We start from the raw sequence: 72,089 nt of genomic DNA, 5'->3' as shown, positions 1-72,089 counted from the left end.
AAACAGTAAATATATCTTGATCTTAGTGAGGTTTTTGAATAGTTCACATGACAGTCTCATGAGCAAACTATGAAAATATAGTCTGTACTAAATTATTATTAGAAGAGTGTGTAACTACTTGAAAGACAGTACTCAGTGTATTTTTCAATGGTTCACAGTCAAAGTGGGAAGACATACCAAATAGGGTCCCACAAGTGTAAGTCCTAGGTCGGGTACTAGTCAATATTTTCATTAATGACTTGGATAATGGAGTGGAGAGTATGCTTACAAAACTTGTAAATGGGAGGGTTTGCAAGCACTTTGTATGACAGGATTCAAATTCAAAATGACCTTGAAAAGTTAATGAATTGGTCTGAAATCAATAAGGTGAAATTCAATAAAGATAAGTGAAAAGTACTTCACTTAGGAAGGAAAAATCAAATACACAACTACAAAATGGGGAATAACAGACTAGGTGTCTGTACTGCTGAAAAGTATCTGGGAGTTACAGTGGATCACAAATTGAATATGAGTCCACCATGTGATGCAGTTGCAAAAAAGGTTAATATCATTTTGAGGTGTATTAACAGGAGTGTCATTTGTAAGACTTGGGAGGCAATTTTACCACTATATTCAGCAATGGAGAAGCCACAGCTGGAGTACAAAGAAAAGGAGGACTTGTGGCACCTTAGAGACTAACAAATTTATTTGAGCATAAGCTTTTGTGAGCTACAGCTCACTTCATCAGATGCATTCCTTGTCCAGTTCTAAGTGCAACACTTTAGGAAATATCTGGAAAAATTAGAGTCCATACGAGAACAACAAATATGATAAAAGGTTTAGAAAACCTGACCTGTGAGGAAAGGTTAAATGCTTAGTCCTGAGAAAAGAAAATTGGAAAAGGACCTGATAAGTCATCAAATATGTTAAGGGCTGTTATAAAGAGGATGATGATCAATTGTCCTCCAAGTCCACTAATGGTAGCACAAACAATAATGAGCTTAATCTGCACTAAGGGAGATTTAGATTAGATATTAGGATAAACTTTCTAACTAAAAGGGTAGTTAAACTCTAGAACTGAGGTTATGGAATCCCCATAATTGTAGCTTTTAAAAAACATCTTGGAAAAACAACTGTCAGGGATGATCTAGATTAACTTGGTTCTGCCTCAGTGCCAGGGGATGAAGTTGATGACTTCTCAAGGTCCCCTCAAGCCCTACATTTCTGTGACGGAAGCTCTTATGCCATACTCTCTCTATTTAAAGCATGCACAGTCTGTGGAGAAGCTAATTACAAGCTTTTCCAGCATAATTTGCAGCTACTTATTTAGTCATGCCTCTGGTCTCACTAATTTGGTGGCATAGAGATCATATCTTGCTGTCATTTAGAGGTTCTGAACTTTCCTTTTGCCATGCAACTGTAAACCTTATCACCAGAAGCTCCAGAGGGGAACAAGCTCTTTACTTCCTCTATTGGTGAAAAGAGAAAAGTGCTGTCATAGAGAGTTTCATTTGCATAGCCTACCTATCCACACTTCCTTTACTGACACTTGGGAGGTCACCATAACTATATATAAACTTGGATTTGGGGCAGTAGGGGTTCCCATAGAGGGGAACATTGTTTTTGAGTTATGCAGGATGCTGTTTATGGATCCTAAATGCTCTTTGCTCCCCTCTCTTGGGAACTTTACTGCAAGAAACCAGGCAAGATGAGGACTTTACTGTGAGACAGAATATAGAGGATTCTACTGCAAGAGAAAATGCAGAGAACAGCTGAATGGACTCCAGTGAGGCTCTGCTTTATCCAGCACCTAAAAATGAATCACTATGCTGGAAAAGCTTCCAGGTAGAGCCAGCAATAAGCTTACTTAGGACTGGAGGCAGACCTACAAAGTGACACTGGACTGCTGCTATTCACTGATCCAAACCGTGGATGGGTGAGGTGGCGTAGTCATCTGTCAGATATTCTTGCTGGCATCTGGGAAGGGAGTTAGGTGGACTGCTGACAAAGTTATTGGAGTGGTGATGCAGGGCATTTTATTCTTTATTTGCATTATGTATTATGTTGTGTTTTCACACATTTATGATTGTGCTCCATTTCTCCAATAAATATTCCCTTGTTTGTATACAATCTTGGTGTTTGTGAGGGTGGAGGGAAGAGCCCAACCCACTTTGGATGTGCTAATCTACTACCCTTGATTCTCTCCAGGATGGCCATTTCCTGCTGGGACGCTCCCTTACATGGCTGCCCAAATAGAAGTCTGCCCCTGCTCAAGCTTTTGCAAATGTTGACCTTAATAATTTAGGCAGCTATGTGACTCTGGATAAAAGTATCAACAAGTGTTAAATTCAACAGATTCCATATGCAGAGAGAAATACTTTTCGCTTATGTACAAATAGCTACCTTATAACCCTCCATTACTGTTGTGTCATTCAAACTGAACCAGCAAGCCATTTTTATTCAATGAAATAAAATAAAGCATGTCAAAAATAATGGCTGGGTGTTGTCTGTAATGGCCAGATGCTTTTTGTTAGGAGCCAGCAGCAAGATGTTTACCAGACAGCTGGGGCCTGACTAACCCTTTTAGTGCAAAAATATGGGCATAGGAATAAGATGAAAAAATATTACATTGAAATTAATGGTTGCCAATTATGTCCATTGATAACTCACAACCTGACCATTGTATATCGAGGCCCAGTGGTGGAGAGCCTGCCCATATATATGGAAATGCATGGCTCAGCATACATAGACTTTATTTTTCAGTACAATTTAAAGGGTAGTCCTGGGCCAAAACATCTCTGTTCCAAGTTCTGGCACTTTAAAGATAGGTCTGGGGGATCCAGTGGCTATTGTGTACTTAGAGTTTCAGAAAGTCTTTGACAAGGTCCCTCACCAAAGGCTTTTAAACAAAGTAAGGTGCCAAGGGATAAAAGGGAAGGTCCTTTCACGGACTTGTAATTGGAAACAAAGGGTAGGAATAAATGGTCAGTTTTCAGAAAAAAGAGAGGTAAATTGTGGTGTCCTTCAGGGTCTGTACTGGGACGAGTGCTGTTCAACATATTCATAAATGATCTGGAAAAGGGGGTAAACAGTGAGGTGGCAAAATCTGTGAATGATACAAAACTACTCAAGACAGTTAAGTCCAAAGCAGATTACAAAGTGCTACAAAGGGATCTCAGAAAACTGGGTGACTGGGCAACTAAATGGCAGATGAAATTCAATGTTGATAAATGCAAAGTAATGCACCTTGGAAAACATAATCCCAACTATACATATAAAATGATGGGATCTAAATTACCTGTTACCACTTAAGAAAGAGATCTTGGAGTCTTTGTGGATAGTTCTTTGAAAATATTCACTCAATATGCAGCAGCAGTCAAAAGAGCTAATAGAATGTTGGGAATCATTAAGAAAGGGATAGATAATAAGACAGAAAATATCATATTGCCTCTATATAAATCCACGGTATGCCCACATCTTGAATACAGCATGCAGATGTGGTTGCCCCATCTCAAAAAAGATATATTGGAATTGGAAAAGGTTCAGAAAAGGGCAACAAAAATAATTAGGGATATTGAACGGCTGCCATATGAGGAGAGATTAATAAGACTGGGACTTTTCAGTTTGGAAAAAAGATGACTAAGGGAATATGATAAATGTCTATAAAATCATGACTGATGTAGAGAAAGTAAATAAGGAAGTATTATTTACTCCTTCTCATAACAGAAGAACTAAGGGTCACCAAATGAAATTAATAGGCAGCAGATTTAAAACAAGCACAAGGAAGTATTTCCTCACACAATGCACAATCAACCAGTGGAACTCTTTGCCAGAGGATGTTGTGAAAACCAAGACTATAACAGGGTTCAAAAAAGAACTAGATAAATTCATGGAGGATAGCTCCATCAATGGCTATTAGCCAGGATAGGTAGGGATGGTGTCCCAAACTGTGTTTGATGGAAGCTGGGAATGGGCAACAGGGGATGGATCATTTGATGATTACCTGTTCTGTTCATTCCCTCTGGGATACTTGGCATTGCCCATTTAAGAAGAGAGGATACTGGGCTAGATGGACCTTTGGTCTGACCCAGTATGGCCATCCTTATGTTGCAAATTATGAGGGTCATGCAACTGCTGGATGGGAAAGAACTTCCAGGTACTTAGAATGATGGAAGACCCTGAGAAGAAACTTGTGAATGGAGTCTTCTCTTCACTTGTAAAGTTATGGAGTATACCATTTGCAGCCATTGCCTCCTGGTCCTCTCCTCCAACTCCTTCCTGCATCTCCTTTAATCTAGCTACTTCTTTCCCCACAATCTCTAGAAAAAATTGTTGCCAAATCTCTGGGCCTCTATTCCATCCTTTCAACAGTTTGACACCTCTGTCACAAAATCACATTGTACCTGTGTTTTTCAGACATTGTCTTCTCCTGCTCTCCGTGTACCACTCTGGTTGCTTATACAGCTTCTCTTTCAGGGACCCCCTTCTTACCTTCTATCTGTCCCAATGAGGGTCTCTTCATCCTTGGCCATTCCTCTTCTTCTGTTACATGCTATTTCTGGGCGATTACATCCACCTACATGACTACAACTATTTTTATGCCAATGGCTCACAATTCTTCTCTTCTCCAGACTTTTCTTCTTCCATCTAATCCCTCAATTAAGCTCATCTCTGACCTCAGTTTAACAAGGTCTAAATTGAACTCATTATCTTCTCTCTAAAGCCTTCATCCAAGTAATAGGATTTGATGACAAAAGGATTTTTCACATGATTAATGGGCAATTTGGTGTTAGCTTTGAGACATAGTGTATGTTTGTAAATATGTTGCTCATATAAATGTAGGGTGTGATAAATACAGACATCCATATTGCCTTCACAGTTGTTTGAAGCTTTTTTTGGGACACTTTCACATGTGAGTAAGGACAGTGAAACTTCAAATACAAGAGAGCAGTTACTACCAAAATAGCATAAAGCATTAGTATGTAAAACATTTTCCTCCTCCTGAGCTGCTTAAGCCTGGAGCTGCTTGGAAGAAACAAAACCTGCTAATTACCTGCAAAAAAATCATTTGGGACTTAAGTAGACAAAATGTTTCAGAACAGTTAATTCCTTATCCATCATCTAAATCAATTTTTTCCAGCCCTTTCTCTCTAAAGCTTTATAGACATCTATTAGATCTACTAGGATCAACAGTAATCTTAATGGTTTTGTAAATCAAACACTAGTACACTTACAGTGCACAGATGATATCCCATTGTTCACATGAATATTGATTTTTGGGGAAGTGTGACGCAAAATTAATGTAACTGCTAAAACTTCCCATATGTTGCCTAAAATCAGAACCACTGCTGATTGGTTTAGACACTGCTTTTTCCCAGAAGGCTATTGTGATATCTGCATCTACTAAAGGAAATTGTTTTCCTTCACTGGAAAGTTTCTTCTAAATTAAGGGCCATATTAGAGCTTCCTCTCTGTGGGCGTGTGAGGTGAGGGGGAGAGGATACATGAAGCCCCTTCCCCTACTCTCCTCCCCCATACAGAGGTTGTAATACAGCTGCTGGCACTTCTTGACTGCAATGTTGGCCATGCTTCACACCTCGAAACAGGATGGGGTTTAACCAAGTCCACACCTCCATGTGTATCAGTTAATGTGAGCAAGAGGGAATGATATTTCAAATGGGACCAACTGCTTGGATATGTGCCATATGTGATATAAAGGGAACCTGGCAATGATTCTTACTCCGAATATATTCACAAATTTTCATTGCTGGACTATTCATATAATTTCTGATAAACCAATTTTTTTTTTAATTCAGATATTTTCTTTCAGTAGCATATTGGCAGTCTGCTGTTTTGTGTCATTTCTACCCTACTCAATTTGGCAGTGTACACTATGGGGAGGTGTTAATTATATTTCACTGATTTTGCTAATGCTTCCAGTCAGAGGATGTAACGTCTTGATCGCCGCCCATGACTTTTCAGTATACAAACCCTGGCATTCTTTAAAACATGGAGCATCATTCATAGTTATTATGTATGAGTTGATCAATGCCAAATATTCTGTTTCCTACACAATTTTGTATTAATCACATCTCCTATTTCTGGTCTTACATCACTCTTTGCTAAATGGAATATAGCAACCTAATCATGAATTCAGAAGTGTCAATTATAAGCACAGGAATTCTTGGAATGATGGGAAATTAGGAGTCCATGGGGTTTTATTCCACATTTCAGTTGTGCCACACTGTGCAAGATTGACTCTTTATGGGTCAGGGAGCTACAAATTGTATCTTAGTGAATCAGCCTGGCCTGCTGAGCTCCATATGATAATCATCAGAGAGAAAGCAGACAGTAGCACCATTACCTGTCTACCATCAAGGCTTCTGCCAAGGAGAGGAGACCTGCAGGTGGGAGCTGCCTAGACCGCCACCCATACAGACACTTCCTGGGTTCAATGGGCTAGCTCCAGGCCACCTGAAGGAAGAGAGCATTCCCAATCCCAGCGGACATTTGCTATCAGGATCCCTTGTCCTTGGTCTATGCCAGTAGGATCTAGGGAAGATCCTGGACTGAGTCAGGACAAGAATTGTTTTCCCTCAGAATATTTAATTCCTTTTCTACAATGCTTATATGTGGAGTCATGTTTTCATATCTTCATCCATGTAATATGGGGGGAGGGGTGGAATAGTGGGTATCCTTAAAATGCTCCACCAGTTTGAAAAATTGTAATAGAATTCCCCATGTTACACTTTGAAAGATTCTACTGCTTACAGAGATAGTCCCAAGCCAGCGGAATCTAAGTGTTCTAACTATATCTCTATCTATATAGTACCTTTCATCCCAAGTGATTACAAAGTATCCTGGGAATTTTTTCAACCATGACTGCAGTGCCACTGTGTCTGGGGAAGATGTAGCAATTTAGGACCAGATGTAAAAGACGTGGTATCTGATCTTCTTTTAATCAGTTTCAGTGTAAAATTATCCACTCTGGAATCTGACTTTTAAATCACAGACTTTTAAAGATCACAAGTGGCAAGAACCTAGGTTTAAAGTCTCCACCAAAAAAAAAAAAAAAGCACCTCCAGTAACACAGTTCCTCCATTAATCTCTTTGTAGGGCATTTCCTATAGCCTCCTAAGTTTTCCCAGGGATGTCTCTCATTCAAATGTTGACCAGAGCACAGAGAAAGCTTTTGAGATCTACAATGTTCGATTCTATATAAGTACTTATATTTTACCCATTATCATGGTATTATATGGTTATATTAAATATTATAAATGGCTAATCAACCACAAGTTGTAACTTTTCTTAAATATGTTGATTTTAATAGTAACACTGTCCCAGATTGCCTTCTCCTATGGAAATGCTCACTACCTGGGTTTCTGGGGTAGGATATATAAGCCAACATGAGGATCATAAAAGATATTTCAATACTAATCTCAAAGACAAATGTCAAATGGATCTCTCTCTCTCACATACACACAGTGACAATGTTTCACTCAACTCTCGCCAGTGCCCCCTTGCCAATTGTGTGTGCCTGCACTCTCTCTCCACCTATTTGGGTGGGTCTTCACTGACGTGGTCCTCCGGCCAAGTCATATACAGTCTGTCTGTGACATAAAAGAAAAGCAAACCCCTTTTGGGGTACAAGTCCAACAAGGGCCTCTCTCAGTGACCTCTGTAACATATCTCTCACTTTGTCCCTAATCCGGACTAGTGCGGTGCCCCAGGGCTCCTTCCCTGGAGGCAATGTCTTCACCCTCTGAGGGCCATTCTGGACCCAGCTCTTCAGTTGGGCCACTAAAAGAGTTTAGTTCCCCCTTCTGGAGTGCTTCAATGTCCAGGCCACTTGCCCTGGGAACGGCGAAACACAGCCACTGGGCGCTGCAGGCGGCTGTGCAAATGTAAACAAACTGTCTGGCGGCCTGCCAGCGGATTACCCTGATGGGCTGCTTGCGGACTGCAGGCCACAGGTTGCCCACCACTAGTTTCATATATGGTTCACTATAATTAATAAAGCAGCTGATTTTATACATTAGCTACCATAGGCAAATCAGCCTCAGATGCTTTAGTGGCTGGACTTTCTTTTCCTTATATTGATGCACTCTTGTTCAGGCATTCCACACCAGTTTAGTCGTTCATCATGTATTCACAATGTTCCCCTTAGACATTATATATCTTGGTGAGCTCTCCTCCTTAATCTTTTTCTCATAAAGATCATGAACTAAGTTTCTCTAACCTTTTTAAATAATTGAGAACTTTAGTCTGTGTATCATTTAGAGTGCCCTCTAGTGCACCTTCTCTATTTCTATAGCTTCTTTTATAGTAAGGGAGCAGAACTACACCGGAAGTATTCAATAAATGAAGACATCGAAAGACCATCTCTTTTAAAATCATAGTAGCTGCTAAAAATAGTAAATTAAATATACGTTGAGTGCAGAGCTAAAACTAAATGCTGTAAAAAAGAACTGTGAATAGCGGAGTGGCTGGACATACAGCAGAACACCATTCATTTGAGTTAATTATTGGGATAGTCTTTGTGAATTGCTTATTTTATTTTGAAAACTAGTAAGCGAACAATATAGGGTATAACAAGGTGTTTTGTTTCATAGTACAGACATAAATGCCAGGTAAAATATTTTGCCCAAGTAATGTAGTCTTAATAATGAGACCTTAATGTATTCTTCTCTTAAATCTTAAATGAGAAGGGGAAGAGATTACCAAATTGTGGATGGAAATTATAGTGCATGAAGATTAACAAGATGAATATTACTGAGTTTATACTCTAGCATAAAACCTTGTCATTCTGAAAAATAACTCATTAAATATATGTCAAGGAAATATGACAAATCCAGTGATATGGAGAAAAACATACTTGTCTTCTTTATTCCTAGTAAAGACAGAGAGAGATGCTTTTTCTTAGACCTTGTTTGATAAAAATGCAATAATCAAAGGTTCTCTGTGCCTCTTTTCCTTTCTTCTGTGTTGCTTTTAGAGGTATATTCTTCTGTGTGGAGAAAGTCCACAGTCCTTTTACATATAGATATATTTTCCTATTCGAGAATCTATCTTAACTTACCCCCAAATTTCCTTTCTTCTAATGGGAATTTTACAGATCCATTACATTGCATTTTACCCCTGCTTGCATATAGGTGCTCTCCAAAAGTTTCCTAATTTCTTGAGCCCACCAGATACATCACCCTTGTCTTCCCTTGAACCATAGCCAAGGGGTACTCGGAATATGTCAGAATCAAAGGTTTGGCGAAGAAAATTGATGCCAGCTTCAAGATCAGGGAAGATCATTCAGGGAACGATTTCATCCAATATTAATGGAACAACAGACCTCCAATACAGTATTGATTGGATCAAGGTTAAAGCTATGAGTCCTGGTCAGCCAAGATGTACCAGTGATGTCTGACAACACTTTCACAGCAACTTTTGTCAACAAGAAAGAAGATAACGTATCCTCCACCCTGCTGTGGACATCTCATTTTCCATGTTCCTGGCAAAATAAGAAAGAAGAAAGAAAGAGAGGTAGGAAAATAATCTTTTGTATTCTCAGGCACTACAGAAAAAAAAGGTAACAAATATCATAGCAGCTAGTTAAGCAAGCTAAAGATGGATCCGTGAGAATGGAGTGAACAGCCCAAGATCTTCAAATGGAGAATTTCCCTTCTTCCCCTGAATGGACCTGCTTGCATCCAGTATCCAGCAGGTGAGGTACTAAAGTCTTTTTCCAGAAGAAGAAATTAACAAGCCATTGCTACAATCATACATTTTCTCACATGACCAAACGTATGAATGCCTTTTTCTGTTAACCCAGAGTAAGTTAAATAGGTTATTCAGATGTGTTTACATCATGCCCTCAGCCTTGAACAAGTATTCCACAAACAGGGCCCAATCTATAGGTGAGACATAGTGCTAAACCATGATCATGAATGGATGAAGTCTAAATGAAGACAAAGCATATTTATTTTGGTATTCTTACAGGAAATTCTTAATGTCAGCCTAAAACATCATACTCTAAAATCCAAGTGGTAGGTAGTTCCAGACCACTACAGACTCAGGCAGGCACATTTTCCAGATTCAGAAACATCCTCTCATTCAGATAGAAGATTTCTTTGAGCTGCCCCACTTCTCAAGTTTACACCAATGAACACTCCATCATGTAACCTAATTCTTGTATCAAATGTCCTAAGTCTCCTTTTGGTCCTTTGGGAGAAGTGTTCTTAAATTTTGCTATCTTTAAATGTTGTTATCCTGGTTGCAATCACTTTGGTGAGGAGCATTTTCAGAGATTATGGTCTTATTGGGAAGTAGTGCACCTTTCATGAGGGCGAAGTTATGCTAAGAGTTCATACAGTCTCTGTGCCTAAAATAAACCCAGTGACAAGAAATTGTTCTTTCTTCCAACCTTTTTGACCACTTACAAAACAACCTTGAACTTAATTAAACACAAACACACAAATACCTTCTTTTGTACAGCTCCACTGTGCTAGAGTGTCCTTGTCTTAAATACCTTTAGGTGATCTCTTAAGTATCCTTAGCCGACAACATTGAGTGCCTTGAAAATGAGGACTGAGGTGAAAACTTTGAAAGGCATGGGCACCCTTTGAAAATCATTGAATGAGTTGGATACCAAACCGTCATTTGTGCCTTTGAAAATCTTCCCCCAAAACTTTGAATTTGACCCACTATTCCATGCAGAAGTAGAACAGTGAGCATAGGACACATTTAACATGTTAGCTGAACCTCTGGGACTGATTCACTTTATTGGTGATACAAAGTCCTCCATGGTTCATATTTTAAACTGTTTAAAATAAAGAAAATGTTTAAAAAGACAAAGCATATGGGACATCCTAAATTATTCCAAAACGCTATGCAAACTGGAATTATGCATGAGAGCACACTAAGCAGAAATTTGGTCCCCCAAATACATACAGCATATATAAACAATGATAATTAAGTCACCCCTGACATGCTCTGGGATAAAACACTGCAGCTGTTTTACAGCACATAAGAACTCTAATTTAGAAACCCAGAATAGAATTACCTGAACTGGAATTTGGTCAGAGAATTTGGTAATACTCTTAAAGTTGTAAAATTCTAGTGCCACTTTTAATGTCCACAACTGCTTAGAACTTCAAGTTTACACTTCACCAGAAAGCCGAGGGGCCTCTAACATAGAGCATGATGAGTATATTGTAAACCAGAGACAGAAACGCTACAGGAAATGTTGCAATAAATTAATCCAAATTATTTGAATTTGTATCTTTCAATTTTAATTGTTCTAAACTTATGTCACTATCTCCTTTTGCTTTCCATCATCTCAAAACAAATCAAGAGCTTCAAATAAAATAAAAAATTATCCCTTTCATTTTATTTTAATGTTGTCTTTCTTGGACATTACAAGAAAAGAAAAAAAAATGTGTCTATTTCACATTTTATTCTATCTACATTATGATGGAAACACTCTTTTTTTAAATGTAGTGGTCAATTTATGTTGATTGTCTCTTGGTTTAAATGCTTCTCTGATACGAACACCACAGTAGATACAGCAGTGCTATGTTTGGGCCAAGAGCTTCAAAAAAGAGCTGTGCTGAAGAGGTTCATTGTTGCATCCAAGAGCAGATTTGGGTGAATTCTACATTCTGGATCAATGTTAATGAGAAAATTGCAAACAGAGGATCAGGGTCTTCTGGATCCTGTAAAAATACAGCAGTGTGACTTAGAAACCTCTTGGTGGCACTGGCCGAGGACACAAGTGGTGTATAGAGTTTTACATCATCCCCCTGGATGAGATATATGCATATTAAGTTTACCAAAGTTTAGTGTGTGAGGTCTCTACCAAAAGCTAATAGCCCACTGGTCATCATAATCACTGTGAAGTGTGTGAACAGATAATGTTTAAGAAATTATGTATCTATATTGAAAATTATTTTCTTAAAGTACGTGACTTAAGACAGGTCACCAGAGGTTGATAAACATGTCCTGGCAGGTAGCAGGTCTGTCTCTGGGTGGTCATGTGTGTGTATTGTCCACTTCACAGTGGAGGCCTATCTATGGACTGAGGCAAATGCTAATCAAGAGATTGTGAAATTGACAAGAAAGAGGAACAGAGGGGAAAAAACAACCAGCAGGGGAGCATCCTGTTTATGAGTAAAGACAATGGATTTGTGGAGGAGGGAATAACTGGGGGTACAGAGACACAACCTGGATCTTTTCCACTGAGGAGGCAAGCTGACAGTGCGACTTCTCTCATGAACGGAAGATAACAGGTCAACCCAGCCTGTAATACCCTGGAAGGATTCTGAGTGAGTTTTTGTGTTATAAGACATGACAGTAGCTAGTTGTAACCATTTGTTTCCAATATTTCTACTTGCTATCACTTGAATCTCTATACTTTGTTAAATTTTTTTTTTACTTATTTTCACCTTAAATTTTTTAAGTGCTCTATGTAAAGTGATCTGAGATGAACAGGTAAGCTGAGGTGAATTGTTGCTTTAGGAGCAGTGAATATGAGAATACTATGAGTGTCCAGTGGAACAGGATTTGGGTACTCCAGGGGGATGCTCAGAGGACTCAGGGTTTGAGCATGCCTGTTACTAACCTGCAGAGGGACAGCAGAACCTAGATAGGTTGAGGGGAATGTTTGTGTTGTCTGAGACCGATATCTCCCCAGCTCCACTGGTCATGGACAGGGCTTCCTCTCACTAAGGATAGGTGGTATCTGGGTGTCTCTCAGACCTGGGAACAAGCAGGGTGGAGGCCAAAACCAGATGAAAGGTGTAAGCTCAGGTGGTGCTGGGATGGATAAGTGCTCTGTTATCTCACCCTCTGGACCAATGGGTAGGGCCATAACAATGTATCAGACCATGAGGCATCATGCATCTGGGTTGACTATGTCTGATTGGGTAACTGAGGTACAGACTGGTCAAAGATAGAGGCCATTGAGAGAAGAAAGTAGGATGACAAACATGTCTAGGAAGACAATGCTGGGAGGTCCCAGTGAGACCCCAGGCAGTAGAACAAATCTTGCTCAGAAATACATTTATTTGCCCTCCAAGCCACTGAAGGAGTCAAAGGAGCAATCTAGGCTCTTGATGTGAGAGACAAATTTATCTATTTATTGCCTCTTGGACTGGCCAGCAAGCTGTGATAGGCACTTTCATGGGGTCCACTCACTGCTAGGGAGCCTTCTCCTGGTTGCTCTGGGGATTAGCTCCTTCCAGGTGCTACACCCTTTTCTGCCCCTCATTCATGCACCCTGTAGCCTCTCTCCCTGCGATTCAGAGTGCTCTCTCTTTATAACTTGACCTTCCAGGCAGATCACTAGTCTTCCCCATCAAGGGTATTAAAGACACTCCATGCAAAATAGCAGTCTTCCCTTCACTGCTGTGACTATGCCACTCCACCAGCAGCTGGTAGAGGAACGGGGGCCAGCCCTCTACTCTAGGTTCCAGTCCAGGGACCCTATGTTTAGTAACAGTGGTCTGCATTCTCTCAGGTCCCGTTGCTCTTTCCCTGGATTCCTTCCTACATGTTCTGACTCCCTGTCTCTGGATGTATTAGCCAAAACTCCCTCTTCCTAAGGAATAACTGTAGGCTACTTGGTTCTGTAGCCCCAAACACACCTGCATACTCTCAGGGAGTGATTGCAGATTACTTCCTCTGAAGCCCCCTTCTGCTGCCAACTTCCTGGTTTTCTACCAGCCCCACCTGGGGCTCCATCTGCAATCAGCCTTTCAGTCCCTGGTTGTTCCTCAGGTGCAGCCTTTCAGGTAAATTATACTAATTTACCTGCTCTGCCTTGTGTGGTGTGAACACCTCATCACAGGCATTCACTGTGTATACTTTTTTTTAACCTGCTCTTAAAGTAGATTGAACTTGATCAGTGTATTATTTTACAGATGAACAGACCAGTGTAAAGATCAACCTTTCTTATAAACAGGACTACATTCAGTAATAAGGTAACAAAACTTCTTAATAGTCTATGTCAGTGCCTCTCAACGTTTCCAGACTGCTGTACACCTTTCAGGAGTCTGATTTTTATTATGTACCCCTGCCCACAAGTTTCACCTCACCTAAAAACTACTTGCTTATAAAATCAGACCTAAAACTACAAAAGTATCACAGCACACTATTACTGAAAAATTGCTTACTTTCTCATTTGTACCATATAATTATAAATTAAATCAATTGGAATATAAATTTGTACGGACTTTGCTAGTGCTTTTTTATTTGCCTAGTTTTACAACAGGCTACATATATAGATGAGTTAATGTATCCCCTGGAAGACCTCTGTGCACCCCCCGGTTGAGGATTATTGGTCTATGTAACTGCAGCTTGCAACTGCCCTGTGCTTCTTTGTTTCTGCTCCCCAGTAGGAAGCACATCACAGGAAATAAAAGTCTCCATGAAGAGTATAGTGAAAGTGTGGCATCTCTACACTTCTGGAGGACTTATTCTATAGCACATCTTCCTTTTTTTAAAACCATTTCTACATTTCCTGAGTGAACTAAAATGCTATTAAATTAAACCAACAAAATATAGCAAATGCAATAACTGACTTAACTCTTTACAGTGTTCTCTTATAACATTTCAGTAATCTTCCCGAACTGCTGTATTGTAAATCCTCTTTAGGGACATCCTTGTGTGTAACAGACTTTTCAATCTCGTAGTTAATAACAGGGTATTTTTGAATTGTTTTCAACTTGTATGTCTGTTCCCACTTTACTTCTCACAGGCAAGTTGTCAGGTATCTTCATCTGTGATCAGAGAGTGAGAGCAAGATGACCTCTTTGATCACAGTGCCTTTGACTGGCTAATACCCTTATTGCCAAATTCTCACTAAGTCCTTGTTTGTTTGTTTTTAATTGTGTGAGAGGTCTTTTTTCCTATATTGTAGTATTTGTCTGATTGTACTTTCCCAGTCTTTCCCTCACTATCACAGACTCTTTCGTTATCCTTTTTTTTTTTTTTTTTTTTTGTCCCTTATCTGGTAATTATTTGTATGTGGTAGATCTCAAATATGGACCTTCTTTTGTATCCATTGCCTATTTGAGCAAATTCCTCTCCATTCAGCTGATCCATTGGCATAAGGATATCTGGTAGATGTCTCACAATGGAAGTTGTATACTTTACTAAAGTCGAGGAATTCTGTGTTCTTGAACTGTGATCCATTGTCAGTTAGAATTCCGTGACATGCAAATAATGTATTTGACAACTGTTGGAGCTTTAGTATCTTCAAGTGTGACTACTTCTAGGAAATTAGTAAAGTAGTCCCATTATAATCAAGCGCTCATATCTTCCCAGGCTGAGGCTGAACATGTGAATTTTGACTATGTCCTACAGAATCACAAATTGTCTGCAGTATCATTGGTTCTTTCTGCTGAGAATCTCTGTACTTCTGACATATTCCATGCCTGCTCATCCTTTCTTTGATTTCACTATATCTGTGGCCAGAATAAAATTTAGCTAGCTCTCCTTTTTGGATTTGATCAGTCCCAGGTGACCTTTTATGTATTCATTCCAATATTTTGCTTCTCATCACTATGAGAATCACAATCTGTGTCCCTTTCAAGAGCATTCCTGAAATCAATGAAAGCTCATTTTTATAGTGGGAATAGGCAGATGGAAAGCACGGATTTTTTCCCCTCTATCACTTATAGCTGGTATTACTGCTTGCAGCATTTCATCTTTAGCTGTTTTTCTCTCCCACATACCTGGAGATACAACATATGATACTTCTGTCATGTTCACCTGTATGTTTACTACATGTTTCAGATCAACAGGCTGTGTACTGACACACAGAGCATAAGCTCTTGAAAGTGTGTCTGTCATTACAAAGTGGTATCCAGGTTGGAACTGCAGGGTCACATCATACTTTTGTGTTTTCAGAAGTAGTCTCTGTATCCTGGGTGGTGCTTCACCAATCATCTTTTTGTGTATTGCAATCAGTGATTTGTGATCAGTTTCTTCTTTGAAGTTACAACTCTTGAGAAAGTCATGAAATTTTGTACATCCAAACACCTAGTGTTTCTTTTTCACTTTGTGCGTACATTTTTTCTGTGGCTGTCATAGCTCTAGGTGCATATGGGATTGCAAACCAATCATTTCCACAACCCTGTAATAGTACTGCTCCCTGCTCTGCTCAAGTCATCTGTGGAGAATTTGATGTCTTTCAGTGGCTCAAAAAATTGCAGCACAGCAGCTGATGTCAGAATGTGCTTTAAATCACTGAACTCTCTTTCATGCTTTGGCTTCCATGCCCATTCAGTGCCCTGGTGGAGATGTTTCAGGTGAGTTGCTCAAGCAGTACAGTTAGATATGAACTTGCTGACATAATTCAATATGTCTTGTAGCCTTTGAATTTCCTTTTATCTTCTGGTCTCAGCATGTTCAGTATTGCCTGAATCTATGATTTATTGTGCAAGATTCTCTTTGAGGTCAGTCTCTCAACCAAGTATGTAATTTCTACTATTTGAAATTGACTTTTGGCCTTATTCATTGTAAGATTATTAGATCCTGCAATTTCCAATACTCTCCTCAGTTTTCCCTGATGTTGAACAGCAGTGTGTTCCCAAATTATTATGTCATCAGTGAACACTTTCACACCTGCTAGCTTCTCTAGCATCTGGCTCATTGTATCATTAAATAACTATAGATCTAAAGGTTTCAGAGTAACAGCCATGTTAGTCTGTATTCGCAAAAAGAAAAGGAGTACTTGTGGCACCTTAGAGACTAACCAATTTATTTGAGCATAAGCTTTCGTGAGCTACAGCTCACTTCAAAAGCTTATGCTCAAATAAATTGGTTAGTCTCTGAGGTGCCACAAGTACTCCTTTTCTTTATAGATCTAAACATATTCTAAGAGGCAGTCTTTGGAAGCAGTATCTGCCAAATGTTGAGTTGGAAGTAGGGCTCTCAATTAATCGCAGTTAACTCACACAATTAACTCAAAAATATTAATTGTGATTTTAAAAATTAATCATGATTAATCACAGTTTTAATTACACTGTTAAACAATAGAATACCAACTGAAATTTATTAAATATTTTTGGATGTTTTTCTACATTTTCAAATATATTGATTTCAATTACAACATACTACAAAGTGTACAGTTCTCACTTTATATTATAATTTTTATTAAAAAATGATAAAAGAAATAGTATTTTTCACTTGTCAGTTCATATTATACAAGTACTTTATCTTGTGTACAATCTCTTTATCTTGAAAGTGGAATGTATAAATGTAGGGTTTTTTTGTTTGTTACATAACTGCATTCAAAAATAAAACAATGTAAAATTTTAGAGCCTACAAGTCCCCTCAGTCCTACTTCTTGTTCAGCCGATTGTTAAGACAAACAAGATTTTTTACATTTATGGGAGATGATGATGCCTGCTTCTTATTTACAATGTCACCTGAAAGTGAGAGTAGGCATTTGCATGGCACAAGGTATTTACATGCCAAATATGCTAAATATTCCTACGCCCCTTTGTGCTTTGGCCACCATTCCAGAGGACGTGCTTCCATGCTGATGATGCTTGTTAAAAAAAAAATAATGTGTTAATTAGATATGTGACTGTACTCCTTGGGGGGAGAACTGTAAGTCTCATGCTCTGTTTTACCTGCATTCTGCCATATATTTCATGTTATAGCAGTCTCGGATGACGTTTTAAGAACACTTTCACTGCAGATTTGACAAAACGCAAAGAAGGTACCAATGTGAGATTTCTAAAGATAGATGCAGCAATTGACCCAAGGTTTAAGACTCTGAAGTGCTTTCCAAAATCTGACAGGGACGAGGTGTTGAGCATGCTTTCAGAAGTCTTTAAAAGAGACACATTCCAATGTTGAAACTACAGAATCCGAACCACCAAAAAAGAAAATCAACCTTCTGCTTGTGGCATCTGACTCAGATGATGAAAATGAAAATGTGTTAGTCCATACTGCTTTGGATCATTATCGAGCAGAACCTATCATCAGTACAGATGCATGTCCTCTGGAATGATGGTCGAAGCATGAAGAGGCATATGAATCTTTAGCATATCTGGCATGTAAATATCTTGTGACATTGGCTACAAAAGTGCCATGTAAACTGACCATTCTCACTTTCAGGTGACATTGTAAATAAGAAGCGGGAGGCATTATCACCTGCAAATGTAAACAAACATGTTTGTCTGTGCTATTGGCCGAACAAGGAGGACTGAGTGGACTTGTAGGTTCTAAAGTTGAATGCAGTTATTTTTTGTCCATAATTCCACATTTGTAAGTTCAACTTTCATGATAAAGAGATTGCACTACAGTACTTGTATTGAAAAATACTGATTGAAAATACGATTTCTTTTTTTTATAATGCAAATATTTGTAATCAAAAATAAATTGAGCACTGTACACTTTGTGTTCTGTGTTGTAATTGAAATTAATATATTTGAATATGTAGAAAAACATCCAAATATTTTTAAATAAATGGTATTCTGTTTAACAGTGCAATTGACTGTTGGATTAATTGCAATTAATTTGTTTAATCACTTGACAGCCCAAGTTGGAAATGCAGATCTTGGAGATCTCACTGTCCACGGGGATCACCAAAATGTTGCCAATTCATCTAATTAGCTGAAGAATTTGGCTCCAGTGAATCAATAATAATTCCCTTCTTGTGGCAAATGGAAGTGTTCTCTTTTTATGTTTTTGTTCAGCTCTTTAGGGTCCACACAGAGATGTAGTCCCCATTCCTAACGAATGAACCCAATCTATTGGTGCTTCTAGTCTCTGAACGATGCCATTTACTATCATATTTGCAGCTTTTCTTCTAGCCTCTTTCTTAAGCCTTGTAGAACATTGTGTGTGGCATGTACCACAAGTTCTACATCTTCTCTTAACCATATCTTGTACGTCACTAGGAGGGCACCCATTTCCTGTGACTACATCTTCATATGTTGCTATGAATGCTTTTATATCTGGTTTTATGTTGTCTTTCAGTCTCTGTATGGCGCACATCCTCTGAATGAGACCAAGCATGTAACACCTATGTAGACTCAAGTCTGGTTTCTTGCCTGTGTGTGTGTGACCATATATTCTGGTTTTATCATTTTCCCTTTGTATTTAAGTGTCACTGCACACACTCCCATCAGTGGCATTGTATCTCCACTATAGTCTTTCACAGACACTTTTGATTAATAAGGTTAAGATTTTATCACGGTTATTTTTAGTAAAAGTCACAGTCAATAAACAAAAATTCAGGGAAGCCCACAACCTATCCACTGGGGGGAGATGGGAGGACTAACAATCTGAAACCCACTGTAGACGGGGTGGGGCAGCTGACAGCTCCTCCAGCCCTACTGCTGCAGGTGGCAGGGGCTGAAGCTGAAGAAGTCACAGAGGTCAGTGACAAAATTGTATCCTTTATTATTACATTAACTTGTGCCCCAGTATTTATTTTATGTGCATATTTTAGTTCCTGGATCTTTTGAGTTTTCAGCCTACTCCATTCCTGTGCTTAAGAACATCTTTTCCTCTTCCCTTGAGGTATCTGTCTGCATTTAATACATGCACTTTCAGGCTTTCTCTGCACATTTTAGCATAATACTTGGGTTTATTAAAGTTTCTTCATATTTGTCCAAATGCTAGGTATTTCCTATACTCATTATGGTTGCCACATCACTGATATTATTTCAAACTTTCTATGTATCTGTCTTTTGCCAATTTAATTTCTGTGAATGTTTCCCTTTGTGGTTTAGCTATTGCATTCACAGTCATACGCTCATGTGTTGTCCAGGCTTTTTATTTGTGTTTCTCTTTGGTCTTCTGCTTGGCATGTAGATACTGTCCCTTCTAGCATAAACTCTATCTCCCTTAATAAGCATACACAGACTTTGTTCTCTAGAGTTACAATAAAATTCTGGGTTGTACTGGGAGTGCCTTTTAATAATCACAGGACTGGGTTTTTAGTTGCAGTTTTAACTCCCCCATTGTTTCCCCATCATTCTGTGTTATTTAAAATATAAATCTCTCATAAGTAATATTTGTAGGTATAAGATAGATAAGCCCTTTATTATGAACAGAACTATGGACTGCAGTGAAATAGCAAACATTCTACTATACTACTTTGTGTAACTGAAGCCTGTGAGTGGTCTATCCTGGGTTTCTTTTTTTCCACTCCCCAAAAGGAAGCATGTCCTAGGAAACCAAAGACTCTATCTACATCAGTGGTGGGCAACTTGCAGCCCATCAGGGTAATTTGATTGCAGGCTGCGAGACATTTTGCTGACATTGACCATCTGCAGGCATGGCCTGCTATACGCCTACAGTGTGTAGAAAATGTGATCTCTACACCTCCTGGAGTACTCACTCTATTAGCACAATTGGGAACTCTCACCACATTAATCAGGAAAGAAGAGTTGCTGTGGGGAAGTGCTGTTAACACAAGCCTGGAAGAGGAGGTAAAGCTCCCCTTTACTAAACTCTGCCTGACACTGTAGTTAAGTGCTAAGACTTTGTACAAAGGTATTTTCATCCTTTCCTCTGTGTTGTACTGAATGTGTGTTTGTGACTGTTTATTGATTAACCAAGTGCAAGAGACTCTTTGGCTCTGCATTGAATACTCAGAAAGTATGAGACTGTGGCTGCTAATCTTCATAATATAGCAATATTTTAATTCCATTTTTACAGTAGAATAAGGAGCCTGGGGGACAATAAATAAATATGCAAGGAAGTGTCCCTATTTCATACTTTGAAGTAGACAAACAAATCTATATTTTATAAATTCTGATAATTCCTAGCTAGTAGTGACTTTAACATTGCAGTAGCATAGCTCAATCCTTTCCGGAAAGAAATCAAGGGTACATTAAAAGACAACAGTTGAGTATTGTAGTGCTGCAGAAGCCAAATAACTGGGTTACATCATTCTGAGATATGGCTGTATGTCAGCACTGTTGCTCTTTCCCTGCAATCACGGCAATGAATTACAGTAACACATTCAATCTTGATAAATTATATACTCAGCTTCTGCCTGAATTAAACGGACTGCAATCCAGATTGGTGCAGCCACATATTAACACTGAATCCACCATTTCCTGTCTACATCTTAGTAAATTATGTGTTTGGTGGTTGCTAGCTTGCATGCATTGATTAGCATTGCTGTTACAGCTTTTAACAGATCTGTGTCAAAATGAAATAAAAAGTAGGACAAAACATTTTGCTGTGACAGTTAACTCCGACCAGTTCAGTTATATACATAGTTTTTACAGGCAATGTTAAGAACCATTAAAACAATCATTCTGAAGAATGATGTGAAAAAATAGTTATTTTTGCAATGATTTGACTAGTCTTACCCAGTTCTACTGGTAAATAGTAAGAGCGGAGGTTGGCACAAATGCTTTATAACTTTTACCTTTTGTAAAGTTTTTTTTTTTTTTATTAAACTCTACTTGGAAATAATGTGCTATATAAAGTCTTCAGTTAGATTTAGAACAACTAATTTTAAGAAATCCGTTACCTCTATATTTTTATAAAATATATGATCTATACTACATGCTTCGCAACTAGGGATTACTTGATATTGAAATTCAAATTACTCTTGCTACCTTAGCCATGACTAAAACTGACTTTCAGAACTTTGTGTCAAAAACATATGGGTAGTTGCTTTCTTAATTTGCACAAACTACCACAGTTGTGTACACAAAGCAAGCATTTGCATGCACAAATGAAAATATAGCTTTGCACACTTGCAAATATCTGATTTGTGTGTGTCAATTAGGAGTATAATTTTGAACATATTTTCCCTTATATATGTGAATTTATGGCAATCTGACCAACACTGGCATTCTGAATTATTAATTATTAATTTATAGAAAGCAGTGTGGACCAATGGATAAGACAGTGGCATGGTAATTAGAAGACTGGGGCTAACATTGACTTGCTGTGTGACATTGGGCAAATCACTTTGGATGGATGTGCCTCAGTTTGCTCATCTGTAAAATAAAGATGATACCTAGACACTCTTCTAACATGCTTTGCAAACTATCGGTGAAAAACCTATATATGTGCTAAATATCTCTGTTGATTATACTGAGAATTCATTTTCAGCTAGTCAGAAGAGGAAAGAGTGCTGCATGGTTACAGCTGCATGATTAGACTCCCCCATTTCACTTATGCAAAAAACTGTACTGATTGTAGATATCTGGTTAGCATATTTGCTGTTTGCTTATGCTCAATAAATATGCAGTATGAATATTCCTATACTTTATTTTGACTAACAATGACTGTCAGCCAATTGCAGTGTATATATTTGTGTAACCCCTGCATAGATGTTTCTTAATCATGCAGGACCATATTGTGACAGGCCTTTATGCAAATATGGGAATGCTCATGAAGGCTCCTCAAGCTTTAGGAGGTAGGCCTGTTTCAGTGCTAGTCTAAGGGGAAAGCAGAGACTACTTCCTTAATGTTCCTCTTGGGGCAAATGGTGCCCCAAATGCAGTAGGAGCTGGGGATAAAGCAGACCTCTGGCTTCTCTTCACTTGTATGCCTTCATGAGCCACCCTTCAAGGTGCATTCTGTGCAGTCCCCCTGCATACTGGGCAACTCAGGGGAGGGTCTATAGATCTCTGAGGGTGTTAGTATGTCTGTGGTGTATGTTATAAGATGTTATAAATACAATATTTTACTGTAAGCAATATTAGCATATATTTCTTCCATCACTAATGCTTTGATAGGAAATATTTTCTTTCCTAGTACAATGGGGCCCTGATAGTCAAAGTAACCTTTTTTCAAGAAGGGGATAATGTCTTACATATTTGCTGCTAATTTGCCAGCAATGCTAGCACAATTATCAAAATCCAAGAGACACCTAGGGAAGCTAATTATTGTACAAGTATGTACCTGTTGTGATACAGGAGGGCCAGGGAGCAGTGGTAGAGTGGAAATATATAAGCCCTAAGCTAATTAAGGCATGGTTCCCTGTAGACTAGGGAGGGTTGCTACAGGTTAATTGGAGCATCTGTAGTCAATTAAGCCCCGTCAGGAACCTAATAAAACCCCCTGCTTCAGGCACTCAGGGGAGTGGACCGGACCTTTGAGGTGTGTTGTAAGATTTGAAAGACCAGAGAACTGACATAAGGGAGACCCTGCCCCCGCAGGGGAGGGAGACTTCCTTCCCCAGCATCTAAGGACCAAAGGTTCCCCACCCAAGGGGGAAGAGGGTAAGAACCTGCAGGGGTTGAGAGGGGCTGGGGCTCAGGCTCAGAGTGAGGAGCAAACCCAGGCCCCTCCCCTGCTTCCCTCCTCTACCACCTTCGTGGGCCACTAGTGGGGATCTTGGCAGCCCAAGTGCAGGGGCAAGGGGTGGTGTCTTAACCCCCCTGCCAAGAAAAGCGCAGGACCCACCATACTAACTTGTTTATCCCCCCCCCTCCCCCCCCCCGCACACACACACACACTGTTCCTCAGACGTTCTCGTCAACTGCTGGAAATGGCCCACCTTGATTATCACTACAAAAGGCTTTTTCCCCCCTGCTCTCCTGCTGGTAATAGCTCACTCTCATTACAGTGTGCATGGTAACTATGTATATAAATCTCCCCACTGTATTTTCCACTGAATGAATCCGATGAAGTGAGCTGTAGCTCACGAAAGCTTCTGCTCAAATAAATTTGTTAGTGGCTAAGGTGCCACAAGTACTCCTTTTCTTTTTGCGAATACAGACTAACGTGGCTGCTACTCTGAAACCATACTAACATTGGCCATCTTGCCACATTATACATGACTCTTTCCCCTTAGGCTTTAACAAAAATGAAGAACAGTCATACACTCTTTGGGAAGCATCAGGGCTGGCCATGGCTGGAGATGATACATTGGATGGGAAGGGCCAGGGCTCTGAGGTGACACTGAGTATACTCTGTCTCAGGTTCTTGGCTGGCTGGTAATTTCTCACATGCTCAGGATCTAACTGATCCCTATATGTAGGGTTGGTAAAGCATTTTCCTCCATGTCAGATTGGCAGTGACACTGGGGATTTTTTGCCTTTCTTTGCAATGTGGACACAGGTCACTTGCCGGGATTATCTGGGTGTATCTCACTTAATCATTTCCCTGCCATTGTAGGGGCCTCAAGCGCTGGTGCATATCGGACCTACCTATTCTCTCCCTATTTCCAGTTTCCTGTGGGCTGTAATTCTTTGCTCTAATTTCAGTTGTTGGATTTGGTGTGCAGATGCTGAGTGGTGGTGGTGGCCTGTGATATACAGGAAGTCTGACTGGATCATCTGGTGGTCCCTTCTGGCCTTAAATTCTGTGAATCTAAGTAAAAATGTTTGAATTGAAAACCAGTTTCAATTTAGTTCTTTAAGATATCACTTGGTAAAGGGATTTTTATTTGCCCATTTTAAAACTTTTAATAAAAAAATCCTTAGGAACATTTCAAAGGAGTAGAAATCCTACTACATATATTCCAAGTGACAGGACATATATATAACCCAAATTGTAAATAATTTTTATTATTGGCTTCAAAAATCTAAATACAGGGAACTTAACAGATATGTTTAAAATTAAATTGGACAATAATACTTGCAAACAGACTGCAGGGGAAATTTCTGAAGTGGTAGGTGGATGGGATAGATGGCCTATTAGTTCTTGTATTAATTTGCTTCCAATGTTTAAAATGTGGTTTTATGGCTCAGAAGATTGGTAATACAATATGAAGCCATTCATTAATCCAAATCCAGTTTAAGCTGATAGTGATCAAAAATAATTGAATACGATCAAAAACTGACTTGATTTAATTTCTATTGCTTCAGGATTTCACTAGTTCAGAATTGATTTTTCTCCTTCCACAGCTGCCCCCAAGTGAAAACAGGAGGGGACAAACTAAAGGGAAAAAATAACCAAAAATTTTCCTGAGACTCAGAAATAGTCTACATAGTAATTTGAGGCTTAAATGATTATCACTTATTAAGGATTATGTATATATCTAAAGATACAATTGACTTCTCACACCTTTGCATTATAGCTTCAATTCAGAAAAGCACTTAAGCATAAAATCAGTGGGACTTAAGCACATGCTTTAAGTCAAGCATATGCTTAAATGTTTTCCTGAATTGGGGCCTGTGAACGTAGCAAGTCTTCATAACCATGTATTCCTATTGATGTTACTCTTATGATCCCTCTGTATGTTACACTGACTTGTTGTGTTTTGCTTAAATTTGCTTATAAACTAATTGTGGCTAGCACAGTCTCTTACTAGAAGTTTGTGCAATGACTAGAACAAAGGATCCTTGATGCCAGTTGGGTATTCTGAGCACTAATGTAGTACAAATACATAAATAATAATGATATGAATGTGCTTATTCTTATTTTATCCAAACCATTAGAACCAATCTCTAGTACTGCCCTCCATAAAAAGAACAAAATGTGGTTTCTTCCAATAAGAATTCATTGCTGGTCAACAATCCAAACTTCAGAGATTGGACACAAATCAAATTTGACTGACCCTCAAATTCTAGCTATTCTATCCTTGCCAATAGTCACAGTCTGTTCAACACTGTGAAAAGTTGTAAAAAAAAAAAAAAAAAAAAACATTCAAGTTTCTTGATTAAGAAACTGATCAGGTTTCTTTGTCAATACGGAGACAGAATCCATCTTGCAGAAAGAAACGCCTGCTGTAGTCATATTAAAGAAAATATTAAGTATCTCTGAAATCTGGATGTAATTGTTGTGTTATAACTCTCATTCTTCTAATTTAATATTATGCTAATGGAAGTTGAGCTTTTATCAACTGGGGCTAATATATGTGATCTTTGAATTTACATATCTTGAGCTTTTGGTTTTCTAATCACGTTTTGTTTTGTGTGAAGAGGTGGAAATATGTGGCAACAAATACTAAGAATACCTTAAGAACTCTTAAGGTCATTTAATTCCAAACAAGCAAAGGCAGATATTTTTAAAGCCTCAGTATCACCATACATTGGCAAGTGTCCCCCACAAACTGGCCTCAATCAGTGTAGAAATGATGCATGCCTCTCCATCAGCCTCACCAGGGGCCTAATTAAAAGTCCCTCAAAACTGCCCAGGTTGTACGGCATTAGCAAATGAACATGATGTGAGTTCCCTATGTAAATCAGCAGCAAGCTTCCTCATGTTCAGCTAGGAATTAAATGAGAGATCCAAAAAACTTGATATCTTAAAGAATTACCTGTAGAAATTTGAGTCGGAGACAGTGATTGTGAAAATGGTGCTGGACGAGGGAGTACAATATAAAAAGGAGATGAGGACTTTACGGGTGGGACTTTCAAAAGAGCCTGGCTTTCATTTATGACTTGTGCTCCAAAGTCACTAAGGCCCTTTTGAATACCCCATCCTATATGTCTAATAAACAATTACACAATCGTATTGAGAAGAAGAAACTGTAGATTGTAGAAAGTTAAGTGAGAGTCAGAAAGTTATAAGTGTGTGGCATATGGTGAATAGATCCTGATGTGACACTACACGCTATTTGTCATAGTGATATTATTCTATATGATATGATTATGGCATAATTATGGTGGGTTTTGTACAAGATGGGTCATGTAAGGTGTCATTGGAAAAGTTATGATTTGCTGAATAGGATTATCCTATTTGTATGCATGTGTTCTTTTTTTGGATCTGAAGTTATGAATATTGACTATGTATCTGTATTTCAAATGTGGTTGTACCTGGGTGACACCCACTAGGCAAAATGCTTCCAGTCTAGACAGCTGGTTGTGAAGGGCCTATTCAAGGTAATCAGCCATTCGGGGAAACAATAGTTCTTAGAAGAAGCTTATCCCCCACCAAGCCTTCCTGAGAACACTCCAGATAGCAGCTATTACTCATAGGCTATGACTCAGCAGGCCATGCAAGGGCATGTGACCAGACCACATGTCCCTGATCTCCATTTTGGGTACCGGTAGTTTTCCATGAACTGGGCTGGGAACTATTTTTGGAACAAAGTGTTCCCACCATATGGTAAAGTTATATAAGGTGGGGTGTGACAACATTGAGGGGCCTCACTCCCTGCACAAAGACATTCCTGAAAACATCTGAGAAACAAAGACTGAACTGGGGGAAGTGCTGGTCCTAGGCTAAAGGGATTTCTAGCCTGTGTATGGAAACGTGGTGGACTGCTTGTATCCTCAGACAGGGTGAGAAATTGCTAATTCATATCCAATATTTCTAGTATTTTAGGCTTAGATTGTGGTTTTGTTTATTTACTAAGTAACCTGCTTTCATCTGTTTGCTATCACTTTTAATCAGCTAAAATCTATCTTTTGTAGTTAATAAACTTGTTTTTTGCTTTATCTAAACCAGTGAGCCTTTAGCTGAAGTGTATGGGGAAAATCTCAGCTTGGTTAACACATGCTTGGTGCATATTCCTCTCCACATTGAGGAAGGGGCAAACTATTTATGAGCTTACATTGTACAGATACCTGTGCAGTGCAAGACAGTATAATTTTGGGTTTATATTCCAGCGGGGGGTGCATATCTGGGGAGGTAGGAGTTATCTTGGCTGTAGCCTCTTTATTGTTGCTTCACGCAGTGGCTGGTCAGCCTGCATGCAACTAGGTGTGTCCCTGCTGTGCAAATTCTGGTGAAAATGTAGGACTGGGAGTGGTCTACAGTTTGTCACAGCAGCACACTGTGAGTGGAAACCCCTGCTGATGAGTCAGAGGGCTCAGTGGAACCCCAGTTCCAGGTGGCATACCTTAGGGAATCAGTCACACCTGAGTTACAGGAATATTTATTCCTGAAATACTGAAAATTTGATTTTAAGGAAAAATCTGTCTCTGATAAACTTCATAGAATGCCTTTACAGAAAATGCTTATTACATTGGAGAATTATTTTTGTTAAAATATTAGTAGAATTAAATATTTTTTTCGTCCCAGATCAACACATAAGGAAACATCTATTTATCTATCATTATCATTTACTGCCAACCATGTGTCAAATAAGATTTATAGGGTTTACAAATTTGCTGTAGCATATTTTGTTGACAAAATGAATAAGTGGTCTTTATATATTGGCTAAAATACAGGTACCAGTATGGTGGGATGCTATATTTATTTTAGCATGAGCTTTCGTGAGCTACAGCTCACTTCATCGGATGCATAGCATATTGTGGAAACTGCAGAAGACATTATATACACACAGAGACCATGAAACAAAACTTCCTCCCACCTCACCCCCTCTGTGTGTATATAATGTTTTCTGCAGTTTCCACGATATGCTATGCATCCGATGAAGTGAGCTGTAGCTCACGAAAGCTCATGCTCAAATAAACTGGTTAGTCTCTAAGGTGCCACAAGTACTCCTTTTCTTTTTACGAATACAGACTAACACGGCTGTTACTCTGAAACCTATATTTATTTTGTGATTCAAAATCTGCTTATTCTTGTTGGAGAACGGACAGATACTAAACAACTTAAAGTGTAGTTATACCTAATGAAGTGACTATAAAAATTATAACATTGGTGGTTCCAAATTTAGTTTCTCTATAGATCCGTTCTGTAAAGTCATTTGGGGTTTTGAAAACAAGTTGTGTTGATTCTGCTTTACATCATCAGTTTAGGAGAGGGAAAAGATTCTATAATGTAATGGATTTTTTTTTAATCAATACAGAACAGAACCCAGTCCATTTTTATGTATTGGTTCTGCTAACAATAGTAATGACTTGGGATTGGTCAATAAAGTAAGAACATGCAACTGAGATACACAGGAAGTAGATGTGAGTCAAAGAAATATAGGAAGCAGATATGCTGAATGAGAAGGACAGTTTTCCATGGTGACTTTTTAAAATCACAACCATGCTTCTTTTGCTTGGAGGAGAAAAATTAGAAAAAAGAGAAGTTTATTAAACAGTAATATTGCTTAAAACCTTTTAAAAGGCCTTGAAATTTTCCAACATTTTGCATTTCTTGAAGACTCATGGAACTTAAACCTTCACCTAACTGTGGTGCATGAAAAAGAAATTTAAGTTCACGTGTGGTCAGACATTCATAAGAATTTATTTTCACTATAATTATTTTTTTTTGTCATGGTACCTTGTTTTGTTTCTTTTCTTTCTCTCTCCACAATCCACTTAAATTGTTTCATGCCCCAAGATCAGGGCTGTAACCAGGGGCAGCCACCCAGGTTTCAAATCCATACAGGTGGAAAAATGGGGCGATATGTGGGAGGAGGGCATGTGGGGTCATGGACACTCCAGATTTCTGCCATCTATTTAGCAGAGGTTTTCAAATTGTGGGGAACTCTCCCTAGGTGGGCACATCCCACAGTTTGAAACCTGCCAAAAGCCAGTGGATTGGAAGCTTGTGGGAGCCATTTGGGCCCCTTGCTATCTGCATTGTTAGGTGGAATGTCTGGGGTACTAGGAGAATGTGCTGACCAATAGCACTTCCTTCTCCTGCTGAAAGGTGCAGCATGCCTCACCTATGCTCTTACCATGACAGCCCTCCCTGCCCTGTTCCCTGAGCTGGGCCACCTTTACACAGTGGGTCGCTCTCCAGGCAGGGCTAGTGTCACAGCTCCAAGCTGTGCCCCTGGAGAGCTCTTGCCTTTTCCCCCAAAGGAGCCCAGTGCTGACCAGTGACACCCCCTGGAGTCAGTCTCTACCCACAAAGCCCAGCTGCCATGAGATGCTCCTGAGGTGCTCCCAGAGCAGGCCTCCCTACAAGCTTGCTGCTGCCCTGGTGCTCATAGCCTGACACTCCCACAAGTAGGCCAGGCTGCTCCTACCAGCTTCTGATGTGCCAACTCTTGACAGGAGGTGATGATTTTCAAACTGTTAAATGGAAGACAGAAATCTGGGGAGCATGTGACCCATGTGCCCCTCACACATTGCCTCTAGGGGGTGCAAATATGTTTGCTCGCCCTGGCTCTGCACAGTGTATCTGGCGGTTCTGAGGATGTTAGCACTTGCAAACAACAAGTGAATAGTTAGGTTAATAATCATCATTATTATTATTACCAATTCAAAATGGAAAATGCCACAAATTCACTAACAGCTTGGTTGTCTGTTTTCTGTTCCTAAATTCAAAGTGTAATATAAACTAATGCTTGCTTTCAGAGCTAGACTCACAGATCCGAAAGGCCAAAGGGGATCTTTGTGATCATTTAGTCTGACCGCCTGTCTAACACAACCAAAGAACTAGCCTAAAATAATTCCTAGAGCATATCTTTTAGTAAAACATGCAGTCTTGAGTAAAAAAATCAGTGGAGACTCTACCATCATCCTAATGGTTAATTAATCTTAGCTAAAATTTACCTTATTTCCAGTCTGAATTTGTCCAGTAAATTTGAACTTCAAGGCATTGGTTTGTATTATACATTTCACTGCTAGATTCATCAGCTATCTTATTCCTTCGATAACTCAGCTGGTAGAGCAGAGGCCTATAGGACCCCTGGGAATCCTTAGGTTGCTGGCTCAACTCCGGCTCAAAAGAGTGGGCTTTTGGTTACACACTCTTCTTTTAGGGGTTAGAGTAGATGACCTCCTGAGGTCTCCTCCAACCCTGATATTCTAAGACTGAAGAGCCCATTATTAAATATTCCCCATGTAGACTCAGACAGTAATCAAGTCACCCTTAACTTTCTCAGTTAACTTTCTCAGTTTCTCAGAATCTAGCAGTGAAATGTATAACACAAACCAATGCCTTGAAGTTCAAATTTACTGGACAAATTCAGACTGGAAATAAGGTAGACTGAACTGCTTGGTAATAGTTTTGTAATGTAATTAAATTTAACATCCATGTGTGTGTTTGGGGTGGGGGGGTATATCAAAGTAACCCACCACAATAGCATTTAACTTCAGAAAGGGGAACTACACAAAAATGAGAGTAAGTTAAATGGAAATTAAAAGGAACAGTCACAAGAGTGAAATGTCTGCAAATTGCAGAGAAATTTTTTAAAAACACAATCACAGAGGCTCAAACTAATCCCCATGGGGGATTTCCAATCTACTGTTTCAAGACTTCCCCAAGATAATTCCAGTCTCTCCTGGGTAGTCCAAAGTAGGCCAGGGTGGCCAATAACCCTACCCAGCAAGACTCGGTGTGGTCCCCTACCATCAGCTGCACTCCTGTTGTGGGTTAGAGCTGTACATCCCTGTGTATGCACTGGAGGTAGCAGGGAGATCCTGATGCATCAAGAAAGTCTAGTGTATATCTCTACTACATCTCATCTTTTACTCCTATGTCAGATAAAAAAGAATTATCAGGATGGTGTGGGTCCACCGCTCAGTGAAGAATGTGAGCTGGTAACAGAAGATTATAGGAAAGCAAATCTGCTCAGTGCCTACTTTGCTTCAGTCTTCTCACAAAAAATAACATGTGACTGGATGACCAGCAAAGTTACCACAGAGAATAAAGGAAGGGATTCAGGTCAAGATAAGTTAAAAAAAAATGTTAGGAAATTGCCTGAGTAATTTGAATGAATTCAAGCCAATTGGACTGAAGGAACTAGCTAAAGATATCTCGGAGCCACTGCATTAATATTTGCAAACTCATGGTTGACAGAGGTCCCAGAAGACTGGAGAAGGGCTAACATAGAACTAAGATCAGTCAGCCTGACCTTGATACCTGGGAAGCTACTAGAGAAATATATAACACATTCCATTTGTGAATACCTGGGGGATAAAGGGGTAACACCTAATTTAGACCCCATCATTTGTATGTATAATTTGGATTATATTTTCCAATGCACATTATTTTGCATTTATCAGCATTGAATTTTGTCTGTCATTTTGTTGCCCAGCCACCCAGTTTTGTGAGATCCCTATGTAATTCTTTGCAGTCAACTTTGGACTTAACTAGCTTGAGTAATTTTGTATTATACATAAATTTTGTCACCTCACTATTTACCCCTTTTCTAGATCATTTATGTATATGTTGAACAACCCAGGTTTCAGTATAGATCCTTGGAAGACCCTGTCCTCTTTCTTGTGAAAACTGATCATTTATTCCTACCCTTTGTTTCATATATTTTATTATCCAATTATTGATCCAGGTGAGGACCTTCCCTTGTCACCCCAAGAAAAGACTCAGGGTCACATTGTAGCCCTTGTGTTGCTTACTTCCAGGTTCCCCAGATGTTAATTTATTAATCTGTTCCTGCAAGGTGAAAGGAGGGGGTCCACCTTCATGAAATTGCCAGGATTTACCAAGGATCTCCCTATGCCCTTCAGGAAACTCCCCAGAATAGACTAGATCTGTTCACCCCTGTGAGGACACGGATACTCAAAGGATTGACACCCAGGCCATACTTTTCCAAAACCAAGTGTTTTCTTTATTTAGTGTAACTAATCTTTCCTAATACAATTAATCAAAAACTAAATTAAAACATAAACATAAATCCCTTTGCAGAGGTATACAAGTTTAAAATATGCAATACTGTAATGTTATACACTTGGAATGGTTTAAGAGATTATGTTCTGCACATGCTGATCAGTTATATGCAGGACACTGAGAGCAATCAAACTCTAAACTTTATAAATAGTAACAAACATACACACACAGACATCCAACTTTATTATCACAAGCATACACATTCATTAACCCTACTTCTGTCATTCTTACTCTCTGCAGGCTTCTCTTTCCCTCTGTTCAGTCATGGTCCTTCTCCTCTGTTCTAGCAACGCTGCTCCTGCTGCCACCCTGCAATTGCTTCTTCCTTCAGGTCTTCTTCCTTGCTATTCTTTGGTCTTTTAGGTTTCTCTGATCATCTTCTCCTTCTTCTCCTGTTCCTAGCCAACTAACTTTTGCCTGCCTTAGATACAGTTTTTGGCCTGTTCTGATGGGAGGATTTGCTAATGCTAGGATTTAAAAAATAAGCCAATCACCTTCAGAGCCTCTCTGATTGATCCATACTTATAGACCAATCATAACTGCAAATATATGGTGAGCCTCACATGTTTTTGGACTGATTATGCCTAACTGACTGCTCCCTGCAGTTTTGGACTGACCTTTACCTAACCTCCGCCCACACTCTGCTTAGCAACACACTAATCTTTGACTGAACTGCTTAGAACTACCGTCTCACTGACCTTGGCTGTATGCCAACATTGATTGCACACTTAAAATTACCAACCTTTAAAATTATAAACCATCACATTTTCTTTAATAGATACTTATTTGTTAATTTATGCATCTTAATGTTATGCTCTACTGCTGCCACCCTATTTCTTACCAATTTAATTACATTTTATTTCAGTGTTCCCCCTATTTTCAGTTAATGGTGGCAAAGCAGTGTTTTTCAATGTTGTGCTAGGAAACAAAGAGTAGCTCAAAATCCTTCGTATCACCCTCTTATCCCATGACTGATTATTTTGCTTAAGAGTCTTTGGTGAATGACGTTGTCAAAGGCTTTCTGAAAGTCCAGGTATTGATGGGTTTTCCCCGTGGTACTCCTGCTTCTCTCAGGCAAGAGGGAACCCCAGTAATTGAACCTAAATACCTGGGAGGACAGGTGACATTCTGCCATTTCCCTTCCAGTTGGGGGGGCAGGACCAGAGGAGCCCCTGGTGTGCACAGAGTGTCAGATTTGCCTTAAAAACTGACCTTGTTTGCTCTATCAAATATCAACCATACTTGGGTCTAACCTTTTTCTTACACAAATATAAAATAGCAGTGAAGTCAATGGAGACATGCTAGCTGAGGATCTGGTCGAACACTATACAACAAAAGCAGAGAAATATGTAATCTGTTCTTTTCCTATATTGACACTTCTGTTGCTCTTTCACCCTGAACAGTTCCAATGTGATTTACAGACTAAAGGCCAAGTTGTGTCTTTGGGTCCATTGGGGTATGATTTCTCCCAGTTCTTTCCTCAGGTACTGCAGCTCCATGCTGTTCCCAGCACAGGGAAGTTCCTACAAAGCACAACTGCATCTTTCACAAAGTGATATAGAACCTATTCTCCAGGTCCATCAGTGAAATGCAGTCAGCTATTTAGTACAACATAGCAAATGTATAATGGCACAAAACAACACTATACAGCACTTTAAGACATAATGTAAAAAATATGGCAACAGAAACAAGGGAAATTGGTTCTGATCCTGCATCCAAGTCAAAGGTGTCACTCCAATTAAAGTAAGCAGAATATTATCAGTTTTGAACCTGGGCATTTAATGCTGCTACTAGGCTAAAGTTCCAGTTTTCATGACAAAAGAGATCTCTTCATTTTTATTCTGATGTCAAAAATCACACTCTTCTAAAAATTATAAAATATCAAGTCATCATCTTCTAGTTGTCCTTGTAAGTGGCAAATATTTTTACCTACATAGGTCCAAATCCTTAGCTGTTGTTAGTCAACATAGCTTCATTGATTTCAGTGAAAAGAAACTGATTTACGTTACCTGAGGATGTGTTAATTAATTTTCTCATACTGGTCTCTGCTCCTTCTTTCATTCTGCCCCATATACTCATTGTCTCCACGTTCATCAATAGATCACCTTCTCTTTTCTTTCAGATCACTCCCGAAAATGCATTTCCACAAAGACACTCAGTGTTAAACTACAAAAGGTGTGTTATGGAAAGAATCTTTGTTCTATATATTTCAAAAGTGTAACTGTTTTGCACAACTTTGAAATGAACTCAAATTTTGTTTTGTTTGCTTTTGTTGGTGCATTAAGGGATTTATTTTCAGAGGGGTTGAAACCTGCCTCCTATTTTATGGGAACAAGTTAATCCCAGAAAATGAATTGTCTATGTAAATCTGAGCATGGACTCACAACTACAGTGGTGAGAGGCTTTAGAATGTTAAATCAATATTTAGCAACAAGTTCTGTTCTCATCTCTGATTTCCTGTGTAGTCTCAGGCATGTCACAGAGGCTCCTCAAGTGACAGTGTTCTTATCTGTAAACTGAATATAATAAATACTTACTTTTACAAAGGTCCCATTGTAATGCACCATTTGCTGGTAAACCAGCTCAAAATTCTGAGAGATGGAAGTACTTTGAGAACCTTCCTACAGACTTTAAAAGTGTTTTCATTCCAATTGCATAAATAAATATTGCTTACTTCCAGTATAATTAGCTCTAGTATTTGTACATATAGAAATGATTAATGATACAAAATTGGAAAAATTAAAGTTTTTTTTTTTTCAAAAAAAAGTTATCATTACAAACATGCTCTTTTAAATCCATCTGTTCTAAATTTAATCGTTTAATTGTAGCTTCCAACTAGTTTTGGCTATCTTACTTCCCCTAAATAGATATCAGAGCCTGTAACAGGGTGACATGACCTAATGGTCAGAGCCACATTAAAGTCATGGTTGTGGCTGGGAGTCAAGCCAAAGACCAGAGTCAGTCACAAGTCACAACAAAGGTCAGAGCCAGTATGAGTAAGGGTATCAACAGTCTGACTTCTGTTACAGCACAATTGGTTATTTTCTTCCACTGCTATATGAAATGCTTTACTTTCACTCTTAAAATAAATTTTAACTATAAAAAGAACAATTAGTGCTCATTAACTGTTCAAGAAATCTTGCTAGGGAAGCCTACTATAGCTCACGTTCTGATATTTATTGAACACCTGTATTTTCAAGGGGGATTTTGCAGTCGTTGGTGTGGCAGAACTCCTCCAAATGATTAAAGCCTTACAGACCAGAAAAATCAATGTCATGTACCCTAGTTTATGTAGGAAAAATGAAGATTGAGTAGTTTAGAGTGAATATATTTTTAAATTAAAGGTTCAATCAGTAATGTCCACTTTAATCTGCTGGTGATGTCTTAAAAAATCCAGAAAGACATTCACTACTAGTGTGACTTTTTTGTACTCTTTACAATTGCATGATGGTCTATAAAATCTTACAGATACTGGGTCTATAATCCTACTCAGAAAAAAAACTCCCATTAAAACAAATGAGTTTTGCAAATGGAGGGCAGCTGAACAGAGAATTTTTATGTATTAGTTTCTGATAATCAAACACTGTGATGGTAAATGTATGTTATATATGATCAGTAACTTGATAAATTTATACTTGATCAATATATTTTTTGAAATACCAACAGATTTAACTGTAATATATCAGACTTCAAGTCAGCACAGCCAAATCCCAATGCAAATAAACACAACTACCATAACTCTGTTTTAATTTCAGCTAATGAAAAGGTTAGTGTTAGTTAAGCCATACTTCACAAATCCTGTGTAAACCCTTCTGTGGTTTTCTCATCTTTGTAATACAGACATTAATCTTGCAATACTGCATTAATTTAAATGGGAATTTTCTCTGGTTTAGGACTACAGGTTTGGGCACTAAATTAAGCTGGGGTATTTTGGGGGTTATTGTTTACTAGCACTATCAGACCTTCTGTTGCTAACTCTATGTTGTCAGATAAAATATAGGTTGGGATCTTCAAAGGAAGTTAGGCACGCAAATCCCTTAGTAATGGAAGCTGGATGTCTAGCTCACTTGGGACCTGGCAAATAATTTAATAGTATATAAGCTCTAATAGCAAAAAAAGAGCTAATAATTCTGAGCACTCATCATAAATTTCAGTGATGTGCTTAATGCTAATTACAAGTAATGTGTGGACTGAGCCTTATTTTCCAATTTAACACAACTGCTTTGTAAATGGTCTGGGGGAAAAAGTGAGACATTAAAAAACAAAACAAAAAAAACCTTCCACCAGCAAGATCTACACTTCAAAACAATTAAATACTAAGTAAATGCAGAAGTTGTAATGGTATTTGTTTCTAAATCATGGGAAATATTTTTTAAAACTGAGCTGGCTCCTCTACTATTTTAATTTAAATTTTGCCTGAGTAAGCAGTCATGGATCAGACCCTTTGCCTATTATTCTGAAAATCCCGACTATCTAATGTGTCCAGTAGGTATAATTAGATATGGGCGGAATGGCATTTGATATACCAGATGGTATGTATTTAAATAGTATACAATTACTCAACCATTTCACTCTTTTATTTTAATTTTTTGTTTTCAGATTTCCAAAAATAATTGCCTACGTAAAGGAGTAAGAGGATGATATAACACATTATAAGTCTATGTAGGTTACCTAGACCTTGAATCTGGGTGTGTAGGAGGCAGCATGTAGTAGGTAGGGGGTGCTGTGTTCCCACTTCCTCTCCTCAGACATACTATGAAGACAATAATTCTTGTGGGGATAATGTAGAGAAAATATATAGTTCACTCCATTAAAAAATATTTCATGTCTCAATTCTCACTGGGGGAAAATAAGATTTATTAGATTAATTCTAGTATATTCCTGCAGATTACACCACTACATATATTCAGAAAAGAGGGTGCTCATCTTAAATTCCTTTTGAAGGCAAAGTTCAATAAGTAAATTCATTGGTAAACTCTTCTTTTATCTGACTGAAGAAGGAAATGAAGACACAAACAAGTGTAACAATGTGATATCTGCCATCATGTGCCAGCAGTGCCCCTCTGCCATGTACATTGGCCAAACTGGACAGTCTCTACGTAAAAGAATAAATGGACACAAATCAGACGTCAAGAATTATAACATTCAAAAACCAGTTGGGAAACACTTCAATCTCTTTGGTTACTCGATTACAGACCTAAAAGTGGCAATTCTTCAACAAAAAACTTCAAAAACAGACTCCAACAAGAGACTGCTGAATTGAAATTAATTTGCAAACTGGATACAATTAACTTAGGCTTGAATAGAGACTGGGAGTGGATGGGTCATTACACAAAGTAAAACTATTTCCCCATGTTTATTCCCCCCCTTGACCCCCCACTGTTCCTCAGACATTCTTGTCAACTGCTGGAAATGGCCAACCTTGATTATCGTTACAAAAGGTTCCCCCCCCCACTCTCCTGCTGGTAATAGCTCACCTTAAGTGATCACTCTCGTTACAGTGTGTTTGGTAATACCCATTGTTTCATGTTCTCTGTGTATATAAATCTTCCCACCGTATTTTCCACTGAATCATCCAATGAAGCGAGCTGTAGCTCATGAAAGCTTATGCTCAAATAAATTTGTTAGTCTGTAAGGTGCCACAAGTACTCCTTTTCTTTCATCAGTTGGTAGAGTTCCCCTTTTTTTCCCCCCCCAGGATCCTGAAGAAAAGAGAACACCAGAATAAGGACCACGGACTTCAGAAAGGCAGACTTTGACTTTCTCATGGAACAGATGGGCAGGATCCCCTGGGAGGCTAATATGAGGGAGAAAGGAGTCCAGGAGAAGCTGGCTGTATTTTATTGAAGGCACAGGAACAAACCATCCCAATGTGCAGAAAGAATAGCAAATATGGCAGGCAATCTGTTTGGCTTAACAGAGAAATCTTCAGTGAGCTTAAACACAAAAAGGAAGCTTACAAGAGGTAGAAACTTGGACAGATGACTAGGGAGGAGTATAAAATATTGCTTGAGTATGCAGGGATGTAATCAGGAAGGCCAAAGCACAATTGAAGTTATAGCTAGCAAGGCATGTGAATGGTAACAAGAAGGTTTCTACAGGTATGTTAGCAACAAGGAGGTCAGGGAAAGTGTGGGATCCTTACTGAATGGGAGAGGCAACCCAGTGACAGATGATGTGGAAAAAGCTGAAGTACTCAATGTTTGTTTGGTTTTTTTGTTCTGTTTTGTTTTGTTTTCTGGGTTAGCCCTCACAGACAACGTCAGCTCCTAGACTGCTGCACTGGGCAGCACAGTATAAGGAGGAGGAGAAAGTGGTGAAAGAACAGGTTAAGGACTGTTTAAAAAAGCTGGACTTGCACAAATCCATGTGGCCAGATGAAATGCATCTCAGGATGCTGAGGGAATTGGCTGCTGTGATTGCAGAGTCATTGGCCATTATCGTTGAAAACTTGTGGTGGTTGGGGGAGGTCCTGGACGATTGGAAAAAGGCAAATAGAGTGCCCCATCTTTAAAAAAAAAAAAGGGGAAGAAGGAGAATCCAGGGAACTATAGACCAGTCAGCCTCACCTCAGTCCCTCGAAAAATCATGGAGCAGATCCTCAAGGAATCCATTTTGAAGCACTTGGAGAGGAAGGTGATCAGGAACAGTCAATATGGATTCAGCAAGGGCAAGTCATGCCTGACCAACCTGATTGCCTTCTATGATGAGATAACTGGCTCTGGATATGGGGAAAGCGGTGGACATGATATACCTTGACTTTAGCAAAGCTTTTGATACAGTCTCCCACAGTATTCTTGCCAGCAAGTTAAATAAGTATGGATTGAATGAATGGACTATAAGGTGGAAAGGAAGCTGGCTAGATTGTCGGGCTCAACGGGTAGTGATCAATGGCTCGATGTCTAGTTGGCAGTCGGTATCAAGTGGAGTTGTCAGGGTTCCCTCCCCACTCTGAACTCTAGAATACAGATGTGGGGACCCACATGAAAGACCCCCTAAGCTTATTTCTACCAGCTTAGGTTAAAACTTTCCCAAGGCACAGACTCTTTGCTCTTGGAGGGTACGCTGCCACCACCAAGTGATTTAATAAAGAATCAGGGAAAAGACCACTTGGGGTTCCTATTCCCCCAATATATCCCCCCAAGCCCTTACACCCCCTTTCCTGTGGAGGCTTGAGAATAATACCCTAACCAATTGGTTACAAAGTGATCACAGACCCAAACCCCTGGGTCTTAGGACAATAGAGAAATCAATCAGGCTCTTTATTAGAAAGAAAAAAAGGTAAAAGAAGCACTTCTGTAAAATTAGAAGGGAAACTAATCTCACAAGGCAATCAGTTTTAAAACACAGAGGATTTCCCTCTGGGCAAAAACTTTAAAGTTACAAAAAGAAAATCAGGAATACACCTTCCTCTCAGCACAGAGAAAATCACAAGCCAAAACAAAAGTAAACTAATGCATTTCCTTGCTAGTACTTACTAATTCTAATGGAGTTGGATTGCTTGCTTTCTTGATCTCTCTCCGGAAAGCACACAGAACAGACAGCCCCAGAACAGAAAAACAAAAGCCTTCCCCCTCCCCCCAGATTTGAAAGTATCTTGTCCCCTTATTGGTCCTTTTGGTCAGGTGCCAGCCAGGTTACCTGAGCTTCTTAACCCTTTACAGGTAAAAGAATTTTGTGCCCCTTGTCAGGAGGGATTTTATAGTACTGTATATAGGAGGGTTGTTACCCTTCCCTTTATATTTATGACAGGAGTGCCCCAGGGTTCGGTTTTGTTCTACATCTTCATTAATGATCTGGATGATGGGATGGATTGCACCCTCAGCAAGTTCGCAGATGACACTAGGCTGGGGGGAGAGGTAGATATGCTGGAGGGTAGGGATAGGGTCCAGAGTGAACTTGACAAATTGCAGGGTTGGACCAAAAGAAATCTGATCAGGTTTAACAAGGACAAGTGCAAAGTCCTGCACTTAGGATGGAAGAATTTCATGCACTGCAGGATGGGGACTGACTGGCTAAGCGACAGTTCTGCAGAAAAGGACCTGGAGATTACAGTGTACGAGAAGCTGGATATGGGTCAATGAAGTGCCCTTGTTACAAAGAAGGCTAATGGCATATTGGGCTACATTAGTAGGAACATTGCCATCAGATCGAGGGAAATTATTATTCCTCTCTATTCGACACTGGTGAGGCCACATCTGGAGTACTGTGTCCAGTTTTGGGACCCCACTACAGAAAGGATGTGGACAAATTGGAGGAAGTCCAGCGGACGGCAATGAAAATTATTAGGGGATTGGGACACATTAATAATGAGGAGAGGCTGAGGGAACTAGGCTTCTTTAGTCTGCAGAAGAGAAGAATGAGGTGGGGTGGGATTTGATAGCAGCCTTCAACTATCTGAGGGGGGTGTTCCGAAGAGGATGGAGCTAGGCTGTTCCCAGCGATGGCAGATGACAGAACAAGGAGTGATGATCTAAAGTTGCAGTGGGGGAGGTCTAGGTTCGATAGTAGGAAAAAATATTTCACTAGAAGGGTGACGAAGGACTGGAATAGATTACCTAGGGAGGTGGTGGAATCTCCATCCTTATAGGTTTTTAACGCCTGGCTTGACAAAGCCCTGGCTGGGATGATTTAGTTGGGGTTGGTCCTGCTTTCAGCAGGGGGTTTGACTAGATGACTTCCTGAGGTCTCCTCCAACCCTAATCTTCTATGACAATATCTGAAATTTATCTTAAATTTTATCAGATACTACTCTATAATTAAAGCTTAAACTAATTATAGGATTAATTCCATTATTTGTTTTGTCATCCATTCTTATCCAGAATAGAATATTAAAGAAGCATTTGGGAATGGGAGAACCACATTTAATAAGTACTTTCTCAAGTTGTGGCCAGATCTCAGTGAATAACTGCCTCCCACCCCACAGGTTGAGTGGCTGAACCAAAAACTCCGAAAAAATATTTAGTTGGTTTCAAACCAAAATATTTTTTTTCTCCAGATTTCTCATCACAGTTGGGAAAAAAAAAAAAAGATTCAGGTGAAATAGAACATTTTGAACCTCATTTAAATAACATTTTTTTTCAATGTCAATTTTCAGCATTTTATCATTTCCAAAAATATTTCTAGGGTTTTTTCAGCCAAAATTATTTGCCAGATTTGAACTAAATTTGCAGATGGTTTTGTTGGCCTCCAAAATGCATATTTGGCAAATCTACCGTTCTCACACATACAAGCACACTAAATACAATTAGAGATTGACAGATTATTTTTATCATAATTCTGTGCCTTGTTATCTCCCTAATTTAATGAATATAAAGTATAATTTGATTGCAAAACTGGCTCAAGACTTTAATCATATCTAGGCAAACAGGAACTATGAAATATTACATTATAATAAGTACACAGTGCTCAGATGCTCTGAATGTTCAGTGACAGGTAGTATCTGTTGATCATCATCTGGTTAATTTAATTTACTAGAATTAGATACACCTTAATTTTTGTGGATAATTGGACAAATCCTGTTCAGTTAACATTATCTCAAAGTCTCACTGACTTAAGAGGATATTACCTGCAAAAAAGAAAACATACAACCTGTAAGGCAATAATATTGTATGGTCACATGAATGGGAAATGCATGTATAGTACGTCTTGGAATCCATATTTGATCATACTTTACTTGTGGGTTTTTAAATAAAAAAGCTTGAATACTAGCTTGGGGCCAACTTTTAGAAGCTATGCTCTAGCAATGTTTACATGACCTGCTATGGGTGAATTCTGGGAGGAGAATGGGTGGGTTTTTTTGAGGAAATCAATTTACCTTAGGCATATCAAAAAGTGAGCAACAGCTGTCTTTTATTAAAGAAGCCTGGAAGTTGGGAATGGAAGGTATAATTAATTGTGAAAATTTAGCCTTAGCCTAGATCTTCTAGAACTCTGCACTAACACTCCTCTGTAGTTTCTGACTTGGGGCTTCATGATTCCACAAATACAAGATCTCCATTATTTCATAAATGATTAAAATAAATGTACAGGCTTATTTTAAAAACAGAAATGCAATTCTGTCTAAGACTGTAAAAGGAAAAGAATAACTGGTTATATTATCAAATTACTTTGTCATCCTTGCTGATTTTCATTTCATTCTCACTCTCCAGTGCAATATACATAATTCCAAAGTTGCTTTAAATATGTAGCAGCTGGAAGTTGCCAAATGAGTGGCATGAGTTATAGAATTTTAGCAAAGTAGTGTGTTCACATCTTTTTGATGTGCCTGCAATGGAAAAGTTGACTTTGGCAGATGGGCCCCCAGAGGCAAAAGGATAAATGCAATAACAGCTAGAGCAGTCCTCCTATTCAGTGCCCATAATGGGACAACAGAAAGTTCACAAGAAGAGTATACAGTTGGCTTTCTCAGTTTCCCTTTCAACTTATTTTGTCACATCGTTTTCTGGGTGAAACTGAAAGTATTGCATAAAAATAACTTCTGTATATGGGGTACATAAACATACATCGTTTTAGAATAATCTCACATACAATTTACATAATGTATTTATAGCTATAAAGTAGCTTGCTTTAGATTTAGAGGGTAATCATGAGAAGTGCTGGTCATCTTGTTGGGAGTATTGAGTGCTCCCCATTTACATCAAATGGGTTTCCATTGCCACTCTGAAAGCTAATCCATCCATAACTGCTATAATTAGATCAGTGTACAGGCAAGAAATGTAGATCCATTCAAAGAACTGCACTGTTCTTTACTGAGGATGAAGACCATCACCTTCAGTGTTTTATGAGTTTCTTCAGTGAAGAAGACAGAAATCAAGCAGCAAAGAGAGCTTATAAATGAGCGAATATGAAATGGATGGAAAAGTTTGGAAACAAATAAAAAATGTATTGTTAGGAGAAAAGAAATGTACTCTTGGATACAGACTTTTGCCTCTCATTGAGAGCCCCTTGCTTGCCTCCAAAGCTTGGAAACATTTTCAGTGTAGAGCTTGGGGAATTAGTCATTCAGCTCTTCTTAACTAAGACAGGAATAAATTCCCAAATTCCCACCAAATTCCCCCCCCGCACAGCGCTGAACATATACCCCATAATGTTTGAAGGATTATAAAAGATAAATATCAGAAGTGGAGCTTTATGTATTTTCTACTTTGTCATACTGGGAGTTGAAACTGTTCAATGATTAACCTGGTTTATTCAGGTTATTTATTCAGCAGGTATTCATCTTTTATTTTGCTATATGGTCTGAGTATTTTTACTTAGTTTGTATTCAGTATCTCTAAGAGATTCAGTTTTGAAAAAGACCAAAGGAAGACTTCATAAGTACCCTGGGAGAAGGAAAATGTGCAGTGATTAATCAGTGTTGTGCTAGCTGAAACTGGTAGGATTGGGCACTTTAAATATGTATGGCTTTCCAAGTAAGCCTGCTGTATCTCCAGAGCTGCTGGCAACAATAACAGAAAGAGGCTATGTAACCTAAATTAAATAACAGGGTGTGTTGTTTTTTCCCTCCCAACATGTAATCTACACCCAGAGCTAGAGCTGATTTTTTTGATTTTGCAAATATAACCAATATAGCTTATACTATCAAGATTTTTCAGTACAGAGCTTCCTTCAGTGCTGAGGGACTGTTTATAAATACACTATTGACACTGTTAAAAGAGTTATGCATACATATCGTTGATTATTGTGTTCCAAGTGGTTAGTAGTTGCTTTTTGGTAAAGTAAAAACCATTTAAGGACAAGATCATGAGTTTATGATCTGCCCATCACATGGGGCACTCCAAGTGGGAGATCGTGACACTCAAAGTCATAGTATACCTCATGCTCCAGGGAGGGAGTAGGATTGTGTCAGTTTTGTACTTATGGCAGTGTTAACTCCCGGATGTGCTGACATAACTAGATTATCCAGTGTGTTAAAGGATAACTCAAGCTCTGCCCACTCCCCAGCCCTTCCTGCTCTCTGCTGCCCACTTACAGGACATAGCAGCTCTGCAGAGCTTGCTACTCCTCACACAAGGCTACCCTTTATACAGGTAGTGGGAACAATGGAATAAGGATTTACCTCGTACCTTCATATTCCCTTGCACTGATGTGCATCACAGTCCACAATCTGACCCTGCATTTGCATCCAAAAATGAAGTGGAGAGGTGGGGGAAGGAAATGAATGTATCATATCTTTGTTATTGCAAATATGCAATATAACTTAGAGTTGAATATGCCTTGCATGACATAACATTTCAGCTCTGTCTATGCAGAAAATTATCATGCTGTTCTGAAAAAAGTGTGCTTTTCATCCGACTTTAGTAGTTATGCTGTTCATTCCAGAAAAAGGGTTATGTCAAAAAAAGGGATGGTTGGGGATACATCTTATTGTACAAAACAGACAAACAAAAAAGCACATGCATAGACAAATCTTCTGTGTATACTGAAGTTTGTTATTAGATAAATTCCATATCTGTTCTAGAATAACAGTCAATTCCTCTGCATGTATCTCAACCCTTAGCATTTTCTCACAGCTCAAATTTACCATTTTTGTTGTTCTCCTCTGCATTTGTTCTGCGCTGCCTGTCATTTTTTAAAATGTGAGGCTCCACATTGAAAATAGGCCCCTGAGTCCTACCAGTTTTACAGAAGATTCCCTATTAACACAATTCACCATCAGATTTTTTTTTTAGTGGCATGGTCTCATTTCTAATCAATATGGCTCTAATTCAGAAAGAACTTAATCGTATGCTTAACCTTAAGCACATGCTTAAATCCATCCTGTTCAGCAAAGCATGTAAACATAACCTTAAATGTGATGTTGAGATTGGACCTAACTAACCTACTAACTTCAGCTCCTTTCTTTCCAGTCAGTATTTGTGCATTGATTCTTGTTGTCTTTATTTATCATCATCCTACTTTGGCATTAATTGGAAATTCATGTTGTCAGTCTTGGCAGAAAGACCAAAAATGGAATTGGCTTAGAAATGAAACTTACCTCTTACCTGTATAAGTGGTTCCTGCAAGTAATGGGTAAGGTTCATGTCACAGGAAAGTGTAGGGAAGCTTGCACTATCTCAGCCTGGTTTGTACCTTGCACGGTGGCTGAAAAAAGAACTTCATTTTCCTGGATGGCCTGTCCAGAATTTTGCATAAGCATTGCATTCACTTAAAATGTTTGGAATGGGGGGAAAAAAACCATTGAGCATACACAAAAGCCATACTGATACATTTCTTTAGGCAGGAGTTATTTGGCAAGATGTAGAAGTACACAACATAAGCCAATGTTAATGTGATGGCAAAAAGCATGCCAAACAAAAGAGAACTGGATTTATTGGCACAGATTTACACAGATTTAATACATTTTTGAAGAAATAACTTGCATATTCTTATAGGGCATGAACCAAAACTCACTGGAGTCCAAGATTCCCATTGGCTTCACTGGGTTTTGCCTGATGTAAGGACTTCAGCATGAGGCTATTGCTCTCTGAAGTTTCTCCATGAATATTATATTAAAGGAGGGGAGAGGCAGAGATTTGGTCACCACTCAAAACTGATAAGGTTCTCTTTGGTGCTAACTTTAATAAATATTCAAAGGATACCAGGGATTGGGAAAGGGAACTTAGTTACATGTTTTGCAGCTCTCAGTCAACTAGTTACCAGCTAAGATAACAGAACATGCCAGAAAAATAATGATTTAATGCTAGTGGTCTGCCTTTACAATTTCCACAATCTGTCAGTGTGAGGCCTCTTAAATCCTGGTGTATAATCCTCTTTTTTCACTTCTCCTGTTGAGGAAAAAACCTTGTCCATAGCCTTTAATGTGAAAGTTAACAGCTTTTCCTTAGGATTCAGATTATAATGTCAAATTGAACATAGCATTCCCTACAAAGTGCTAATATATGAATCCCATTTGTTCTATTCATTTTTTTTACCAGTAGCTCCATATCAACTAAGTAAATGCCAGTCAATATTGGTTATTTTTAGATCATACTGTTCTGTGAGAAGTCATTATAGTGATTACTTATGAGACTGGTCCTGACTCCACTGAAGTCAATAGAAAACTTCCAGGATCAAATTAAGGCCCCTTTAAAGACAGTGACAAAACTCTCATTGACTTCCATGGGGACAAGTTGTAACTCCTCTTGATTTCACTAGGAGCAGAACTGGGCTATTTTTTGTTGGTGTTTCCTGTTGTAATCTTCTCCAAATCAATTCTCTATGTTAAAAATATGTTAAAGTGAAGTTAAAGTTGAGTACATATTAGTCATTTAAAGGTAAAAATGTTAAATTTCCTGGGTTTCTAATGGATATATACAACATCTTTAAAAAGAAGAGGAGTACTTGTGGCACCTTAGAGACTAACCAATTTATTTGAGCATAAGCTTTCGTGAGCTACAGCTCAGCTTATGCTCAAATAAATTGGTTAGTCCCTAAGGTGCCACAAGTACTCCTCTTCTTTTCGCGAATTCAGACTAACTCTGAATACAACATCCTTGTAATCTTATGATTAAGTTTAAAGTAATATAAACATGTTAAGTTAAGAAATACACAGTTAAGGCACCCACATACCCTTAACTCTACCCTAGTAGGCACCATGCAATTGTGACATGTTTGTAATAGCATTTGTGGCCCCTATTTAGTTTAAACTGACTTGTAAAGGTTTATTAAATTTGTATTTTTTCATGATGTCACTGTAGATTACTGTCGTAATGGTTTAGAGGTTTGGGTGTGGTTTTTTCTCTAACACAAGACTACAGCGAGCAAAGCTCCTAGTGGTAATTTCCACTGACCACACTTCATTTCTTTAACTGGCCTTTGAGGGTTTCTGCTGGAGGACCAATAGCTGCAAGAAATAGCAAACCATCTGATCAGTTAGTCAGTTCCAAAACCCAGTTGTCCAGTGGAACTAGTAGGGCCAACAGTAAAAAATGTTCTACTTGAATTTCCTCTACTGTCCCAGGTTTTGGTATTTGCCAAATACAAGTAATTTACATTGTTCTTTGATTTGCAAGTATGTGTTGAGGAATAAGAATGTGGCAGCGGGGTTTAAAACCAGGAGGATAACTTTGGTGGTACTGATCAGCTTTAGGCATAAGGCAATCTTAAATTTAAGAGGAGTCAAAATTTGAGATGATACAAAGTACAGCATCATAAACATTTACCCAGCAGACATTGTTAGGAATTTGCTATATTTCCTTCATTTTTTTTAAAGCTTGCCAAAACAATAAAACCTTAAACCCCAATATTCTTCTGTGATTAAAATACATCATAGAGTTCATAGAATACATTTACTGATACATATTTGATATGCACCTACATAAAACTTCAAGTTTGTGTTTGTAGCCTTTTATACTACAGATTCTGAATTTATTATTAATAAAAAAAGCATAGACATATAATTGATTGTATTTGGCATTTCACTAATACTTTGAGTAGTATTTTTTTTAACAAATGAAGTATTTTTGTCATGAGTCTAATGAATCCACTCTTAGCAGAGAAAACATGAAATAGTCAGAAAGTGTAAATACTGGTAGATCCTAAGAGATAATATAAAAATGTTCACTAATCAGTCACAGAGTTTTTGTTGCCTAATAAGCAAACTATTAGATGAAACTAGTTTTCCAGGTGTATGTATGGAAGAGAATCAAAGCAGGCGCAACCTGTACACCATTTATGTTAGCAGAGTTCAACCAGACCATTGAAATAAATTTAAGACAGCATGACTGCTTCTTTGAAGATTTGGCTGGGGCAGATATGTGATAATGCCAAAGGAAGGTAGAATTACCAACAAAAGCAAGAATCCACTTCAAAAAGAGAATTTATTTAAATCTCATGATTGCTTAAACCAAGATATAGCTCCCTTCTCTTTAAAAAGTTGTCCCAAATTATTTAAACAGGAGCTGGTCATTTAATGAAAGAAAAGGAGTACTTGTGGCACCTTAGAGACTAACCAATTTATTTGAGCATAAGCTTTTGTGAGCTACAGCTAACTTCATCGGATGCATGTAGCTCACGAAAGCTTATGCTCAAATAAATTGGTTAGTCTCTAAGGTGCCACAAGTACTCCTTTTCTTTTTGCGAATACAGACTAACACGGCTGTTACTCTGAAACCGGTCATTTAATGGGGTTTGTTTGTTTGCTTGTCCTTCTTCCTCCCCCCACCCCCTAGGAAAAAATAAGGAAAATATTTTAAAAAATCACCACAAAATGGAAAATGTACAGCTGAGAACCAAAATTTCAATTTAGAAATGCTGCCACTGTGCCTCATGGGAGCTATAGTTCAAGTGCCTTCTGCCCCCATTTTTCTCTAGGCGGGACTCCCTAGCTGGACTACATCACCTGTGATGCACCACACTATACTGTCTTGATGATCTGCTGCCATACATCATGGGAGTCCCTGTCTTTTGGGAGGATGTTTGGTTTTTGACAAAAATGTTGATTTTTTTGTGTGGAAAGCAGACATTGCTCATGAAAGATTTGACAGAAAACCTAAATTTTAATTTAAAAAAATGTGCAAATGACCGGTGCAGTCAGTGAAGTAATGTTAGCTATATGAGCTGAGCTTTAAAAAGGAGAAATGTTTTTCCAAAATATGTTAAAGATCTTTGTCTATTTTTATTGTGATTATAGTATGCTCACAGGATTCTTGGGAGCAGACAATCGTAGCAATTTCAAAGAGTAAATACTTTTATCTTCCCTTTTACAGCTTCTCTTGATCTCTCCCATGTGCATTAATGCATCCTTAATGCAATAAGGGCTCCATCCTTCAAAGTACTCCAGTGCACAAAGCACTCTTAACCACTTGCTTAATTTTAAATACAAAAATAAGCCCATTGAATGCAATGAAGTTGTGGCTTGCAAGCCCTGACAGTGGCCCTCTAATAAATCAAATTTTGCAAGATATCCCAGTATAGGCAATTTAGGCCACTGTCAGTGACTCTTGTTGACAATAAAGAGCTAAAGGGCCCAATTTTCAAACTTGGAGTCATCTTAACCACATAGCAATAGGTTGTGTAAGTTGTGCATGCACATGCTTCACCCCCTGGACACAGGTATGCATTGGGTGAGGAAAGACGAATCTCAAGGGAGATACCACTTGCCTGTTTCAGGATATTCTATTGAAAAGGCTCCATAGGAGCTCCAGTGGTGAAGATTCCTCAAGAGATGTTCTGACTCATGTCTTTTTCTGACCAGCCCCCATGTTGCTTGGCAAAGTGTGGTGAGGGCAAAAGGAGCTCCCCCTTTTAATCCCTGTGTAAGAGCTGACCAGAATCTCAAAGGAAAGAATAGTTCCTACTCTTTTCTACCACACTTGAAACACCACAGGCCTGAAAGCAGAGGAGAGGAGGAGTATGCCACATTCTTTTGAAAAGGTGGTGGAGCAGGCATGCTTTCATGGGGCAGCCATTTTCATGGGGGCAGGATTACCTCTGAGTCACGCATAATTCAACTCAGCAATGCCCTCAGTTCTCTATATCCCCTTCAGCATTTCAGTCTACACTCTTTATCATTGGTTTCAGAGTAGAAGCCGTGTTAGTCTGTATCTGCAAAAAGAAAAGGACTACTTGTGGCACCTTAGAGACTAACAAATTTATTTGAGCATAAGCTTTTGTGAGCTACAGCTCACTTCATCGGCTGCATACAGTGGAAAATACAGTGGGGAGATTTTATATACACACAGAACATGAAACAATGTGTGTTACCATACAGGCTGTAACAAGAGTGATCAGGAAAGGTGAGCTATTACCAGCAGTAGAGCGGGGGCTGGATGGGGACCTTTTGTAGTGATAATTACGGTGGGCCATTTCCAGCAGTTGACAAGAACGTTTGAGGAACAGTAGGAGGGGAAATAAACAAGGGGTAATAGTTTTACTTTGGGTAATGACACATCCACTCCCAGTCTTTATTCAAGTCTAAATTAATGGTGTCCAGTTTGCAAATTAATTCCAATTTAGCAGTCTGTCGTTGGAGTCGTTTTTGAAGTTTTTTTTTGCTGACGAATTGCCACTTTTAGGTCTGTAATCGAGTGACCAAAGAGATTGAAGTGTTCTCCAACTGGTTTTTGAATGTTATAATTCTTGACGTCTGAGTTGTGTCCATTTATTCTTTTACGTAGAGACTGTCCAGTTTGACCAATGTACATGGCAGAGGGGCATTGCTGGCACATGATGGCATATATCACATTGGTAGATGTGCAGGTGAACGAGCCTCTGATCGTGTGGCTGATGTGATTAGGCCCTGTGATGGTGTCCCCTGAATAGATGTGTGGACACAGTTGGCAAGGGGCTTTGTTGCAAGGATAGGTTCCTGGGTTAGTGGTTTTGTTGTGTGGTGTGTGGTTGCTGGTGAGTATTTGCTTGAGGTTGGGGGGCTGTCTGTAAGCAAGGACTGGCCTGTCTCCCAAGATCTGTGAGAGTGATGGGTCGTCCTTCAGGATAGGTTGTAGATCCTTGATGATAAGTTGGAGAGGTTTTAGTTGGGGGCTGAAGGTGATGGATAGTGGTGTTCTGTTATTTTCTTTGTTGGGCCTGTCCTGTAGTAGGTGACTTCTGGGTACTCTTCTGGCTCTGTCAATCTGTTTCTTCACTTCAGCAGGTGGGTATTGTAGTTGTAATAACACTTGATAGAAATCATGAAGGTGTTTGTCTCTGTCTGAGGGGTTGGAGCAAATGCGGTTGTATCAAAGGGCTTGGCTGTAGACAATGGATCGTGTGGTGTGGTCTGGATGAAAGCTGATGGCATGTAGGTAGGCATAGCGGTCAGTAGGTTTCCAGTATAGGGTGGTGTTTATGTGACCATCGCTTATGAGCACCTTAGTGTCCAGGAAGTTGATCTCCTGTGTGGACTGGTCCAGGCTGAGGTTGATGGTGGGATGGAAATTGTTGAAATCATGGTGGAATTCCTCAAGGGCTTTTTTTCCATGGGTCCAGATGATGAAGATGTCATCCATGTAGCGCAAGTAGAGTAGGGGCATTAGGGGACGAGAGCTGAGGAAGCCTTGTTCTAAGTCAGCCATAAAAATGTTGGCATACTGTGGGGCCATGCGGGTACCCATAGCAGTGCCACTGACTTGAAGGTACACATTGTCCCCAAATGTGAACTAGTTATGGGTGAGGACAAAGTCACAAAGTTCAGCCACCAGGTTTGCCATGACATTATCGGGGATACTGTTCCTGATGGCTTGTAGTCCATCTTTGTGTGGAATATTGGTGTAAAGGGCTTCTACATCTATAGTGGCTAGGATGGTGTTTCAGGAAGATGACCAATGGATTGTAGTTTCCTCAGGAAGTCAGTGGTGTCTCGAAGATAGCTGGGAGTGCTGGTTGTGTAGGGCCTGAGGAGGGAGTCTACATAGCCAGACAAATTCTGCTGTCAGGGTGCCAATGCCTGAGATGATGAGGCGTCCAGGATTTCCAGGTTTATGGATCTTGGGTAGCAGATAGAATGCCCCTGGTTCTAGGGGTGTGTCCGTGCTGATTTGTTCTTGTGCTTTTTCAGGGAGTTTCTTGAGCAGATGGTGTAGTTTATCATTTACCACTTTATCATTATCATTTATTTAATTCCAGTTGCACCCCAGTCAGGATTGGGGTGCCCTTGTGCTATACAATCACAGGCTCCTGCCTCAATCTAAAAAGTCATGTTACCTAAGAAGCTGGGAAGGGGGTTGGGGGGAGTAGGGATTGATACAATAAGATACATACACTTAATATTCTCCCACGTTTTTTTTCATTATTATAATTATATAAAGTAATAGACATCTGTCAAAGGAGATATTCTTTGTATTCTTGAAACATGGTCTTCATCCATGTTCTTCTTCATGAATTCATGATTTAAAACATTATTTCTCCTCTTTACTATGGTAAATGAAACTAGCATATCTAACAAAGCACACCTAATAAAATTTACTAGGGCCCCAGGTGCTGTGGCAGATTCTCATGCTATGTTGATCCTTCTGTTTCTGTGTCTCCTCCCCCTCCTCATAAGGGATGGCTTTAGAGTTTTGGGGCCTTCAGAGGTCTTGGATGCCACCCAAACTACATCACAATGTTGGCATCTTTGAAGCATAAAAGTACATCAGTGCAAGATAATGCTGTTCCAATGTTTTTTTCTTGCCTAAGGTAAGTTGATTCAGCCTTCCTCATTGTTCATGTCACTTCTGTTGTCTGTCTGTTTTTTCTGAAAACAATGCTTCCTTTTGATGACTTTCATAACCTGCTGTCTTTGGAGGAATAAATTGTCTCTTCCATCCCTTTTATCTTTGATCTGCTCTCTGCCTTTTCCTTGCTATACTCCCCAAGCAGTACTGTCTTTCACCCATTCCTTTCTAGCTTTAAATGCTAGTAATATTTCTAGCATCTCATGCTCAAAGCTCTGCAGCCTCTTATACTGGAAGTGCTACCAGTGATAGACATCAAAGGCTGGAAATAGTATCCAATGCTATTAGCTAATGCTATTAGCAATAGAAACGAGGGACCCTACCAACGTCTAATGCTTAAATCTAATAGTACTTGTAGCATCTCTAAATATGGAAGTGTATCTAACAATCTCCACTGTCATACAGCAGTGCATGTAGCAACACTATCCTGTCCTACAGAGTACCATGATGTCCTAATAAGTCAAATATTTTGTTTAGGGCTGTCAAGCGCTTAAAAAATTAATCGCGATTCATTGCATGATTACAAAAATTAATCATGATTAATCACACAGTTAATAATAGAATACCAATTATTTAAATATTTTGGATGTTTTCTACATTTTCAAATATATTGATTTCAATTACAACACAGAATACAAAGTGTACAGTGCTCACTTTATATTTATATCTGATTACAAATATTTTCACTAAAAAAAAAATAGTATTTTTCAGTTCACCTAATACAAGGACTGTAGTGAAATCTCTTTATCATGAAAGTTGAACTTACAAATGTAGAATTATGTAAAAAAAAAAAAATAACTGCATTCAAAAATTTAAAAAATGTAAAACTTTAAACTCCACTCAGTCCTATTTCTTGTTCAGTCAATCACTCAGACAAACAAGTTTGTTTACATTTGCAGGAGATAATGCTACCCGCTTCTTGTTCACAATATCACCTAAAAATGAGAACAGGCATTCACATGGCACTGTTGCAAGATATTTTCATGCCAGATGCGATAAAGAGTCGTATGTCCCTTCATGCTTCAACCACTATTGCAGAGGACATGCGTCCATGCTGATGACAGCTTCTGCTAGATAATAACCCAAAGCAGTGTGGACCGTCTCATGTTCATTTTCATCCTCTGAGTCAGATGCCACCAGCAGAAAGTTGATTTTCTTTTTTGGTGGTTCGGGTTCTGTAGTTTCTACATCAGAATGTTTCTCTTTTAAGACTTCTGAAAGCATGCTAAACACCTCATCTCTCTCAGATTTTGGAAAGTACTTCAGATTCTTAAACCTTGGGTCCGAGTACTATAGTTATCTTTAGAAATCTCACATTTGTACCTTCTTTGCATTTTGTCAAATCTGCAGCGAAAGTGTTCTTAAAATGAACAACGTGTGCTGAGTCATCATCCAAGACTGCTGTAACATGAAATATATGGCAGAATGCAGGTAAAAAAGAGCTGGAGACATACAATTCTCACCCAAGGAGTTCAGTCACAAATCTAATTAACACATAATTTTTTTTAAAGAGCCTCATCAGCATGGAAGCATATACTCTGAAATGGTGGCCAAAGCATGAAGTGTTTAGCATATCTGGCATATTAAATACCTTTCAATCCTGGCTACAAAAGTCCCATGCAAACACCTGTTCTCACTTTCTGGTGACATTGCAAATAAGAAGTGGGAGCATTATCTCCCATAAATGTAAAAAAAAAAAAAGTGTTTGTCTTAGCGATTGGCTGAATAAGAAGTAGGACTGAGTGGACGTGTAGGGTCTAAAGTTTTGCATTGTTTTGTTTTTGAGTGCAGTTATGTAACAAAAAAGTGACAATTGTAAGTTTCACTTTCATGATAAACAGACTGAGCTACAGTCCTTGTATGAGGTGAATTGAAAAATACAATTTCTTTTGTTTATCATTTTTACAGTGCAAATATTTGTAAATATTTGTAATAAAACCCAACAATATAAAGTGAGCCATGCACGCTTTGTATTCTGTGTTGTAATAGAAATCAATATATTTGAAAATGTAGAAAAACATCCAAAAATCTTTAATAAATTTCAATTGGTATTCTGTTGTTTAACAGTGTGATTAAAACTGTGATTAATTGCGATTTTTTTTTGAGTTAATCACGTGAGTTAACTGTGATTAATTGACAGCCCTAATTTTATATCTTCATAGTGGGAAATATCAGAATGTAATTCAGCTTTATCACAATGATTTGATCATTTTCATATTGATTACTGAGAAAGGCAAACTGAATAAATCAAATAAAAATAAAATATACCAATGTTCAAACTAAGAGTCTTTGTTTTTCTTTCCCTTTATTATTCTCCTTTTGTTTCCATTTTCCCCCCTTATTTCCATTCTATTTTCCTACTTTATGTCTATTGTTTTTTTCTCTCTAATTTCTATGTCCTTTTCCTTTGTGTTCCTCCTCATTCTCTCCCTCATCTCATTGCCTTCTAACAAATATTGTCCCCACATCCTCAGATTACCTCTATTCCTTTAGACTCATCACTATCTCCATGTATTTCTGTTCTGATCCACCCATAAAATTTGTTTCCCTCCTCTTACTCTCCCTATCTCTTTCCCCTACCATTCCTTCTTCCCCTAGGTCTCTCTAGATTCATGTCATTTGTTGTTGTTGTTTTCTTCTACCGCCTTATGGACAGAATATAGGGGAATACACTTTTTTTTCAGGGTTGGTTCTCTTGCCCACTTCTCTAGCTATGTGCTCCTGAGGATGGACTCCCTGCATGTGTGCAGGGGAAGGGGAAAGAGGGGTTGGATGGGAGTGCTGTGATTCAGGACCTGGAAACTTCAAAGGAATGCTGACATATATGGGCTTTTGCAAGCAGGGCTGAGTGTCAATGGGGATTTAGTACATTTTTCATTTTATTCTCTCTTCAGAAGGGGTAAGGAGACCATGAAGGGGTCGTGGTGGAACAGGAATTCCTGGCAGAGCAACAGAGGCAACATGGAGCTTGTCCTACCAGAAGAGGCTTTTTTTGTCAGGAGGTGCTGTGAGCTATGATGTAAGTGAGTCATCATAAACTAAAGGTTTTCTGAGGACTTTTCAAGTCCTTAAAACCAGCCCTGTTCTTCCAATTAGTAATTGGAGTGAGTTTATCATAGTGAATGAAATAATGAATATGTGGCCTTCATGAAAAGTGATGTCAAAGAGTACTACTCCCATGTATATGAGTTCCATAAAATAAGCAAATTAACATGTCTGAGATTAATGAAACAAGAGGCAGATTATTTATTTTTTATGGACTTTGTTTAACAATTTATATCAATCAGTTATTCGAGATCAGCTATTTATAAGAGTTCAGTTAATAGCCATGTTGTTCTGTCTTGTAATTAGAGCTATTCTGTTCCTGAGACAAAACCTGCATCAATTGTTTTTCAAAGTAAAATCCAATAAACTGTGTGTGTGTGTGTGTGTGTGTGTGTGTTTGTACAATAAAGCTCAACAAAGCGGGTTACCCACAGTTTGAACTCTGATGAACAAGTCCCTGCAGGCTCTCATAAAACATGTAGACATATTGCTCAGTTCACTTTTCATAATAATTAAATGCAACTTTTTACATAGTGTTTGCTTTAAACTATATTCCAACACTCTCTCTAGGGGGTCAAAATATTACAGCCTATGAGAACACTAGCACTGTCTATTAAGGAACAATCCCTTCCCCCTCCCCCACCAAATTTGGTGGAGGTTGGTTAAATGATATTGTGATCTCAATTATCCCTGTTTTCTAAAAGAAAAACTTGACATGCTAAGATTTTGCACAATCAAAACCACTCCCATACCTTTTAATGTGATATGAATCCAAACCAGAACCATTTAGCTTATGCCCCTGAACTCTGGGTGTATTTACAACTGGGATCCAAAATACCCATTTTTTAACCCCACAAAACAGAAACTTGCCCAACAGGGTTTCCCACATGCTTTTATTAGATGTGGAATAAAAAAAAAAGGGTGGGGGACATTAGAGAATAAAACTTACTATACATTTTCCTCCCATATATTCTCATGACTCTCTAGGACTGCTTCCCTCCTACACCTGATTCTCTCTTTGATTCTTTCCTTTTCTGAATGTAGCATGGCCACTTTAATTCTCCTTTAATCCATAAAGTCAAAACAAAAGTTATTGCAAACTAATGTTTGGGCTATGGCAATAACATAGTGTCCAGTGTACTAAAGTTAACTATGAACATAAATCTAAAATTTATATGAGGTCAGTTCTAGATATAACATTAAAAAGAGAAATGTTCCAAACATCTTGTTGCAATTATTTTACACATGCCAGTGAATATCACAGGGACATTATATGGGCAGAGAACAATATCTGCAATAAGTTTAAACATCTAAAACTCCCTGCTATTCTTACCTTCTGTAGGAAAATTTAAATGCAAATTGCATAACAATATAATAAGTGAGTGGACACCTGTTTAATTTCCCCTGGACTGGCTTAATTTGCAATACTTGTGTTTAACCCTATTCTTTGCTGTGCAACTGAACATCCAACAGTGACATACTCACCATCAGCCAGATATATGTTCTCCCATTAAATTTTTTTTTACAGAAGTAATTTCTCAGAGACGAAGCTATTGTGTTGCCTTCACTTACACTGAATAGTACCTTAATCTAGAAGCAGCCCATTGAAATCAATGGAACTGCTCTTGGATTAAGGTACTAATCAATATCAGCAATGACAGCTAAATCTGCTTCAAAATATCATGCGGGTTCTTGGTTGATGTATTTTTAAAAATCTCTTCCTATTTTTAATGGTAGAATTTGTTTAACTTATTACAATAAACATAGCAAAATACCCAATGGTATTATTTGTAAATTCTGAAGGATTTAGAGTCATTGCATGTGTGTGTGTTTCCTGTGACAGTCTCCAAAATGTTTGACACTCAGGACAATTTTTTACTAGTATACAATCTAGAAGTTTTGTCCAGCATAAAGTGAACTATGCAACTGCCATGTGCTATAGAGATAAAATACCAATATTGTTAAAGATCTTCCTCCTGTTTCTCAACATAGACCAAAGGAATTCATTTCTACTGACACAGGAAACAAGTACAGAATAAAAGCACTGGGTTTCCAGCTACAGCCCTGGATCATTTTCTGTGGCTAACTACAATATACGGTTTACTCTTTTTAAGACAGTGCAACTCCCATTTTAGGCACCTCAGTGAACTTGCCGTATTTTCAAAAGTGTGGCATACCCAACAGCTCCCATTGAGCTGGGAGCTCTTGTGAAAATCTGACCATCAATGATTTAGGCCCCAGTCCAGGAAACTTCTCCATGTGCATTCAAAGCTGCTTGCGGGATTGGGCTCTTATTCTATATTTCATAGATGGGGTCTGGTTATGGGGTAGTTTTCAGGGTGTCTACAATTACCCTTGTTAACCTTTCATGTTAGTTTCTACAAGCATAGTTTTTCAGTTGTTTTTTTTACCTTTTGGCACTTAGTAGTCTAAGGTTGCTCCTGATCCCCATGCTGCCTGCCTGCGCCACTGTGCTCCACAGTATGAAATTGTCAAGGAGTGATGCAAGCCTGACAGTAACAGCAAGTAAACAGCGCAGCACAAACATTGTTAAGAATCTTTCTTCTGTTTTCAAAGAATATATTTTCTGAAAAGTCTGCTTAATTTTGAAAACTTCTAGAGAGTTAAGTATTAGTTGAATGAGCAGCCTGAGTCCCATAAACAGACACAGGCTTTTAGAGTTTAAGCTTGCTTCTGTTGAAATTAATGGGAATTTTGTGACTGATTTCAGTGGGGACTGGGTTGGTCCCTTATTTAGGAATTTGTTTGTGATGAATTCTCATATGCAACATATGAATCCATCACAGAACTGGCACAGATCTTCTACTAGAGTTAAATGGTATTTCCAATCACAAAACCTGTCAGACCTCTCCAAAGAATTCAATAATACCCTAAAGGATACTGGCTTGGAGATTAATGTAGTTGAAGTGAGACACTGTGACAATTTGAGAAATCTGTCTGAAAAACTTATGAATTCTGATTGATAGCATGAAGTTGTTATGAAATTTCTGTATCTTGGAATGCCCCTATGTCTCTATTTGTCCACTATTGCTGGTAAGGCTGTAGCACATACATACCAGACTAGGGACAATGGCTGTTCTTAGATTGGTCAACAGATATGCTAAGGAGCTTGGTAAGAGCTTGTCTATAAGGGGACTGGGTTTTAGAGAGTAGTAATTCCCCTAGCAGGACAAAGACAGCGGTGACATAACAGGAGATGTGAAGTAGGGAATTCTTGGTGCCAACTGCTAGAAGGCACATGGGGTGCATAGGATTTTACAGGAATCCCTAGGGTCAGATATATGCACAATAATTCACCAAATGGTGGTATGTGAAGTCTCTGCAGAGAATGCAGAGCCCACTGGTCATCATAATCATTGCAAAATGCATGTGTATATATAATATTTAAGGAACTATGTATCTATACTAAAATTATGTTCTTAAGGTCTTAGAGTTAAGGCCTATCACCAGAGCTACTGCAGCTGCTCTGCTGTTTGTACTCACGCTAGCTTGATGAGATCTAGCACTAATGTATACACAAGCAAGGGAATTACAACCCCAGCTCATAGTGTAGATGTATCTTAGTTAGATATGCCGTGCCTCTGCACACATTCAGAGGACAGGGAGGGGCAATTCAGCTAGAAGTTCCCAGAAATGTCCAGAAATAGCATGTCGCAGTTAACCTGACATGCTTAGTATGGTCATGTTCTGAAGAGGTATATATGATGTTTTCATTGGGGCAACCCACCAGGCAGGCCATACCATAGTTGCCCTCCGAGAGCTGAGCCAGTCAAACAAGTGAGGCAGGAAAAGGTAATAAATACGGGAGTTAAAGACGGCCCTGCGGACTCAGCAGCTGACTGATACAGGACCATGATACATGTCTGCAGTGAGAGGTAGATCCCAACCCCTGTACCAATTTGGATACAGGTGAATACTATTCCAGCTTTACTTAGGAGGGAAGCCCTCCATTAGGATATTGTATGGTGGTGTGTTCTATGGACCTAGAAGGATTGCTGGGAGGGAAGCATTGTCCCTCTTAGAGACTTCAGAGTCTATGGAACTTACATTTAGCTGTCACCTAACTCCTCTAAATGGGGATCCTGTATCATTTAAAGAGAGCAAATGTGGCAGCCATTTTGGAGGTGAGGGTTTGTGAATTTTTCCCTCTCTTAGTTGGGCTTATGGGAAGAAGATGGTGGCCTACAGTGTGAAAGCCTTATAGAGATCCAAGAAATGGATATTTTATATGCTGATGCCAATATCTGTAACACTTTGAAAACAGGCTACAGACTTCTGTCTCACCAGCTACTGAGAGGAACAGCTGGAAAGCTACTAGCTGTACAGACCCCCAGACTGTTTTGTTTGCTGACAGGGCTCAAAAGTGTTTGAAAGGACTGAGATGCTGCCATTTTTCAAGTTCTGAAGAGTCCAATGACACACATGGCATACTAAGGTCATACAATAAAGACTGAGAAATCACCTCTGAGAGAAGATTGGAGGGCAATATGGTTTGATGTGTGCTACAGTATAGAAAATGTTATGTTGAAAGCTTGCATTTGAATATTTGTAACAGAAGCTGAAAGTTTGTATAAGGAGTACAAGTAGCTTTAATATCTAATAATGTTTGTTTGAAAGTTGTTCACTGTATTTGTAATATTATTTACAATGCTTTGTACTATTTGCAATGTGTTTTGTGTGCATCAGATGTTTGTCTTACTTAGAAAATGCATGGTACACTCTCTTTGAGAATTGATGGGAAATTATTAACATCCATTTACCAGGGTTTTATGTACTATAGCCCAGAGGTTTAACTCTGTGTAATGCTTTCTGAAAAGACTGAACTCTGAGCTGTGCTTTTGCAAAGAGTTAAGATGATGTGCAGGAAGAAGGGGAGAGTAATAATTATACAGAATATTGCATGAGTATTCCCAGTCCCCGTTCCAATCACGTGCACAGGCATGTAAGAGGAAAGGTAACTTACTAGAGAGAAAACTATTATTTTGCTAGGTACAGAGGATTTTTATTTCAACTAAGTTAGATATGTACACAGTTTCTAAGCCCTATAGGTGGAGAAGGGGAGTTCATAAAGCAAATACAAAGATTATCATACTGCTCAAGACTCCTGTTCTCTGTTACCAAGGTAGCATAAAAATATAAGAATGGCCATACTGGGTCAGACCAGTGGTCCATCTAACCCAGTATTCTGTCTTCTAGCTGTGGCCAGAGCCACGCGCTTCAGGGGGAATGAACAGAACAGGTTAATTATGAAGCGATCCATCCTCTGTTGTCCAGTCTTAGCTTCTATCAGTCAGAGGCTGAAGGACAACAAGAATATGGGGCTGCATCCCTGTCCATTTTGGGCAATAGCCATTGATGGACCTATCCTCAATGATCTTTATCTAATTCTTTTTTGAATGCAGTTATATTTTTGGACTTCACAAATCCCCTGACAATGTGGTTCACAGGTTGACTGTATGGTATGTGAAGTAGTATTTCCCTATGTATGTTTTGAACCTGCTGCTGATTAATTTCATTGGGAGTCGTCTTGTTCATGTGTTATATGAAGGGGTAAATAACATTTCCTTATTCACTTTCTTCACAATACTCATGATTTTATTTACCTCTATCATATCCCTCCTTAGTTATCTCTTTTCTAAAATGAACTACTGCACATTGAGCAGATGTTTTCAGAGAACTATGCACAATGACTTCAAGATCTCTTTCTTGAGTGGTAACAGCAAATTTAGACCCCCACCAATTTGCATGTATAGTTGGGATTCCATTTTCCAGTGTACATAACTTTGCATTTTGTCAACACTGAATTTCATCTTCCATTTTGTTGCCTCATCACCCAGTTTAATGAGATCCCTTTGTAACTCTTTGCAGTCAGCTTTGGATTTAACTATGTTGAGTAATTTAGTATTATCTACCGACTTTTCTACTTCTGTATTTGCAACTTTTTCCAGATCATTTATGAATATGTTGAACAGTACAATTCAAGGTACAGATCGTAGGGGGACCCCACTATTTACCTCTCTCCACTGTGAAAACTGTTGATTTATTCCTACTCTGTTTTCTATCTTGTAACCAATTACTGATCCAGGAGAATATCTTCCCTCTTATCTCAAGATTGCTTACTTTGCTTAAGAGCTTTTGGCGAGGGACCTTGTCAAAGGCTTTCTGAAAGTCCAAATACACTATGTGCTGGATCGCCTTGTCCGCATGCTTGTTGACACCCTCAAAGAATTCTAATAGATTAGTGAGACGTGATTTACCTTTACCCTTTACAAAAGCCATGTTGACTCTTCTCCAACGTAGCTTCTCATGTCAATCCCTCTTTTGGCAAAACAAGCTTTATTCCTCACTTATCACAGGCCAAGGCTGATGCAGGTCCTACTCTCCTCACTGGGTTTGTTGGGGACCTCACTGTCATGGTCCACATTCCAGCCATGTCAGCGGCCCCTTTATATCTGCAATAAAACAGCCATGGTACTGAATCTCAGAGCCCAAGATAATTTACACTGCAATTATTAGCTCTGCACCCTGAGCCACAGTTGACATTTCAGCTTGGGCTCTCAGACTTCATGTCCTCGTCCCCCCCACAACTGTGCTTTCAGAGACTGGGCTTCAGCCCAAGTCCAAACATCAACACTGAAATTTTTAGCCCCATAACCAAAGCCTGGCTTACCCAAGTCAGCTGACCTGAACTCTGAGACTATGGCATGGGTCTTTTATTGCAGTGTAGATGTATGTCCTGTGTTGAGCTATTCCTCCAGGGGAAGCAATAATGGCAGACCACCCTCCCAAAGACAATCTTTGGGGCCATGCCCAGTTTTCCAGTGAAAAGCCTTTCCTGACCTAACTTTTCTTAGTCAAATTCAAAGGGCCTTATATATAATTGTTTTGTATATTTATACTGCCAATCTCTTGCTTGTCAGCCTTACGCTTCTTTCTATGCGGGGGTGGTGGTCCTATGCCTCTCCCTCTCCCACCAGAGTACAGGGGTCAGGCTCCCTTTTAACTCCTGCTCCTGGTGTGTCTGTCTCTCCTTTGTGGAGCCCAACAGACTGAATGCAGGTGTTGATCTGCTCCTGCCCTTCCAATCCTGGCTCACTGGCTCATGTTCCTGGTCTTCTGACCTGCTCCTATTGCTTCAGGCTTCTGGTCTTCAGCTATGGTTTAGGGGAGAACTACTGATTCACTGGCTGGGATCCAGAATCTGTTTCAGGACTCATTGCCAAAATAGTCTCAGCTAGTGGGTGGTGGTCAGAAGAAAACTGATTCATTAAGCAATTTGAGTTCTGCACATCCTCCTTTCTCTGTTACGTTCTGACTATACCTATGCAGACATGATACATCTTTTGTCTGGCTAATGGGACTTATGCCGAAGACAATCCCATTATCTGAATGTCACTGGTCTCAATTTTTTAGGATTATAACTTGAATCCAGGTTTCTTTTTCATCCCTTTAGTCACAAACTAGTACTAGGTCTCTAATTTCTATATACATTGCTGTCTTCTCAAGACACTTACAATTTCAAAATAGTTACCTACCTCAATTGTTAGAGCTTCCAGACTGGAACGTAAATGCCTTCTCACTAGCAGTGCAGCTGCAAGCATTCATTTTATAGAACTGTGTGATGATGTTTGATAAGATAGCAAGAAAAAACCTATTTTCTGATTTAAAGATGTTTTATCTCCTTTGGCAATTTTCATACCACTTTTCAAAGTGTTACACAGAGTTCCACTTCCTCATTGGAAACTAGATGGTAGGGGGCAGATAAAACACGTTGAATACTATTAACCTGCAAAAATTTACTGTTCTGAGATACAAATTCAAGATACTGATACTTTGCACATGCTGTACACAGTGCTTTTCAGCCATAGAACTGAAAAGCGCTTCATAAACATTCATAAACTGAATATCAAAATCTTTGTCTGAGTGGTTAAGTATGATCATTTCTATTTTACAGATCAGGAAACTTAAGGCTGGGATTTTGGGTAAGTGATTTACCCAAAGTCCTACAGAAAATCCATGGAAAAATCAGGATTAGAAGTCAATTCTTCCGCTATTCAGTTCATTGCTTTGGACAAAAGATCATCAGTCCCAACAGTAGTCTGTGTTAGGGACCAAATCCTGTAAGCCTCACTCATGTAGCTAATTATATTAACTGCAGTGGACTTATCAGAGATATGAAGCTATGCTAAGGTCAATTTATGCTGCATTGACATCATAAAGAGGCCATTAGGTGGATGGAAATGGCCCTCAGTGTAGGTAGCTTTCCTGGAGGGCACAGAGCATACCTTTAGGCTCTATGCCAGCCCTGCCTCCCCACCCATTAGTGTAGGGAACAAATAAGGTACATGTGCAGGGGGTGGACAGAGGGGGCCATAGAAAGTAAAATGTAAACTAAAGAAGCCCTAGATTCAAATTTGTAAAGGTATGTAGGCATTGCCGAGCTCATTATTGCAACAACTGACTGATTTAGGAGCCTAAATCTCATTTTCATAAGATATTTAGACACTTAGGCGCCTGAATCCCATTGACAGTCACTCAAGAGCCTAAGTCCCTTTTGAAAATGAAATTTAGACTCCTAAATCAGTGAGGTGTTGCAAAGTTGAGTGCTGCAATGCCTAAATATCTTTAAAAATCTGGACTCTAAATCCTTAACACCAGAGTCAGGAAGGCTCCTGCTTGAATCGAGCCCATAATGTACCAAGATATCAATGGGTACTAATATTGGTTTAATATTTTGTCAACCATTTCCCAGGTTGGTAGTAGGTGAAATTTTACAGAATTTACAGGGATCAAGATATTTAACAGAGTTCATTTTTTAAAATAAGAAATAAAAAAAATACTTTCACTTTTTAATTTTGATCCCATACTCAGGAAAACATTTGAAGACAGGTTCCTGGGTTTTGTTTGCTTGTTTTTTGTGTTTTTAATGCTATTTATATGTTTTCTAGTCATTATTAAATCATCCAGGTAGCATAACACTGGAAGAACTTATCTAATCGTATCCACTGTTGACTGGAAAACAACCAGTGATGAAACTACACCATATGCTAATTTCTTATAGCAATATAAACTTAAATGTGTGTTTATAGTGACCATTTCTAGATTTTTCAGCTAGATGTGCTGGCTGAATCATAAAAATGATTTATGAATATTTTCAGAACTAAAGGGGCTGATTTCAGATAGCACTAGAGGACTATTATTCAGTGTTTGAAGATCTGACCCCTAGATGCTACCTCTGTAATTATTTTTAATAAACCATTTACTGTACACTTATTTTTGTGATATTTCTTTCTGCATATTCATCTCACATAGCCATCCTACTGGTATTTGTGGAAATTTGTATTTTTAGAATAGTATAGATCAGTCAAGTGGTTTTGTTTATTAGAGTGAAATAACTCTAATCGTTTCAATCATATTGTATGAACTGGGGTGCTCATATACTAAATTAATTTGCCTTTTTCTCTGCAGTCTTCTGACTGACAGATATATCTGACAACACCCTTTTTTCATTGGAAGATCTTATTGTAATAGATTCTTTTGTGTTTGGTATTAATTTAAGCCTCAGAGATTTGTCCTTTAAAAATCCATTTAGAAACTCAATATAGTGAAGAATGTGATGGTCCATGAGCACCTTGACTAGTAGTGCATTATCTGCACTGAATGACTGGCTCCAGCTGAAGCTTACATTTTTGGTTTACCTGAAAAGCAGAAGTCTAAAACATTGGCACAACATATTATTTGTTTGAAAAAACTGTTCTTGTTTGTTTTGCAAAACTGAAAAGGATTTTTTTTCAAAATTTTCCATTATTTGAATTTTTCAACAGGGACTTTAATGAAAAAGAACCATTTTTATTTGTTTGATTTTCAATTTTTATCCACACCTTCACATTCAGTCTTCAGCCACCATTGTACCTCTCTTCAATTTATTTGTGTGTTGCATCTTCAGACCTTTGTTCTTTCTTTCCTACTTTTTTCCTTTTGTCTGTGCTCTTTCATTGTTCTTTTCTTCTTTCTTTGAATTAATTTATTTTGGGGGTATGTTCCATCATCAAATGTGGCATTTGTTGCCATTTCCATAGTGTTTTACTTTCTTTTTATTACCTGTCATTGTTTCTTTTCTTTTTTTTTTTTTTTACCATTTGAAAGTACATTTTTGTGTCAAGTGCGCTTTAACAAATGTGCAAACTTTTATATTGGAATATTTTGGGATGTTAACATTTTAACTAGGGCTGTCGATTAATCACAGTTAATTTATGCCATTAACTCAAAAATGAATCATGATTTTAAAAAATTGTGATATTTGCAGTTTTAATCGTGCTGTTAAACAATTGAAATGTATTAAATATTTTGAATGTTTTTCTACATTTTATCAATTGTTTTATCAATTACTGGACTTAGAGCTGTAAGAATGTATTCAAAATTAATTATTGAACAAATGATTATTTGTTTTGAGTATTTACTATTTGTAATTTATTATTCATGCTACATGATCGATCTCTTTATGTACATGTTGCTGGTTATACTCTCTGACTGGCTTACTCCCACAATGGCAAAAAATTTTTGAGATGGGCGCACAAACTTTTGTGAATTATTCCCCACATATTGGAAGGAGTATTGGCACACAAATGCTTATTCAGAAGATCATTTGTGATGCTTGCCCTTTCTATAAATGTTCTTGTGAGGAAAATTTCAGTTAAATGCATGTTCATGTAAAGCTAATTAAAATATTTACAAAAAACTCTTAAAGAGAATTCACGGGTTTTACTTGAACAAACATTTGTGAACGCTTTTTGCAGTGTTTACTCAGCTATAAACTGGAGACACAAACTTCCAAAGATTTGATTTTAAGATACTCAGAAAACCTTGCCTTGACTTCCCTTTGGCACTGAACATAAAATGTGAAAATCTGAGAGGTAAGTACTGTACAGTTTGTGTTCTGTTATTTCTGTTTGAGGCTTTTTAAATGTTTATTCTTGTCATTCAAAAAGTATGTTTATTGTTTTACCAGAGGGAATTCATGCTCTATTTATTTAGACCAGCCATTGATTTTTTTTTGTATTAGAGAGATACTTGGGAAATAAAGTGCCTGTTATCTGCTTTAGTAACAGTTACTAAATATCATTCCTACTTATAATCATAGAAATTAGGGCTAGAAGTGACCTTGATAGGTCATCTTGTCCATTCCCCTGTGCTCAGGCAAGAATAATATATACCCTAATAGGTGTTTGTATAACCTGTTTTCAATACCCTCCAGTAACAGGGATTCCACAGCCTCCCTAGGTAACCTGTTCCAGTGCTTAACTTATCTTTATAGTTACAGAGTTTTTCCTAATATCAACTTTAAATCTCCCACTCTGCAAGTTAAGTCAATGACTTTTCCTCCTATCCTTGGTGGATAAGGTGAGCAATTAATCACTATCCTCTTTACAACAGCATTTTCCATATTTGAAGACTGTTGTTATATCTCTCAACCTTCTCTTCTCTACACTACACATGCCCACTTTTTTCAATCTTTCCTCATTGTTTTCCAAACCTTTCATAATTTTTGTTGCTCTCCTCCGTACTCTCTCCAATTTGTCCAATTTCTTAAAGTGTGGCAGCCAAAACTGGACATAGTACTCCAGCAAAGGTTTCATCTGTGCTAAGTAGCGTGGAACAATTACCTCTCATGTCCCACTACTGTTAATTTATCCCAGACTGACACTTGCCTTTTTTGCAGCAGCATCACACTGTTAACTCACCTTCAATTTGTGATCCATTATAATCCCCAGATCCTTTTCTGTGGTACCATTGTCTACCTAGTTATTCCCCAACTTACATTTGAGTTTTTTCTTCCTAAGTGTTACACTTTGTACTTGTCTTTATTAAATGTCCACTTGTTGATTTCAGTCCAATTAATCAATTTGAGATAATTTTGAATTTGAATCCTGTTTTCCAAAGAGGTTTCAACCCATCCCTACTGAATGTCATCTGCAAATTTTATAAGTTTTCAAAATTATGGCATGACCAATGATTTCCCTTTTTTGAGCTAGTGTGATTTCCTAGTGTTTAAATATGGAAATAATAATTTCTGAGTCTTAGGCAGCAGCAGGCTCCACTCCTTTATCCAACTTATTAGTAAAAATGTAATAATAGCAGACTCAAGACGGACCCCGTGGGACCCCACTTGATATGTTCTCCCAGTTTGACAGTGAACCATTAATTACTACTCTTTGAGTACATTTTTCCAACCAGTTGTGCATCCACCTCAGAGTAATTTAATGTAGACCACATTTCCCTACTTTGCTTCTGAGAATGTCATGTGGGACAAAAGATTTACTAAAATCAAGCTATATCACATCTACTGCTTTCTCCTATCCACTAGGCCAGTAACACTGACAAAGAAGGAAATTAGAATACTTCTCAGACTTAGCTCAACCTTCTAAATACTAAGGCATCAGTCCTGCAATCGATAATGTCTGGGTGGATTGCATGCCATTGCAGAACTCCATTGACTTTAAGGGGATGTGCAAGTGCAGCATGCTATAGATGTACATTTAATTGCAGGATTGGGGCCTTCCTTTCCTTCCTCTGAGCCATTTGCAGCTGCCTCTGACTTTTAGTAGTATGGAGATGTAGCTCATACAGTTTATGGTCCTCGCTTGGCTGCTTCAATCAAGATGGAATATGGTATGCTGAGATCTGATTTTGTTTCAGAGCCACATATCTGTACTAAAGAAGAGAGGAGCTGTGCATTTATTGCCGAACTCTGTGGCCTTCATTTGGGAATCCCTGATTTACTTTGTTGACTTGAATTTAAATCCCCCAACGTTCTTAAGCAAGCAGCTTGGAGATGGTTTTGTTCTTAACTGAAGAGAGCAAACATTTGCTGGAGACAGGAAAGAAGAGGACAAAAGTCCAGCTTCTACCTTCTCCTGACTTACGCTGAAATGTTGAGACCTCCAGCGTTAGGCTGGATTTACAACAGTTGTGTATTTTCTGTTTCAGTTATACTTTCATTTCTGCGTTGTTCAACTCAGGCTCCTTAATCACTTAATACTGTACTAGGAAATGACTCATATGTTACCTTTCTGACTTGAGTTACTCTTTCTAAAAATATTCACTGGAACATAGCCCCTCATTTATTTTACTTTATAATTTGCTGAGTTGTGCTTCTTTAAATTAATAAGATACAAATAAAGTGATAAAGGTATGGAGTTTTAAGGTTTTTCTACATTTTATGATTGAATAAATAATGCATGTTGACTATAACAATTTCTCGCATGTGTGTATGTATATCTAATATATATATATATATATATATATATATATATCTTGGTACTAGAAAAAGTCTTTTGCAGTCACTGAATGGACATGTATTCATAAAATAAATATTAAATCCTGTCACTTTACATATCTGCAAGGCAACAATTCTTACCTGGCTTAGAATTTGTGTACGGAAGTTGCATGTCACTGCATATATAACTACTTGAGAATGTCATTATTTATTTATTTTTTGGAAAATTGAAGATGAAAAAAGTAAAGCCTGCTGCTGCCTAAGACTTGGAAATTATTATTTCCATATTTAAACACTAGGAAATCACACTAGCTCAAAAAGGGAAAATCATTGATCATGCCATAATTTCGAAAACATAACTAATAATTAAGTCTAGTTACCTGACTAGAAAGAGATTTTTTTAAAGCATTCCCCCCCCCCCCCCCCAGGGTTGTATCACTTAGAATTGGAAGTGAGAAGAAATGTTTCAGTTTCTTGCCCATTTACAGTAATTAGAAAAGGGAAGAATGTTATGAAAAAGAATGATACAGTTTTGGGAGGAAAGTAATTAAGCTAGAAATCAGGTAATTTCAGAAAGGTCTGTCAGGATATGCAATAAACATCTATACACATTAACCAGATTGTTAGTTAAATTGATTTCACAACTTCAGCAGTACTTGTCTCTATTTTTACAGTATTTTAATTCAGTAGGGATATTTGCAGTGTGCACCTCAACAGAACAGATTGTACCACCTTTGAAATACTGGAATAAGGAAAAAAGAAGAATAAAGGATGCTAAAATGATTGAATACCAAAGTGATATAAGATCTAATCTTCTGTAAAAGCAAAAGAAAAAACATGAGATTCTTCACATAAAAAATAAACTGCTGTTATAAGAGTCTCGTCTGTAATCCAGGCTTTGCTACCAAACTATGTACATAAAAAAATAAATTTAATAGAGACTAGGTAAGTAGATAAATTAATTCAGTTATAAAATCTCTGTTGAAGATTGGACAGAACTGGTGGAAAATGTATAAATAGTAATGTGATTTTTGACTGATTATTTGTCATGATGTCATGGCATTTGACTTTCTTGTGAATTTTTGGGGGACTGTTTGTGTTTTTCATGGAAGCACATGACAACCTCAAAAAGTTATGTTTATTTATTTATTTAAATAAAATGTTATACTTGAACATTTTTGACCAGGATTATTAAAAAGAAAAAGAAAAACTTCCTGGAATAGAACCATATTTGTCACGCTGATTATGAGATCTTAAACTCAGCTAATTGTAAACTAATCATTTCTTGTTATCTTAAATGTAAATTGGTTCAATCAGAATAGATTAACTGGATAAGAATTAAGTAGCTAGGCTAGCTAAAATATGTGTGCCAGCATAGTTGGGGGTAAAGCTGAGTGATGCTGGGATTTTGAAATTCCCTTTTACTTCTGTCTGGTGTCAAAGTACTGTGGAATTTCTGTTTGGAGTCCAGGGTCCAGATTCTACTTTTTTACCATTCTGCTGATTAACAGAGGACTACATCTACAAGGACAGTCAGTCCAGCATCGTGGTTCATAGACCACCAGTGGCATGTTAAGCACTTGCTGGCCGTCTGCAGAGAACTAATTAATCACATAGTCTGGCTCTTCTCCTTGGTTTCCAGCTGCTAAATTATACTGGTCAGAGAAGCAGTGGGCCATAATTTGCTCTGATGATGTCTCTTCACTTTTTGAACTGCTTAACACAAACTTGTTAAATTTCCATTAGTCATATTAATCTCTAGTAGGTCCGTTCTACTGATAATGTGCACTGCACCATGCAGCAAAAAGTTTTGTAATACTGAAGCAAGCTCTTTCCAGTCTCTAGAGCAGAATGGGAACTCCCATCTGTCTGAGCAATGATTACAAAAATCTAAGTCAAGCCTATATGGAAACCTAAGGAAGGCAACAGACTCTTCTTTTCAACCCCGCTCTTTCTGGTATGGTATTACATTAGGCTAAAGAAAAAAAAAGAGAGAGCCACTGAATGACTTGCTATCCCAAAATTCACTTACAGAGAGAGGCAAGCAGAGTTTAAAACAGTGTCTCTGTCTCAGTAGAACATAGTGGTGTCTGGAATATTGAAAGTTACATTTGCTTCAATGTGCCATAGTGTCTTGCTAAATAGATTTTGCCTGTAAACCACAAAAGCTTCAAAGGTCATGAGAAGAATAGTCTGCATTTTAAAAAATAAGTAAAGAACAGACCTAAGCATTTAGGAATCGGCACTGCCCGTATGTTCAAATACCTTTCACAATACTGATCTTTGTTAGTATTAGGCCCTGCCACCACAAGGCCAATCAAAAATGAAGTTTCAGAATTAATTTTGATGCCTTTGTGAACATCGGTTCATGGTGATTTTTTGACTTAATGAATATTATTTTACCATTTCTGTTCCATTTGTCATGCTATATATTGTCACATTGTTCTTCTATGTATCTGTATCTGCCTTAGTGTCAAAAGAACACACTTCACAGAATGTTGCTGTCTCTTAATCTCCTAATATTTGAATATTTTTTTTACAAATCCCACACTCCAAAGTTTGCAAATGGAGCACACATCAGTGCACAAATACTTTCTCATGAAGAAAAGATTGCAAAGCAGATAGAAAGCTGTCCATTCTCGTGACTATCAGGTTGAACTTTGAAATATTAGAAAAAGCCATGAATTTACTTATTATTGTAAAATTGAGATGGGACGCAAGAAAATGCTTCCAAAGCAGTTGTCTATTTTATAATACAATGTCTTCAGAATTCAGCACACAGAACTTCAGTGTTTATATTTCCAGTGGAGTTTGTTTCTTTTTACTTGTGAATTACAGAAATAAGACACTGATTTTTGGAAAATATGCATATGTGTGCACACACTCACATACATTTAATGCTTTCATGGCTTAAGATCACTTGACATCAAGAAGAATTCCACCCAGGAATTTCCCAGGACAGCATTGTACAACTGAGTGCAAGTATTATGAAAATGGGGGCTTTCTCTAAAAGCATAGTTATTGGCCAAATTGACTCCTATGTTTGACTATTGACTCCTATGTTTTGAGAGTTGTATAAAATATTTTGCCTTAATATTCTTGTCTTCTGATATATAAAATGGTTTGTCATGCAGCAGCATGATGAAAGGAATTTGTTAATTATACATATTTTTACAATAATTTCCAGGAGTAACTACCTTGCTACATATGACAATGATGCAAATCATTGTTCATAATTTAAATAAGCCTTTTGTGTGCTCTTAAAATTTTCATTG

General features: G+C 38.4%; 1 long non-coding RNA gene across 3 annotated transcripts; it reads left to right on the top strand.

Moving 5' to 3' along the window:
• The first annotated feature begins 13,673 nt into the window (after positions 1–13,673).
• Positions 13,674–69,772, top strand: LOC122463634. Of its 3 annotated transcripts, XR_006287182.1 has the most exons (6): positions 13,816–13,949; positions 34,454–34,506; positions 52,301–52,434; positions 55,367–55,491; positions 66,335–66,451; positions 69,489–69,772. It is a non-coding gene; the product is annotated as an uncharacterized LOC122463634 (long non-coding RNA). The 3 variants fall into 3 exon arrangements; XR_006287181.1 differs by lacking the exons at positions 66,335–66,451; positions 69,489–69,772 and adding an exon at positions 13,674–13,760 and having other exon boundaries at positions 13,890–13,949; positions 55,367–55,883; XR_006287180.1 differs by lacking the exons at positions 66,335–66,451; positions 69,489–69,772 and having other exon boundaries at positions 55,367–55,883.
• The last annotated feature ends 2,317 nt before the right edge of the window (positions 69,773–72,089 follow it).

Source organism: Chelonia mydas, chromosome 1 (genome assembly GCF_015237465.2).
Source record: "Chelonia mydas isolate rCheMyd1 chromosome 1, rCheMyd1.pri.v2, whole genome shotgun sequence".
NCBI lineage: Eukaryota > Metazoa > Chordata > Testudines > Cheloniidae > Chelonia > Chelonia mydas.
The sequence above is the reverse complement of the archived record's forward strand: the minus strand, read 5'-3'. Positions and strand labels throughout refer to the sequence as shown.